Source organism: Schistocerca nitens, chromosome 2 (assembly GCF_023898315.1).
Source record: "Schistocerca nitens isolate TAMUIC-IGC-003100 chromosome 2, iqSchNite1.1, whole genome shotgun sequence".
Classification (NCBI taxonomy): Eukaryota; Metazoa; Arthropoda; class Insecta; order Orthoptera; family Acrididae; genus Schistocerca; species Schistocerca nitens.
Genome location: NC_064615.1, coordinates 199364057 through 199436145, shown reverse-complemented (window position 1 = coordinate 199436145; position 72089 = coordinate 199364057). Strand labels below are relative to the sequence as shown.

General features: G+C 43.9%; 1 protein-coding gene across 1 annotated transcript; it reads left to right on the top strand.

Moving 5' to 3' along the window:
• Positions 1–22963: 22963 nt before the first annotated feature.
• On the top strand, positions 22964–63979 carry LOC126234921 (uncharacterized). Its single transcript, XM_049943661.1, has 5 exons — positions 22964–23013; positions 31257–32250; positions 37715–39877; positions 51765–51851; positions 62762–63979. The coding sequence occupies exons 1-5, from the start codon at positions 22964–22966 to the stop codon at positions 63182–63184; spliced, it is 3717 nt and encodes a 1238-aa protein (XP_049799618.1). The 3' UTR covers positions 63185–63979.
• The last annotated feature ends 8110 nt before the right edge of the window (positions 63980–72089 follow it).

Below are 72089 nucleotides of genomic sequence, written 5' to 3'. Positions count from 1 at the left end.
AGTGAGTGTGGTGGTGTTAAGGTTAGCTGACTTCTAGACCTATTCTGTTAGTGTATTAATGGATTGAATGAGAGGGAAAATGTGATGTCTGGTGAGTGAGAGTCGTAGAGTAGTGTGATCAATGCGCACACTCCTGTAAAGGGGATGCTACCGATCTGTAACTAAAACATTATTATATATTGTTTGATTGGGATGAACCTCGATGGCAGGTCAGGATCTGACATCATGTGGATGGTTCATACGTGTCCTAGAAATGTTGTTATATATAATAAAAAGGTAAAATATATAAAAAGATACTAATTCCAGTCTGTCACAAGCACAAAGGTGCATTGTATGTTGTAGATTTAGAGTCATCAGTTTCTAAAATGTTTGTTGTGTTAGGATGTTAAAGTAGTTTACTATTTAATAACATGTGGTAGGTAATTGTGAGCTATGTAGATTATTCTTATTTTTTGTTAGAACACTTTCAAGGGGTATTAATTTCAGTGTGTCACGAGCACAAAAGTTCATTGTATATTGTAGTTTTAGGATAAAATTTCTAATATTTTCACTGTGATAGGATGTTAGAGTAGCCTACTCTTTGATATTGTAATTATGAGCGGTATAGATTGTTTATTATTCCTTTTGTTTTTATTTTACACTTTCATGTTTTGTATGAGGGACGACAGGTACAATGAATAGCACGAGTGTGGGCTGTCTATAGAAAAGAGATAAATGTTGATGTTGTTTGTGTAGAAAACTAGGGTGTATAATTTTATGTTCTTTTTAGAACAAAGGTTCTTTTATTACCAATGTATCTAATAGATCATACATGTAATCAATGAGTATTTAAATAATGTAAGAATATCCTTTTGTCTGTAATGTTGCGAGATGCACGGAAGATCTGGCTAATTGGGTGTCGTAGCGCCCATACCGCTAACGGGCCGAGCTGACGTCGCCATGGCGACAGGCGACACAGCCGCGGCACTCCCCACTCCACTGTCGGACGAGGTACACTCCAACGCGCCCACTACAGCAGGTCAACGGCCTGGGGCGACACGCACGTATCACTGGCCATTCATGAGTTCCGCCACCCTTACGACTGGGGAAGGTATCCCGCGGAGGCAACAGCGGGTGGTTTCTTCTGCTCAACGGCGCGCGCAGCGGCGCTACTGCAGAATGGACGAGGCGCGGAGAGCCCGGCGAGCATTTTTTTTACCAGCAGCTAATAACTAGTACTGGACTGTGGAGCCGTGAAACAAGATGACTGCGACTTTCCATAATGTGGAAAGTGAAGGACTGGTGTTTCCACGTTGTGAGTGGGGGAAAAGATTTTGTCTGTAGCAGACAGGACGATTGTTTTGTTTTGTCTTGACCACTGAATGGTGGGATCCATAAACTTTTGACAGTGACTTGTTAAGTGTGCTTTGTGAATTGCATGTGGGACACTTGGTATACTTAGAGGACAGTTGTCGTATGGTGAACAATTATTGTATGAAGGCAAGAAACTAGAGTGGGACATTGACATTTGCGTCTGTAGTAGGAGACATTTCTTGATTTGGCGCGGGAATAAGTGCTGTTTGTTGAAGCTTACGACTTTTAATTACACCATGAACTGAAAGGACAGAACCGTGGGTAATAGTAGTTGTAGGGCCATTTTTTGGACGAACAGATTCGTGTGGATGGTACTCTGAGAGTGACTATGACATTTGTGTTTAATGAGAGATACAGTTTACTGTTCAGTGCGTGTTCAAAATGCCGAATTGAGTGACTCAAAGACTTTCGTCCGGGTAACCATGGGAGAGCTTTGACACCGAGACAGTGGTTCTAGGAAAACTATCAGCAACCTTTTGACCCCAAGAAAATCACAGAATGAAATGTTTCTGTGTGACTCGCAAGATAGGGAATAATGTATTTGTAATTGTGTAAATGTTTTTTTTATATGTTTCATTCCTGAAGGGACAACAAGCGTAATGGTATTTTATTAATATTTGTGTTTAGAATAGTTAGTGTTTTTTTTTGTTTGTTCTGGGTTATCAAGTTCACGTAGCATGTTTATTAGAATATTTGGTACAATGATGCTTTAATTATAAGCCAGTGGCGTAATACTAACGTAGCGGTTCATGTAGTATTGATCAGTAAGATTGTCACAGGGGACAAGAGTTTGCATTGCACAACAAATATCGGAATAACTGATGTATTTTGATGTCGTGCATAGTAATAATCTTGTTGGTGTTTTGACTGAAGCCACTTATTTTTTTTATCACAGTGGTGACATTTCACATTAAAGTGTAACGAAGGCTAGTCGAAATGCAAGTTCTTGTCGTCTATATGTGTGACAACAGAGAAATGAACAGTAGAGTAAGATAAGAGAGCTACTGGTGGATTCAAGCACTTATTGCTAAACTATTTACTGCGTGTATTGATCAAAGTTGATGGACTGACTAGCTCAGCAGCAGGTATTTGTACTGATGGACAAGGATAAGGTTAAACTCACTGTCGAGTAGTTGTGGCAATTGCTTAGGTGATGATAGTTAATGAGGTATGACATGATGTCTTAGACGAACTATATTACGTAACCAGTATGTAACTTGTGGTATATTTCATTGTTTTTCTTCTCAGTTTTATTTCTCTGTAGGTTTGAGGTATATTTTAGAGTAATGGTATGTAGCCTGACATTCTACGTGTAACTAGTGTAGGAATTTTTTTTCTTTTGTTGATTTTGTTTTGTATTTACACTTTGCTGTGTAAGGGTTTTTACAGCGCAATTTATGAATGTCAGATTACTTGCTCTGTGTTTGGACGGTGAGCTATTTAAAATTTCATGAGTACAATTAGTATTTTTTTTATTTGTTTTAGAATTATTGAAATTTGGATTACTCATAAAAATAACGAAGATCCCAGTAACTAAAGCAAATTTTTATCTCAATATTATTTTTTCATTTCTATGATGTGATGTTTTATTTCTCATGTGGATTGTTATATATTTGTATGTGTACGTTACTCCGGATTGTGGAGAGTACAATAATGCAACAACTGTCAATAATTTGGTCGTCTATTTGAGGTCACCAGGGGCTAAGGTCTCCTCCTGGTTATTTTGATGAATTGCTACGTTTGTCTTAATACAGTTTTCTTAAAAAAATGTTCGGAACTACCCTCGCATTGCAAGGATAGTACCGTGCCATTTTTTTCTGCATGGGTAGCCGGTGGTGAAAGGGTACAGTACCGCCCAACATTGAAAATAGGTACGAAATTCTTGTCAGAACAACACATTTTTTGTGTAAAAGTAACTCAATTTCAATTAATACAGCGAAGCCGGATACCAGTGTGGGAAAGAATGACAATTTATTTATTTAATTGATCACATGTGCACTCCCTCAAAATAAATCCCTACATCCAGTTTGGTGAGATCTGTGAAATGAATGAATGTATGGTCGTCTGCTAACCACAGATAGTGAATGGGAATATATGATCATCTTTGAGTCGATCCTTTGGCTACCTTTGGTGGGACCAAAGAGATGGAAGTTACCAGAGCTTTGAGCGTCTGAAAGGTGGCTGACCAATAAGGTAGCAAGGTGCTTCTCCCACTTCGACAGAGGTGCGAGAGAACCGGAATACGGCCATGTTTCGGCACTCTGGCGCTGAACCTTCTGCTGTAAAGACCTGTTTTTTTGTTGTGCTCCGTAATGAAAGTGTGGAGGCATGGTATGGATGTGGAATATTTAAGAGTAGTTAGAACTAATCATTTCTCTTTCCCAGGAACTTTTGTGGGGAAAATTACAAAGTGAGGCAGGTAATTTTAAGGGGATTGTAGTAAACCAACGGTCACAATGAGCCCACGTGTAGTTATAAGTTGAGATACTAGCGTGTGTACAATAAGCTGAAATATTTAAGAATTAGTAGCGTGTGTACCATAAGCTGAAATATTTAAGAAATAGCGTGTGTATCATAAGTTGAAGTATTTAAGAAATATCATTCCGTGTGACGCTAAATTTAAACTCTGAGAGAGAATCAAGGTGAGTCGGCCGTTTTTCCAGCAACGCCACTTGGCTTGCATTGCACAGGAAGACGTGCGTTTATCTCCAGGGTTCACAGTAGGAAAGTAGAATTACAAAGTGGGGCAGTGTCGTGTGAAACTGGGATAGATATTGATTGAAGTGGGAAAGCGGAAAGTGATGATGTTGTAACAGTTCTTTGTGTTGTATTTCATATTGTTGTGTTGTATATGTCATGTAATTTGGGTATGTGTGTTTTGCATGGGGGTAGCAAGGCAGTTTCGAAAGATTTGTGGGTATGCCTGTTCCTTCTGTATCGCTCGATCTGGAGGAAAGTTTCGTGAGGATGATTGTGAGAGGCGAAGTGTGAGGTATAATAAAAGATCCACCATCCGATCCAGGGAGTGCACTGTTGCGGTAAATAGATTACGAGACCATAGTATAGAGATTCACTAACGTAAAGCCATGCCCACTGGGCGGAATTTCTCATGTGATTTTGTTGTAGGTTGTAGAATTTGTGTGTTTAGGAATAAATCAGATAGTGAATAGAAAGAGATTGGTGGCCTTTTTCATTAAATTGTATGTTGTCATAATGTCCCGAATTTATATAAAAGCCGTTAAATCAAAGACAAAAAGTAAATGTGGTATTGCCAGTGCGTAGTGTGCAGTCAGAGTTCTATAAATCACTGATAGTCAGATGCGTGTTTCCGTTGCGTATTATTCATGCAGGAGGATAATTTGTAACTAAATAGTAAGATACGAGAATTCATGTTGCTCGATAAATTAAGGAAGAATCCACTCGCTTGGCAAACCACTCATCTTGCAGGCCTGACTGCTTGATGCCACAGTATGAGAAAGGCAAGTGGGTGCCTCTCATAATTTCACAATCCCCTTAAAATTACCTGCCTCACTTTGTAATTTTCCCCACAAAAGTTCCTGGGAAAGAGAAATGATTAGTTCTAACTACTCTTAAATATTCCACATCCATACCATGCCTCCACACTTTCATTACGGAGCACAACAAAAAAACAGGTCTTTACAGCAGAAGGTTCAGCGCCAGAGTGCCGAAACATGGCCGTATTCCGGTTCTCTCGCACCTCTGTCGAAGTGGGAGAAGCACCTTGCTACCTTATTGGTCAGCCACCTTTCAGACGCTCAAAGCTCTGGTAACTTCCATCTCTTTGGTCCCACCAAAGGTAGCCAAAGGATCGACTCAAAGATGATCATATATTCCCATTCACTATCTGTGGTTAGCAGACGACCATACATTCATTCATTTCACAGATCTCACCTAACTGGATGTAGGGATTTATTTTGAGGGAGTGCACATGTGATCAATTAAATAAATAAATTGTCATTCTTTCCCACACTGGTATCCGGCTTCGCTGTATTAATTGAAATTGAGTTACTTTTACACAAAAAATGTGTTGTTCTGACAAGAATTTCGTACCTATTTTCAATGTTGGGCGGTACTGTACCCTTTCACCTGGTAACTTCCATCTCTTTGGTCCCACCAAAGGTAGCCAAAGGATCGACTCAAAGATGATCATATATTCCCATTCACTATCTGTGGTTAGCAGACGACCATACATTCATTCATTTCACAGATCTCACCAAACTGGATGTAGGGATTTATTTTGAGGGAGTGCACATGTGATCAATTAAATAAATAAATTGTCATTCTTTCCCACACTGGTATCCGGCTTCGCTGTATTAATTGAAATTGAGTTACTTTTACACAAAAAATGTGTTGTTCTGACAAGAATTTCGTACCTATTTTCAATGTTGGGCGGTACTGTACCCTTTCAAGTATAAGTAGTGATATATCGCCATAGATGAGAAAGTTCCGTGTGTTTAATAATTGGCAACACACTCTCCTCTTTGTGTGCTACCATTCGCCAAACTTTCGTTTCGATGTCTTGAGCGGTTTAGGAGACACGAGAGATGTTGCGAGTATTTCATTCTCGCGGGCGTGAGATCGGAAGTGAGCGCGCTACATGGGATCAATTTTCTCGAGATCGGAGGCAGATAGAGATCTCCTCCCAAGTCTAAACAAAAATTCAGCATGTTAGCTAAATTTCATACCCAGCAACATATGGTTTAATACGCACCAAACCCAAAATCATAGCGACCCTTAACTTTCGTTGCAAACTTATTGAGTTTTGCGTAGTGTCTTATTAAAATGTGTACATCACAGTAAGAAGGTCATTAGCGAGGTGATCGGCACTTCGTCACGAAGTGACTAAGATCAGGAGAACGGGCTGGCCAATTTATGCGTCCTCCACGTCCTATGAAACGCCCGTCGAACATCCTGTCAAGGGTCAGCCTAGTGTTAATTGCGGAATGTGCAGGTGCACCATCATGCTGATACCACATAAGTCGACGCGTTTCCAGTGGGACATTTTCGAGCAACGTTGGCAGATCATTCTGTAGAAACGCAATGTATGTTAAAGTGCTCTCCGATACACACGATCGAACAGCGGAGGAGTGGTACTCAAGCGTCAACTTTAGGTTACAATATCTCTGGATGTAATTAACATTTTACAACGCAACAAACGGCACTGATTACGTATTTGTTTATATGTTCAGATGTGCTAACAAAACTAACGGGGTTCCATTTAAAAAAACGTAGGTTTGTGTTACAAAACATATTTCCGTGCATTTTTTTTATGGTTTGTATTAACCAATTACACTAGCCCCTCTCCTCACGTTCGGTCTGTGGAATAGATACGTCAGTATTTGATGTGGTTTACGAAATATATCCAGCGGTAATGTTATGTGACTCACCCTGTATATATATATATATATATATATATATATATATATATATATATATATATATATATATATATATGAGTGTGTGTTCCACATCTACCCTAAACCACTTGACCAATTTCAACCAAATTCGATAACATATACCTGTCTGTCAGGCGACAATCGCTGTGGAAGTAAGAACTAGCTTCTTATCAATAGGGTGGGGGTGAAAGAGAGGTATAGCCCACGATGCGTGAATTCCCAGATTTTTTTCATCCAGTTCTTGAGAATGGGAGCACTTAGCGAAGTCAACAACACGCAATTTCAAACCATTCAGAAATTTTTCTCCTTGACAACCCCTACAAAATGATGAAAGGAAAAACGTTTATTGGTTACTACTTTTCTGCCTTTCATGCAGTAAAAGTACCGCATGACTGATAAAGTTATAATTTATTACTATTTTACTACAAATTCTATTCGTAATAAATTTCAAAGACAACATCCACATACGCGCTGTACATACCTAGAATATTATTTCATTGTACGACCCACTGTTCAGGAGATACATCACAAATAGCGATATGCGTGAAAAAACTGCTGCAGTGTACACGACGTTTAAATTTATTACTTCATTGCTACAAATTCCATTTTGCAGAGACCATCCGCATACACCGTTAAATGTAGCTACAAAATTACATCATTGTACACATAATTCAAGAGATATGACGTCATAATCATTAAGGATCAGACCAGTCGCTGTGTTGTATGGACGTGGACGCACAGCTGTAAATAAATAAGTACGTGGACAACTCTGGGTTTCCACGCCAGGATTAAATAAAGGGAAATACAATTTCTTAAACTGCAGCTGAGTGCGACAGTTGCGTCTTAAATAAAAGAAATCACATGCATCATTTGCAAATTATATGAAAGGACTAACCACATGACCACTGTTCGCTGTGGATCAGTCTGCTTCAATGGAAATGAAAGAAAAGAGAAAGCACAGGTTTCCAATACGCGTGGGAACTGGATATACATCCTAATCTCCTTCCCTCCCCTGTCTCTATCCATGTCCCCCTCCCCCATTCTTGGTCCATCTCTTCCTCCTCCTTCCTCTCTCTGTCTATCGGCTCCTCCTTCTCTCCCCATCTATAAATCTTCTCCTCCTCCTCCCTCCTTACCCTGCCCCCTCTCTCTGCCCCTCTCTTAGTCCACCACCTCCTCCCCTTTCTCTGTCCGTCTTCTCCATCCCCAACTCGTTCTGCCCCTTCTTTCCGTCCATCTCTCTTTCCCATTTTCTGTTCCATTTCCTCCTATCCTTCTCTTCATCTCTTCTCCCCACCCCCATTTCTCTCTTCTTCTTTTTTTTCCTTTATTGTATTTCAATTCCCCATCGTGGCCGGCTGGCAGCAACCCTTTTTTTTTCTTTATTGTTATTTTGCACCTCATACAAGGTGGGCAGCGGAAAATGTTACTCCACTCTTCAGCCACAAGCAGTGCAATAAAAGAGAAAACCAATGAAGATAGAAAAGTAACACAATGGCGGTTAAAAAACAGTAGATACAATAATTAAAAAAAACATGAAGCCGTTCACACCCGACGAAAAATAAGAAAAACTGTCGGCACTGTGCACAAAGACTGATGATTTAGACGATACACGGCGAAAAACACTGAATCACAAACACGACAGCACACACACCAAGAACTGATGGCAATGATCTCCGGCGCGCGAATGTCCACTTAACGTGTGCGAGTCCGGGAACCTGCCAAGAGGGGAAGAGGGGGTGGGGGAGGGAGAGGGGAGAGCAGAGATGCCAATGGCAGAGGAAATGGTGGGAGGAATGAAGGTATGGGGGTAGGGGAAGCCCAGGGGAGGAGGGAGGAGGAAGGGAGGAGGGAAGGCAGCAGCCCATTTCTCTCTGACATTTAGCCTTTTTATTGTTACAGTAACCTATAAATACAACTTCCATGTTTGCTAACAACGTTTCACTATTGTATACTTTTATATGTATATTTTGTATATTAAGAAGTTTATAGTCTATAGGTATCTAAACGTTTATTACAGTAGCGAGAAAGAATTTGAAGCAAATCGGAAAGGTACATTTTAAGATCCCCATAGATGGTGCTAGCTGTCAGTGTAGGGCCTGTGAGACCGCATCTGCCCCATCTGCAGCGCCATCTGCTTCCTGTAACGGCTAACAATAACACACAGTAACCCAAGTTCCATTCATCGGTATCTGTTTTAGACTCGAACATGTCGAGTTTTGTGCCTATGAACTACGATTTGCGGACAGCATTGGTTTTTTTAATTATCATTTAAAGAAAACTGCTGCAGAATCACATCGAATGCTTGTGGAACCTTTTGGCGGACATGCTCTTGAGAAAACACAGTGTTTCGAGTGGTTCAAAAAATTCAAAACTGGTGATTTCGACGTGAGAAACGACTAGCGCGGGAAACCACCGAAAAAGTTCGAACACAACGAATTGCAGGCCTTATTGAAAGAAGATGATACTCAAACACAACAGGAGCTCGCGGAACAATTGAATGTGAGGCAGAAAGCCGTTTCTCATCGGTTGAAAGCTGTGGGAAAGGTGCAGAAAGTTGGAAAATGAGTTCCACATGAACTGAATGAAAGACAGCGATCAATTTGAAAGACTTACTGGACTTAATTCCTTTGGCCCCAATGGGGACATAGGGCATCCGTCTCTGTCTTTGGACATTTGCCTCAATTCTGCCCAGGTCTTCCCAACTCTTTTTGCTTCCTCGTCCACTGCCGTCTTCCATGTGCCCCTAGGTATTCCTGTCTTCCTTGTTCCCTGGGGATTCCTTTCCAATACTTTTTTCTCGATGTCTCCATCTGGTTTTCTCAGTGTGGCCCCAACCACCCCCACTTTCTCTCTCGTACCTGGCCTTCTACAGGTATCTGGTTTATTATTCGTGCGGAGGTCCTCATTTCATATTTTTTCTGGCCACCAGATATTCATGATGCGTCGGAAACATCTATTTATGAAGCTTTATAACGGGGATGTTATCTTTTTATCAATTTTCCAGCTTTCACTGGCGTACAGAAGTACAGCTGTCACATTGGTATTAAAAATACGGATTTTTGTTTTGTACCTAATATTTCTATTTTTCCACATTGGATACAACTGTTTGAAGGCAGTATTTGCCTTCTAAAAACGCTTTTTCACGTCATCTTCAGCTCCACCATCTTCCGTCACTATACTACCCAGATACAGGAATGAGTTGACAGTCTCCACCCGCTGCTCCCTTTTTAACAGTGGCACCTCCATGTTCCCTGAATTTACTCTCATTTCCTTTGTTTTTCCTATATTTATCTTGAGGTCAGCAGTCTCTGCTTCTTCTTACAGCAAGTCTAATTTAGCTTGCATATCAGTCAGCCTTTGAGGTAATAAAACTATGTCATCTGCAAAATCCAAATCCTCCAGACATTTATGGATTCCTCGTTTCCTGCCTGCTGTGATTCTTCTCATAACTGAGTCTAGAACAAGTAGAAAAAGTGTTGGTGATAAGACCACTAATTCGAAAGACCAGTTGTGAAATGCTGCTCACCAGATACAAAAGAAAGTCGTTTCTCCATTGAATAGTGACAGATGATGGAAAATGCATATATTTTGAGAATGCTAAGCGTCGTAAATCATGGGTGAATCCAGGAAAACGACATCCACTGCTCTGTGTTCGGTGGTTAAAATGGTTCAAATGGCTCTGAGCACTATGGGACTTAAGATCTGGGGTCATCAGTTCCCCAGAACTTAGAACTACTTAAACCTATCTAACCTAAGGACATCACACACATCCATGCCCGAGGTAGGATTCGAACCTGCGACCGTAGCGTGTGTTCGGTGGAATCAGAAGAATGTCATCTATTATGAGCCGCTAAAACAATGTGTAACCGTTAACACTGATCGCTACCAACAGCAAATGATCGATTTAAATCGAGCATTAATTGAAAAACGACCAGAATGTGGAAAAAGGCAACACAAAGTCATATTACTGCATGATAACGCCCCATCACACACAGCAAAACGGGTCAGGGAAAGGATCAAGACGTTCAGTTGTGAAACACTAGGCCATGCAGCTAATTTTCCAGACTTGGCTCCATCCGATTATCGTCTATTTGCATCACTGGGACACGCTCTCGCTGAACAACGCTTAAAATCGTGTGAAAATGTACGAAAATGGCTCGCTGACTCGTTGGCGTCAAAAGAAGAAGTGTTTTTTTTTGGCGTGGAATTCATAGCCTGCCGGAGAGGTGGGAGAGATGTATAAATAACAATGGATATTATTTTGAATTCAATATTGTATATGAGTTTCAAAAAACAGATGTGTAATTATTGCAACCAAAATCCAGCGCTCATATTAGAATAATTCAGCATTGTGTCAAACTTTCAATCAGTCAAGAACTTTCGGAGATTAATGACTTTGAACGAACTTATATTTACCTTGTTGTAACTTTTCCCCTTTTGTTACATATATATTGCATATATACGAGATGGCTTTCCAATAGGTGTATAAGGACAATACGGTGTTAATTGGGTATGGCACCAAATTACCGTCGCGAGTGCCTTTAGTAACATCACGGCGTCGCCTGCAGCGCCTCTCCTGTTCTCTTGACCATATCGGATGGACCTTAGACGACAGTAAAATCGCCGCCTGGCCACTGAGTCCTGATTTCAGTTGGTAAGAGCTGATGCTAGGGTTCAAGCGTGCCGCAGACGCCGCGATCCTGCTTGTCCACAAGGCACTGTGCAAGCTGGTGGTGACTTCATAATGGTATCGGGTGTGTTTACGTGAAATGGAGGGGATGCTCCTGTCCAACTGAACCCGTCAGTGACCGGAAATAGTTATATTGGGCTGCTTGGAGACCATTTCCTGGATTTCATGTTCCTAAACAGCGACGGAATTTTTATCGATGACTATGTGGCATGTCACAAATGCCGGAATTGTTCGTGATTGGTTTGAAGAACATTCGACAGTTCGAGCGAACGATGTGGCCACCCAAAACGCCCCACATGATTTCCATCGAACATTTATGGGACACAATCGAGAGATCAGTTCGTGCACAAGATCCTCCACCGGCAATATTTTCGCTATTATGGACTCCTATAGAGGAAACATCGCTCAGTATTTCTGAAGGGAAGTGCCAATGACTTTCTGAGTCCATGCCACGTCGAGTTGCTGCACTGCGCCGGGCAATGAGGGGTCCGACAAGATATTGGGAGGATGGAATGAGGGAGGACATTAATAGGTGAGGCGGATATGGCAGATGAGTCGACATGAGACAGGACATCCGTTCTCAAATGGTGACACGCAGTTTGTGATCGTGCAACCTGTTCCCCGGCATGGTGCAGTAACTCGACGTGGCATGGACTCAACAAGTGGTTGGCAGTCCCCAGCAGTAATATTGAGCCATGTTGCCTCTATGGCCACCACCAGGACCCCAGGATCCCATCATCGGGATCTGAGCCACGCTCGAACCCTACCATCACCTGTTACCAACTCAAATCATGACTCATCCGACGAACTCACGTTTTCCCAGTCGTCTAGAGTCCAACCGATATGGTCACGTGTTCAGGAGTGGCGGTGCAGGTGATGTTGTGCTGCTAGCAAAGGCACTCACGTCAGTCGTCTACTGTCATAGCCCATTAACGCCAAATTTCGCCGCACTGTCCTAACGGATACGCTCATCGTACGTCCCACATTGATTTCTGCTGTTATTTCACGTAGTGTTGCTTGTCTGTTAGCACTGGCATCTCTAAGCAAATGACGCTGTCCTCGGCCGTTAAGTGAAGGCCGTCTGCCACTGCGATGTCTGTAGTGAGAGGTAATGACTGAAATGTGTTGTTCTCGGCACACTCTCGACACCGTGAATCTCGGAATATCGAATTCCCTAAGGTTTCCGAAATGGAATGTGCCCTGCATCTTGCTGCTGCTACCGTTTGAGAGCTAACATCCCAAAGATGTTCGGGCTCACATGCGGTTCCCCTTCGTCGAAATTTCTTGGCTCAAACTCGTCTAGGGGTTGTACTTCACGTGTCGTATTACACGCCCTAAATTAGACACTTGTGAGCCTTTGGTTAAATTGTCTGACTGATGTCAAGTTTCCGAAATGCACAGTTAATATAAGACATAGTAACCGTAATAATAATATCGGGAGCTAAATTAAAGACGCATAAATGATGTAGGCCACACAGTTCCGATTTCGTTAGAATAATGTTTATTCAGAAAGCAAACTACACTCCTGGAAATTGAAATAAGAACACCGTGAATTCATTGTCCCAGGAAGGGGAAACTTTATTGACACATTCCTGGGGTCAGATACATCACATGATCACACTTGACAGAACCACAGGCACATAGACACAGGCAACAGAGCATGCACAATGTCGGCACTAGTACAGTGTATATCCACCTTTCGCAGCAATGCAGGCTGCTATTCTCCCATGGAGACGATCGTAGAGATGCTGGATGTAGTCCTGTGGAACGGCTTGCCATGCCATTTCCACCTGGCGCCTCAGTTGGACCAGCGTTCGTGCTGGACGTGCAGACCGCGTGAGACGACGCTTCATCCAGTCCCAAACATGCTCAATGGGGGACAGATCCGGAGATCTTGCTGGCCAGGGTAGTTGACTTACACCTTCTAGAGCACGTTGGGTGGCACGGGATACATGCGGACGTGCATTGTCCTGTTGGAACAGCAAGTTCCCTTGCCGGTCTAGGAATGGTAGAACGATGGGTTCGATGACGGTTTGGATGTACCGTGCACTATTCAGTGTCCCCTCGACGATCACCAGTGGTGTACGGCCAGTGTAGGAGATCGCTCCCCACACCATGATGCCGGGTGTTGGCCCTGTGTGCCTCGGTCGTATGCAGTCCTGATTGTGGCGCTCACCTGCACGGCGCCAAACACGCATACGACCATCATTGGCACCAAGGCAGAAGCGACTCTCATCGCTGAAGACGACACGTCTCCATTCGTCCCTCCATTCACGCCTGTCGCGACACCACTGGAGGCGGGCTGCACGATGTTGGGGCGTGAGCGGAAGACGGCCTAACGGTGTGCGGGACCGTAGCCCAGCTTCATGGAGACGGTTGCGATTGGTCCTCGCCGATACCCCAGGAGCAACAGTGTCCCTAATTTGCTGGGAAGTGGCGGTGCGGTCCCCTACGGCACTGCGTAGGATTCTACGGTCTTGGCGTGCATCCGTGCGTCGCTGCGGTCCGGTGCCAGGTCGACGGGCACGTGCACCTTCCGCCGACCACTGGCGACAACATCGATGTACTGTGGAGACCTCACGCCCCACGTGTTGAGCAATTCGGCGGTACGTCCACCCGGCCTCCCGCATGCCGCATGCCCACTATACGCCCTCGCTCAAAGTCCGTCAACTGCACATACGGTTCACGTCCACGCTGTCGCGGCATGCTACCAGTGTTAAAGACTGCGATGGAGCTCCGTATGCCACGGCAAACTGGCTGACACTGACGGCGGCGGTGCACAAATGCTGCGCAGCTAGCGCCATTCGACGGCCAACACCGCGGTTCCTGGTGTGTCCGCTGTGCCGTGCGTGTGATCATTGCTTGTACAGCCCTCTCGCAGTGTCCGGAGCAAGTATGGTGGGTCTGACACACCGGTGTCAATGTGTTCTTTTTTCCATTTCCAGGAGTGTAATAGCGAAAGTGGTCGTATTTAGAGTTACTGTCACACTCGAGCGCATATCCATTTGACACAGTTCGATTATTCACAATCTCATCGCGAAACACAAGTCCAATACTCCATCTCGATATTTACACGAAAAGTTAGATGTCACACCAGGCGCGCGGCTGCTCACCGCTCAGAGACCAAGTCCCGCGATACCACACAAGGCGAAATTTTCCAAGTCGTTTCACTTCCTAGCTGCCTAAAGACCGCCTGTTACCTTTCGTGTCTCAGTCCGAACTGTACCCTTTTGCCCGTTCCCGGCCGCGTTTCCGGCGCACCGAATATCCTCGCTCAATTGACTAGGGCAGTTTCCTTTCCTGAAGCCGTCTATCTGATTGGCTACAGCTTATTCTACATTATTTTACATTTTAACCTATTTAAATAATCAATTCTTGAACACTTTCTCGTTCTAAATAAAGTAACAATAGTATCCATTACATAATCAAAGTTAAAATCTTTTACATAAAAGCAATACAATTTTCTTCTTAACTTTGAATGTCACGGCCAGTAGCCCTACACCAATGTGCTTTCTGATAAATAAATACAGCACAAAATTAATTATTATGCACTAAAATTTGCAACAAATATACTATTACCTGAGGTGCCATGCTGTCATCGTCCAATGTCATTTATGTGGAGGAAATGATGATCTGATGCGTAAATGAAACTGCTGATAATTTAAATTTACTATATATTTTAAACAAATTAAGTTACAGGGTTGATATTTACAACATTTGTCATTTTAATGATGGACTTCTTTATGAAACGTCGATCGTTAAGATTGACCAAAGCGTTCAGATTTTAGCATTCAGGTCTTTGTTACAATACTTGTTAATTTCACTTTAACAGTAAATCCTAAACTATTATAGATATGAAAAATATCCAAGTTTTATTGGGATCACCATGAAATTTTATACAGGATCGCAGATTAAATTTACTGTGGCTTGATTCCCTGCCCTAGTACAGAATTAAATAGTTTTCATAAATGTTTCCCTTTGTGGCCGATATTAGGTCCGCCATATTTAGCACTGCTACGTCTCCTTGGCCACAAAAGGCTTCTACTGGTTTTCCCTATGCCGTTGGTTTTTTCTTTTGTATCACTCGCTCACTACAGCGCTTTGGCCTCAATAGACAACAGACGCCTTTGGGTTTCCCCATCTCGTGGTGAATCTGCGTCCTTTGTGGCATCCGGTCCTGGACGACAGGGTTCGTTCCACAATTCCTGAAGGCTTACTCTTTCGGCCATATACTTAAATGAGAGCGAAATGCTCGTTAACTCACACGTTCCACGTTCAGAGTCTGCTAATTCCCGTCGTGGGCCCATAATCACGACTGAAATCTTTTCCCATGAATCACCTGAGTACAAAATGACAAAAAATGGTTCAAATGGTTCTCAGCACTAAGGGACTTAACTTCTGAGGTCATCAGTCCCCCAGAACTTAGAACTACTTAAACCTAACTAACCTAAGGACATCACACACATCCGTGCCCGAGGCAGGATTCAAATCTGCGACAGTAGCGGTCGCGCGGTTCCAGACTGTAGCTCCTAGAACCGCTCGGCCACCCTGGCCGGCACAAAATGACATCTGCGCCATTGCACTACCCTTGTAGACCTTGTGCATGCATTACTACCGCCATCTGTATATGTGCATATCGCTATCGCGAGACTTTTGTCACTTCAACGTACGCCTGGGTCGGAAATCGTTCCCACATTTCTAAACACTGGGAAACCACACGCAGACGTTAAGAAACGGCATTCGTAGCAAGTATTCTTTCCCTGAGCGAGCTGCACGTCGATCTTTTCACATCAGCCAGGCATTGTGGAGGCATCCAAATGTTGCCTCCGTCCCTTCGTCTGCTTTTTATCCAGTCTTTGGCCACATCTGAGACCACTAGCATGGCACCTAGAATGTTTATTCCTCCGGCGTCCAGTAGGGCTGTGTGAATGCCACCTGGGGTCCCCCAAGTGTGGATAGAAAGGTACAAGGCTGGCAGCCAGTCCCCAACCATTGCATAGTGGCGACGCGTCGTGCAGAGCCGAATACACTGCAACGCTTGTAGTTCAGTCTTGGAGGGGCATAGTGATAGTCTGCAATGTCAGTGCACAGTGTTACATCGGCTTCTCACCAAACGTAGGTTCGCGGCATGCTGTAAGATTTTTACACATTCTCCGCACTTCTCTGCGTGCATATACATTTGTATATATCTCTAATCGGCAAGCCACTAAATAGTGTGTATACTAGGGAAGTAATGACTTGTTACAATCGATTAACCACTCGATTCTTTCTTTTTTCCTTCAGTCGATATTTTTTTTGGTGGAATGAAACAACCTAGAGCAGGGGCGGGCAGGAAATCTGCACGTGTGCGGTGCACATGCACGTGTGCAGTTAACAGGTGTTCTGCGTGCACACAGGGGCAAGCTGGCCACCCGCTTCTCTCCCCTCCCCGCCATACCGTCTCACCGCTTCTTCCTCTGTAATGCGTTTTGTTTCCTGGCCTGCTTTATTGAATGAAGGAATAAGCTTAGTAGGAGTGCTTGAAAGTAATCATCGTTTGAAAGAGTACCTACTACCTACGATACGTTTTATTTAATTATCACAGGTGGAGTTTACAATACGTTTAATGTCTGGAACAAAATTTCTACATACAGACAAACGCAAACAGTTACGCAAATTTTCATTACTGATGTTTGCTCTTAACCGAGACTTATTAATTTTCATAACAGAAAAAAATTTCTCACAAACGTATGTCGAGCCAAACATTGACATTATCTTCGCGGCTTCACGATGGAGACGAGGAAACTTGCTGTGGAAAGTCGTGATAAAAATCTATCACACGTCTTGCCAAAAGGAACCTGTCACTCAGACGAGAATTACGCTGTAGACCTATTAATTCCATTTGCAAACTGGTATGAATATCATCTATAGAAACAGCAGATTGTCTCGAGAACTATTCAAAACCTTGGGATAAGTAAGATATATCCCCAAATCGCTTGAGAAATTCCTCTTTTATTGCACTAAGAACGGCAACATACTGAAATTTATTATAATGGCGTTCAATATTAAACTTCCGCTGATCAGCGAGAATACTGTCACATATTATACATTTCCAATTTTCACGTTTTTGCACAGAGAAAAAATGATTCTCCCATTCCTTTTTAAAAGATAGCAAATCTCCAATTCTCCGTTTCCTTGATTCACTCTGCATTTTCCGGTTACTGAAATTCACTACGTAGTGGTCGCTTCGCTTCAACGTCCGCAGCTTAAGGTACGTTGTCGAAGACGCGACGCACACTAGCGACTGCGACGGGTCGCTACGTGACGTCAGAAGTTGCCTGCTGGCGCATGCGCAGTTCGAGTTTGGGATGCGACGCGCGACTGTTGCGGCAGCTGCCGCAGCACTGCACCAGTGAGCAGTGTTGCGACGGAAGTCGGACGACACCAAGACGTACGGCTGCCATGAAAACGGCAAGTACATTATAAAATGAACAATCTAAAGTACAACGAGAAAGTTACATTTTACAATACCTTCACTTTGAAAGTAAACGGTAGATTGGTGTCTTGATGATACCTTCTAGTTGTGAAAAACCACCAGCAGATTGTTGTACAGCTTTCTGTAATCAATAGATGTGCGTTTTTGAGGGATGCGTTTCTCAACAGATTGCGCAAACAGTATGCTGCAATAAGTAATTTGTCACATTCACTTCAATTCATTGGTAGAAGATGGTGCTCAAAAAACTTGTGCCCAAAGTGCACTACTGTTTTACAAGGCCCTTCTGGTCTGACACAGTTCACAATTGAAATTCGTCTTTTGTAAATCCTGGAGTCATCTTTTGAGTGCAGCTTGGCAAGATTAAATGTTAATGTCATCCATAACGATGTATGCTGTCAGAATATAAGAATATGGAAGTTCATTTGGATGGGAATAAAGAGTCAGTCGGCTATGAAAGTTGCCTTAGCTTGTTCCAAAAGTTTCTGCATGGGAGAAACTGACAAGTATAATTTGGGGAAATTTTGTGAACAAGCACGGACATTATTTCTTCCACATTTCTGCCAGTGTATACTGTAGACGTTCAGAATTAAAATTCTAGAGATGTTTAAGGTGTAACCCTATCTTGTTGTCAAGAACTTGAAACAATGCAATGACGCTAGCGTGCGCTTATTGTTAATAAACTTATCTTTCATTGGAATTTTAGGTGAAATGTGCAAAAAAGATGAAGGAATATTCGGGACTCGTATCACAGAAATAAACGAGAAAGAAAGCTTGGAACAGATTCAGATGCCTCAGCAAAACCAAGAAAATGGGTTCTGCTTGATCACTCGGCTTTAAGAAACCTACATTTCGTGGCATTTTAAATGAAATTGTCAAGAGCATATGGAGAAATATTAGTAACTCATACCGGAGAAATATATGACATAAAATGGTTTCATTAGGTCCAAATGTGTCAGCGAAACAAAACAAATGCATTCTCTATCGTGTGATGACCACACGATTCTCGTTGCGCGTCGACAGAACTGGCGGCTAGTCGCGACGCTCCCGGAGATATATGAGCCCAAATCTCGGAAACCGAGATCGATATCATTCTGATCTCAACTTTAAAAATAATTTCGATATGTTAACTTCTATTCATCGGCAACGATGTATGACCTAACGTGAACCATACGTAAAGTAGCCAGCGACCACATTTTTCACTGTACACAATTCAAATTTTATGCAGTAGGTTACTTGTATATTAAGTATTGGAATAACTGTGACGAATATCGGAAAAATAGACACCTAATTATCAAGCTGTGATGTGAAACTGTAAGATACGCAAACATCAATGTTTTGTGCCATTTACTTTCCTCACAATTGATAGAGAAGTAATATACAGCGAAAAAAACACGCAAAACCGGAAGAGATACTTTTCAATTTTTTACAGTAAAAGGAGAATCTGTATCGAAAAACTAACTCTGGGAGCCGATGTAACTTTGTTGCATTAACATACAGTATTTTTTACAGCAAGAAAATCGGAATTCTTATTTTTCTTATGTATTTGAATCCGCCGCCGCCGACCGGAGCTTGGGAAACAGCGACGACTCCTGTCGTGTTGCGGCCTTGTCGCCGTCTGCTAGGGTGGGAAAAGAGGAGGGGGCAGCGTCGCAGTCGCAGCCAACTGTCGCGTCTTGCACAACGTAACTTTAGCCTGGAACTACACTGCGGCAACCTGCCGGCTGTCGCCACTGCTCCGTTCGACGATTGCACGCGAGCAGCACACGTGCAGCGCTGTGTGCTCATGAACTGCGTGCAACGTTTGCCCGCCCCTGACCTAGAGAATGTGGTCTCTGTGATCACATCAGCTATATTGATGTTTTTTTACCTACTCTCTGGATTTGAGTGGTTTCACATAATGTATGCGAGTCGACTGACGATTGACTCAAGTCTCTAATGCTGTCATCCGTTATTTGAATGCTTTCACTCGGTGTCCGGGTAGCAGTCTTTTCACTTACAATCTTGTTCAGCTTTTGCGGTTAAACAAGGAGTCATGGCGTGGATCGTCAAAATTTTTAGACGCATACCGTATCTTATTTCAAGGTGATGTAAACAATAAAATTAGTTCTAAAACTGACGTGTTTTCAAAAATTATGTATTTAATATGAAATGTTTTGCAAACTTGTCTTTGTATGGTCAAGAATGACCTTAAGTTTTCTTAGACCACCGTCAGATGACACCTGAATGTTCCAAAAATAAAGGTAAAATGAGAAGCGACCTACACAGGTATTATTCATATAGGAGGGGCAATAGTGATGAAACGTATACAGTTTACATACGAAAGTATTACGTTTTTCACGTCACACAGAAATGCTTAAATTAACTAAAAAGACAACAAAGCCTTTTATGATGTGGTATATTCAAAAAGAGAGGAAAAAGAAATTTAAATTTCCAGTTTTTACGAAGAGGAAATATAGTTTACCTTTGAGACTGGACGGGGTGAGTTGATGTTAGTCAAGACTGGCTGTAAGACGACAAAGACGCCATTATCAGCAACTCACTGAATTTGAATGGGGTCGTGTAATAGAGTTACGAGAAGCTGGAAGTTCCTTCCATGATTGTGGAGAAAGAGTTGGCAGGAACTCAGCCACTGTACGTGATTTCTGGCACCGGTGGTCACGAGAACGTACGGTCGCAAGACGTCGGGGATCCGACGGCCACGTGGCAGTAATGAGAGGGAAAAAATGGTTCGAATGGCTCTGAGCACTATGGAACTTAGCCGGCCGCGGTGGTCTCGCGGTTCTAGGCGCGCAGTCAGGAACCGTGCGACTGCTACGGTCGCAGGTTCGAATCCTGCCTCGGGCATGGATGTGTGTGATGTCCTTAGGTTAGTTAGGTTTAAGTAGTTCTAAGTTCTAGGGGACTGATGACCACAGCAGTTGAGTCCCATAGTGCTCAGAGCCATTTGAACCATTTTGAACTATGGAACTTAACTTCTAAGGTCATCAGTCCCGTAGAACTTAGAACTACTTAAACCTAACGAACCTAAGGACATCACACACATCCATGCCCGAGGCAGGATTCGAACCTGCGACCGTAGCGGTCGCGCGGTTACAGACAGTAGCGCCTAGAACCGCTCGGCCACCACAGCCGGCCTAACGAGAGGGAAGACCAATGTGTTCGGCGTATGGCTCTGGCGCTTCGTACTGCGTCTGCAGCAGCAATTTGACGAGCAGGCGTCCCTACAGTAACAAAACGAACTGTTACAAATCGATCATAGCGTGTAGGCTTTCACGGCCGGCGTCTTCAGTAATTAAAAGTTCCGGGCTAAGAGGCCGTGGTCCAATAGTAGAAATACTTCTCCCTGACGTTTCGTTGCCAGCTGCGGGCAACATCATCTGAGGTGAGACTCACCTCAGATGATGTTGCCCGCAGGTGGCAACGAAACGTCAGGGAGAAGTATTTCTACTATTGGACCACGGCCTCTTAGCCCGGAAGTTTTAATTACTGTTACAAATCGGTTACTTCGAGGACTGCTGCGAGCCAGACGCTGTGTAGCGTGCATGCCACTGACCCAGAACCACCGCCATTTGCGGCTTCAGTGGTGTCAAGTGAGAGTTCATTGCACGGTAGGATGGAGGCGTGTTGAGTTTTCTGAAGGATGCTGCTTCTGTCGCTGTGCCAGGGATGGCCGTCTGTTGGTTAGAAGTAGGCGAGTTGAGGGCCTGCAACCAACCTGTCTGTGTGCTGAACACACTGGACCTGCTCTTGGGATTATGCTCTGGGGTGCGACTTCGTACGACAGCGCGAGCACTTTCCTAGTTATCCCACTTACCCTGACTGAAAATCATGCTATTCGACCTGTCGGTCTGTCGTTCATGAACAGCATTGCAGGGGGTGTTTGCCAACAGGATACCGCTCGCCCACCTGCCGCTGTTCCGACCTAACATGCTGTACAGAGTATCGGCATGTTGCCTTGGCCAGCTCGATCACGATCCTGTCTCCAGTCGAGCAAATGTGGGACTTCATCGGACGACAACTCCAGCGTCAGCCACAAAGTCCGCAGTTCGTGGTCTAGAGGCTAGTGTTGCTGCCTCTGGATCGTGGGGTCCCGGGTTCGATTCCCGCCCACATCCTCATCGTCATCATCATCATTGGTGACAGTGGCTAGATTGGATTGGATAAACACAGGACTGTGTAAAAATGGGACTTTGTAAAGGCGCTGATAACCGCGCAGCTGAGCGCTCCACAAACCAATCATCGTCATCGACGAACAGCATTAACCATCCCTGTGTTGGCCGATCAAGTGCAACAGGTACGAACTCCATTCCGCAGACTGATGACATCCGGCACCCGTACAACACAACACACTGGTTAATAACAAACCAATATTTCACATTTGCAATGGCGTATCTCGCCCTTACATTTAGGTGGCATCTTACAATGTCAATGATATGTTACCTAGACAAATGTATTCTCTCTGAAACTTCCTGGCCGATTAAAAATGTGTGCTGGGTCGAGACCCGGCACTTGCCCGCGAAAGGCAAAGGTCCCGAGTTCGAGTCTCCGCCCAGCACACAGTTTTAATCTGCCAGGAAGTTTCATATCAGCGCACACTCCGCTGCAGAGTGAAATTCTCATTCTGGAAACATCCCCCAGGCTGTGGCTGAGCCATGTCTCCGCAATATACTTTCTGTCAGGAGTGCTAGTTCTGCAAGGTTCGCAGGAGAGCTTCTGTAAAGTTTGGAAAGTAGGAGACGGGGTACTGGCAGAAGTGAAGCTGTGAGGACGGGGCGTGAGTCATGTTTGGGTAGCTCAGATGGTGGAACACTTGCCCGCGAAAGGCAAAGGTCCCGAGTTCGAGTCTCGGTCCGGCACACAGTTTTAATCTGCCAGGAAGTTTCATATCAGCCCAAACTCCGCTGCAGAGTGGAATTCTCATTCTGTATTCTTTCTGTTTCATTGCTCTACATTAATTATTTTTTGGTATGTATGTATGTGTATCTGGAAATTTGTTCGTTCGCATCTTCATTTTTGTTTTCCAGAATGCCCACACTGCAGGACATAGTAAATGCAGTGACGTCTGGTCGTGATGGGTGAGTATTGTGGATTTTCTTTCAAACTTTGACATAAGCTCTGTTGTACTTACTCCAGCTGGCTGACATTGTTGTCTTGGGACAACATCATAAGAAAATTACGTGCAAGGAAAGATTATTTCAACACAATAATTGCATAGCCATCCCCGTGGACAAGGTTGATAACGCAACGCATTGTTGTGATTTTACCCTCGACTCACAGATGGTCTGTTCACTTTCTGGTAGCGGACGAAATTTCCATCGCAAATATTTGGCCAGAAAGGAGAGAAGAGGTGGTGAAGCACAGTGCCTGATCACCAGACTCCTCTCGAATGTCCTGGGGTAAAGTCCATACCGCTGCACAGTGCCTGATGGGGTGAGGTCATCTTTCCCTGTTACGTTCAGAACCCATCTTGGTGACGTATGAGGAGAGTAGGCATTCGTTCTCTACATTTACTGTAAAACAATTGAAGAAATAAATACAGGGTGTCCAGGAAGTAGGGACGAATATTACAGTGGTATAGAACATAGAAAATTTATTGAAAATGTAATTTTTTTTACAAACACATTAAGTAAATTCTCCGATTTATGCATGAAAAATTGTGACCTCCACACGACCGTCCAAGACCGCGCGGCAACGAACAATGCGATTCTCGATGAGCCGTTCACGAACGTCGGGTGGGATGCCGTTAATAACCCTTTCAATTCGGTCCTTCAATTGATTTGTTGTTTGTGGTTTGTTAAGTACACTTTTCATCTCACGAATCCTCACAAAAAAAAAAGTTACAAGGCAGGCAGGTCATTCCTGGTTGCCACGCAAAGAGATAGCTCTTTGCGAAAACTTTAAATTCAGCAGAGCAACCGTTTCACGGCATGTGTCACATGTCGCACAATCTTGTTCTGTTCAGACATAATGACCTTTCTAGACTCTGAGAAGCTCATCTGCAGAAACCAGCACGGTTTTAGGGAGCAGCGGTCATGCGAGACACAGCTGGCCCTCTTTGTGCATGATATACAACAGGCTCTATATACCGGTTCCCAGGCTGATGCCATATTTCTCGACTTTCGAAAGACTTTCGACTCAGTTCCGCACTGTCGCTTGCTACTAAAAGTGCGCGCTTACGGTCTGTCCGATGACATATGCGGTTGGATAGAAAGTTTTCTAACAGACAGGGAGCAGCATGTCGTCCTGAGCGGAGTAACTTCAACAGAAACAAGAGTAACTTCAGGTGTGGCCCAGGGCAGCATAATAGGTCCTCTGCATTTTACGCTTTACATAAACGATTTGGTTGATAGTATTGACAGCGGCCTTAGACTGTTTGCCGATGATGCTGTAGTCTACAGGAAAGTAGTGTCACACGAAAGTTGTGTACAAATCAATGATGATTTGCAGAAAATAAATGCTTGGTGTAATGACTGTGCGTTATCTCTCAATATTAGTAAGTGTAACCTACTGCGTATATCAAGGCGAAAATCCCCATTAATGTATAAACAGAAAGGGCTGCGCACTAAATTCCGAAATCTAATCTTCACCGAGGATGTAGAGCATATATTGTTACCACCAACTTTCAAATCGCGTAATGATCATCATTCAAAGATAAGGGAAACAAGAGCTCGTACTGACAAGGGAACCTCCCCATCGCACCTCCCTCAGAGTTAGTTATTAGTTGGCACAGTGGATAGGCCTTGAAAAACTGAACACAGATGAATCGAGAAAACAGGAAGAAGTTGTGTGCAACAGTAAAAAAAATTAGTAAAATATACAAACTGAGTAGTCCATGTGCAACATAGGCAACATCAAGGAAAATGCGAGCTCGGGAGCACCGTGGTCCGGTGGTTAGCGTGAGTAGCTGCAAAACGAGAGGTCCTTGGTTCAAGTCTTCCCTCGACCGAAAATTTTACTTTCTTTATTTTCACAAAGTTATGATCTGTCCGTTCGTTCATTGACGTCTCTGTTCACTGCAATAAGTTTAGTGTCTGTGTTTTGCGACCGCACCGCAAAACCGTGCGATTAGTAGACGAAAGGACGTGCCTCTCCAATGGAAACCGAAAACATTTGATCGCAAGGTCATAGGTCAACCGATTCCTCCACGGGAAAACACGTCTGATATATTCTATACGACACTGGTGACGGCATGTGCGTCACATGACAGGAGTATGTTGTCGACCCACCTAACTTGTACACTTGGTGAATGGGTAAAAAGATTCTTCTACCTTGCCCGATTTAGGTTTTCTTGTGGATGTGATAATCACTCCCAAAAAAGTGATGAAAAGATAACAGTTTGTCACATAAACTGAAAATAAAAAATTAAACTTTTCATTGGAGGAAAGATTTGAACCTACGACCTCTCGTTTCGTAGCTGCTCTCGCTAACCACGGGACCACGGCGCTCTTTGACTCCCAGTGTTCTTGATGTTGCCTATCTTCGCATGGACTACTCAGTTTGTAGTTTTACTAATTTTTTTCGTAGTTCCACTCAACTTCTTCCTGTTTTCTGGATTGATCTGTGTTCAGTTTTTCAAGGCCTATCCACTGTGCCAACTTATAACTAAATCTGAGGGGGGTGCGATGGGGAGGTTCCCTTGTGAGGCGTTCAGATAGTCGTTTTTCCCTCGCGCGATCGGCGAGTGGAACAGAGGGGGGGGGGGGGGCGGAATATGACTTTGGCGCGAATTGTGTCCTCCGCTTGGTGGCTAGCGAAGTATATATGTAGATGTAGAAATCAAAAATCGTCATTTTCATCAATAAGAGGGAAAAACCAATCAGAAAGAATGGTTCGGTAATGGTTGCCGTTCACAGTGACGGCAGCTCCCTCGCCATTTTAAAAAAAGTACGGTCCCAACACTCCTCATGCCCAGAACCCTGACCACACGGTCGTGCGTTGTGGATACATCTCATCTACCACAGTCAGTTGCAAATTTTCGCTACCCCAAATTCTGCAGTTCCGCTTATTGACGTACCTGCTAAGGTGGAGGTGCGCCTCCTCTGAGAAAATTATTCTTTTTGTGAAGTTCTCGTTCTACGCTTGTCGAGGTAAGACCCAATGAGCAAATCGATGTCCCTTTCCATAATCTGCAGGCTTCAACTCCTGTGTAAGTTGAATCTCGTACTCGTGCATTTTCAGATCTTTTGAAACTATTTCATGTAGTGAACTTGGTCACAAGGTCAGTTGTTGAGATCGTCGGTGAACCGATTTTCTGAGGCTTACGGTCTCATGGTCACGCACTACAGCAATGTTTACTCGTGTTCGAATAGAACGCGGTCGTCCTGTTTTCTTAACGTTTGAAACAGAACCTGTGGTCTCAAGCTTCCGGATCAACTTCCGGTCTGATAATTCGGTTGGAGCAGCATTACGTCCAAGAGTCACACGCAATTCACGAACGTTTGCCGTGGGACCTTCACTGCTTTCGTAATAACTTTTTATTACTTGGATACTTCGGTGATTTTTCATCTGCTCTAGCCGAGCGGACTAGGGCGCTGCCGTCATAGACTGTGCGGCTGGTCCCGGCGGAGGTTCGAGTCCTCCCTCAGGCATGTGTGTGTGTGTGTGTGTGTGTGTGTGTTTGTCCTTAGGATAATTTAGGTTAAGTACTGTGTGAGCTTAGGGACTGATGACCTTAGCAGTTAAGTCCCATAAGATTTCACACACATATGAATATTTTTTTTCATATGCTCCATGACAAAACTAAACATGAAACAACAATGCTCACCACACAGAAGCTATCAGGCTACTAATGGGAAGGATCGCAGATAACAAACATGAAGAAACCAAGACTGCCAACCATCATATGACAAAATGGCGCAAAATTCAAATTAGTCCTTACTTCTCTGCTTCAGCAAATCACTATGTTGTAAAGGAATCCTGTGCTTTGGTTTCAATGATGTTAAAGACTTGCTGAGTAGTGGACGTAAGAGAAGGTGGGCCACCATCGCTCAGTCAATTTCCAAACGCCGTGTCTCTAAAAAATGGTTCAAATGGCTCTGAGCACTATGGGACTCAACTGCTGAGGTCATTAGTCCCCTAGAACTTAGAACTAGTTAAACCTAACTAACCTAAGGACATCACACACATCCATGCCCGAGGCAGGATTCGAACCTGCGACCGTAGCGGTCTCGCGGTTCCAGACTGCAGCGCCAGAACCGCGCGGCCACTTCGGCCGGCGCCGTGTCTCTCCGAACTATGTCATTATCTGATGAATATGCCATGTACTGCAGTTCACAGAGGAGGAATGCGGTTTTCTCATTACGCAAAAGTATTGTAAAGAAACCCGCCTCACGACATGATATGGGCTGTGATGTCACCACGATACCTGTTAGGACCATATTTCTCAAAGGATATGTCATTGGGAAATCTTATTTAGACTCGGTCAGCTACAAAATAACGGTACAGGGGATATAGCAGGATCGAGCTGCAGCACCTTTGCTAACCAGGCGCGTGAGTTCCTTGATGGACAACTTCGAGGCTGCCGGACTGGGCGTGGTTCAGTAACATCTCGGTCCCCTTTCAGACTACACTCATGCTCATAAATTAAGAATAATTGCAGAATGTGGTGCCACACAACGTGGCACTACACCAAACTGGCGCTAATAGCATAGGCACATAGGGAACACACACGACACAGATCTGTAAGTCCACGGTATTGGTGATAAGTTGAGAAAACCGTCCAGAAACACATGTGCTACAACACGCCACTGTTTCCTGCGCATGTACCCCGACCTCAATATGGGATATGATCACCATGCACACGTACACAGGCCGCACAACGGGTCGGCATACTCTGGATCAGGTGGTCGTGGAGCTGTTGGAGTATAGCCTCCCAGTCTTGCACCAGTGCCTGACGGAGCTCCTGAAGTGTCCTAGGGGTTTGAAGACGTGCAACGATACGTCGACCTAGAGCATCCCAGACGTGCTCGATGGGGTTTAGGTCTGGAGAACAGGCAGGCCACTCCATTCACCTGATATCTTCTGTTTCAAGGTACTCCTCTACGATGGCTGCTGGATGGGGCCGTGCGTTATCATCCATCAGGAGGAAGGTGGGACCCACTGCACCCCTGAAAAGCCGGACATACTGCTGCAAAATGATATCCCGATACACCTGACCTGTTACAGTTCCTCTATCAATGACATGCAGGCGTGTACGTGCACCAATCATAATCCCACCCCGCACTGTCAGACCACGACCTCCATACAGGTCTCTTTCAAGGACATTAAGGGGTTGGTATCTGGTTCCTGGTTCATGCCAGATGAAAACCCGAGGAGACTCACTGTTCACACTATACCTGGACTCGTCCGTTAACATAACCTGGGACCACTGTTCCAATGACCATGTACTGTGTTCTTGACACCAGGCTTTACAGGTTTTCCTGTGACCAGGGGTCAGTGGAATGCACCTTGCAGGTCTCTGGAAGAATAAACCATGTCGGTTCAGACGTCTGTAAACCGCGTGTCTGCAGACAACTGTTCCAGTGGCTGCGGTAAGGTCCTGAGCAAGGCTACCTGCAGTACTTCGTGGCCCTCTGCTGGCACTGATGGTGAGATATCGGTCTTCTTGTGATATTGTACACTGTGGATGTCCCGTACTGTAGCACCTGGACACGTTTCTGTCTGCTGGAATCGTTGCCCTAATCTTGAGATCACACCTTTTGGCACACGGGGGGCCCGTGCTACGACCTGCCGTGTTTGACCAGCCTCCAGTAGCCCTAGTATTCTACCCTTCATAACGTCATCACTTTGTGTTCTTTGTGCCGTTTTCAACACACAGTCACCATTAGCACGTCTGAAAACGTCCGCACACTTGCTCGCTGCACCGTACTCTGACATGCACCAACACACCTCTGCGTATGTGGACTGCGGGAAGCGCCACCGTGCGACGACCGCAGGTCAAATGCACAGCATGGTCATACCCCGAGGTGATTTGAACTCACAAACCGCCCACGAGAGCCTTGTTTCACCATGTATCGGCATTATCCTTAAATTATGAGCATGAGTGTAGTATCACATAGTCTGCATCTTAATGTGCTATACAACTCATTATTGGCAGTAATCCCACGTCAGTACAGGGCTAACGAAGAGTTGTATAAAAGTGTCGACAGTGGCTTTCGAATCATAATTCCTGAGAATCTGGATATAAAGGACGACATAGAGGAACATACACGTTAGTGTAGGGCGCGACGGTGACCATGCATATCCGCTTGATCCAAAGCTTTTTGTATGGAAATTTTCCGATACACAATATACTGTTTCCACCGGGTGATGTGGGGACCTCTCAGACTTTATGTGTATTTTTAACTTCTCGCAGCTTAATGAGTAATCCATTAAATTTCGGGCATGCAGCCGAATCCAGGGTCAGTCTTTTACTATGGCGAAGTGTTTACTAATTTATTGAACATTTTAAAATCGGCCCAACGACGATGAAGGCTAGGAAAGAATAGGACATCCACTTACATCCACCACCGTTTTCAAAATGTAGCAAAATTCGTGACCTTTGAATAACTCATGATAAATTTTTCACAAAGTGTCAAACCAAATGTCAGTTAGTCATGGTTCTGCAAACAATACCATTCACAAGCAGAACAATCTTCGTGAAGTCTGCGCTACATGGGTCCCACAATAACTCAATGAGGAGTACAAGTGTGGTCGTGTAAGAATCTATCACCAACTGCTGGACCGTCGCGCTAATAAAAGTGAAATGTTTTTGACATGAATCATCAATAGAGATGAAACATGGCTTCATAACATTGAACCAAAGAGCAAATGCTAAAGTGGGGAATGGAAAAACAGCGAATATCTCCCCTTAAGTATATTCAAGAGCCAACATTCTATAAAAAACGCGATCCTCACAGTGTTTTTGGAAATACGAGTAAAAGTGCGAGATCAGAAACATTACCCAGAAAAGTAGTCGACATTAAATGGTCACAGTACGCCGATATGGTCTGCAACGAATTGAAGCCTGCAGTTCGAAACAGACCCCGAAGTCTGTAATGAAGATGAGTTATTTCCCCACTTATTTGATCCACTTAAAGATGGTTTAAGATAGAGCTATAGTTACGATATATAGATAACTTGGCTGGATCTGCGTTGTGGGTTCTACAAACGGAAATTTTCTGAAGATTAACCCGCAAGAAGAACATTTCAGCGTAAGTTTAGAATTAGATCTTCTAATGCACAGTTTGAACTTTATTAATTTCATAAAATTTTATTGTACCATATATAATTCAGTGAATTGATGAAACTAAATAAATGAGAAGAATTGAAACCATTAAATCAAGAAAATGGGTACCTCTAAATTTTTTGTGGAATTTCTTCATGTGTGCATTGTTCGTATTTATCGCACAGTAATAAACATATAGAATCAGAAATATCTGTAGCACTTAGGTGATCATCTTTCAGTGGGACGTAAACAAGACACTTCGCCAAAGCGAAAATAAACAGCAGTAAAGATTACCATTAACAGAGGCTGGAAACCAGCAATGTTTCCAGCGTATACCATATGTATGCCAAACACAACCGCTGGAAGCAAAATTTTCCAGTTGTTTTGCAAAATGAGAATAGTCTTTCATAGTTTAAGTAATGAAGGCATGTTAACACAAACGACTGTGACTAAAATTTAGTATTCAGCGGTCATTTCTTATTTTAAACCCTATTATTATTATTTTCGATTATTCCCTTTTAAGAGAGCCATTGAACTTGAGTAGTCATGGTTTGTTCATCTTTCTTCGTTCTTCCCAAATTCTCTTCATACGTTCACTGTGTTCCCTCTTGCGTTCTTCCGACCATCTGTTTCCCGTTCTGTTCTCCGTGTGTTCTTGTTTAAATGCGTGTTTCTTTATGATGTTTCTGAACTGTCCTCTATTGTTTATGTTGTCTTGTGTGATACGCAGTTCTTTAATGTCTTGTTCTGTTTCAGTGATCCACTTTGTCTTGTTTTTGCTCTTGTTTACTATCTCAAAGATTTGCCTTGTGAGCCCGCTTTTATTCGTCCTCCTGATATGTGCATAAAATTTCATCCTTCTCTTTCTAATGGTGTCTGTTATTGTTTCTATGTTTTTGTAAATCTCTCTAGTTGGCCTCTTCATCCAAATTCCTTCCCCAATTAAGTATACATCAATGTAATCAGGAAGGACAATAGAATTTAATAAAGCAATAAAAATTATTTTGATTTTTCCACAATTCAAAAGTACATCATGTCCTTCTAAGGCTGCATGTACCCTCACCCTCGATTATCCTAATAGCGTCATCATGGTTACCATCTTACTTGTTGTAGGTCTGCTCCCCTGGAGTACAAGAAGGGAGCACGCTCTACAGGAGAGGGGGACCGGTACGAGGAGCGCATGCTGGCCCTGGTCTTCCTCCGCTGCCTGAGGCGTGGGCTGCTCTTCCAGTTGTCTGCCAACAATGGCGACGCAGGCAAGTTCGACGACCTGGTGCTGGTGTGGCGACCCGAGGGATACAACGAGGCACACACCCTGTTCGTCCAGCTCAAGCACAGGATCGGTCGCAGGTCCGTGACCCTCCGCGTTGGAGAGTGGCTCTCCGTGGCCCCTAACTCCGACTTTGGGCTCGGCAAGTATTGCACCTCCTACGGAAAAATTAGGGACTCACTGAAGACGGACAGACTCACATTCGTCTTGCTAACGAATGCCCATCTAGGCATTAACAGCGTAAACATGTTTGAGCGCCAGACGAGCAGCGTCAGAGGGCTGGAGCTGATACAAACTGGTGGCGAGCTGTACATGCTCAACCCAAACAATGAACATGTGCCGGAGGCAGTGCGTAAGAACACCGGCTTTGTGAATCATTTCTACCTGATGTGTAAGCAGAGGAATTATGATGAGATCATGGGCGAGGTTTTCAGGGAGCTGGAAGAATTGCTGGGCGCTGGTGATACGTGTGAATCCATCTATGACGGTTTGTGCAAGAGCCTCAGGGAGTGGATGAACGCGCCTAAAGGAGTGTGCTTGACGAGTGGCTGGAGGAAGTGGCAGGCAATTGTAGACGAATACATCCGGAAGGAGGTGACCGCGTGCAGAGCGCTAACCACCAAACTCAAGTACTGCAGTGTGGCGGATGTTCGGGACTACATGGAAAGCCGTAACCCGGCGTGGGTGAGGCCTCCAGAGAAGGGAAAGGCGGCTCTCTCTGCTACGAAGATCCACCAAGCGCTACGTCAAGAACCCCATATGATGGTGACTGTAGAACAGTTTATTGAGCTGCGACACCAGATTCTCCGCTGTTGGGGACCATTTTGCCGATGGCTGGTATGTTTTAGAATAATAACAGTACAAAGGATATTACTTTTTTTATTACACACTTAATCTTTTCTTTGGTGCAATCGTAGAAAATATTTTATATCACTAATAACTATCAGCCACCATTGGCCATCATCAAAGCAACTGAAAGCAGAATCGGATGGTAACAAAGAAATGCTTTTTTAGACCTACTTCGTAGTACAACCATATATAGTACACATGGCGGTCCGTTGATCGTTACTGGGCCAAATATCTCACTAAATAAGCGTCAAACGAAAAAACTATAAACAACGAAACTTGTCTAGTTTGAAAAGGGGAAACCAGATGGCGCTATGGTTGGCCCGCTAGTTGGCGCTGCCATAGGTCAAACGGATATCAACTGCGTTTTTTTTTAAATAGGAATGTTTTACTTGGACCACTTTTCTCGCTTTGTGATGGATGGCACTGTAATAGTCACAAACATATGGCTCACAATTTTAGATGAACAGTTGATAAAAGGTAGGTTTTTCAAATTAAAATACAGAACGTAGGTACGTTTGAACATTTTATTTCGGTTGTTCCAATGTGTTACATGTACCTTTGTGAACTTATAATATCTGAGAACGCATGCTGTTACAGCGTGATTACCTGTAAATACCACATTAATGCAATAAATGCTCAAAATAATGTCCGTCAATCTCAGTGCATTTGGCAATACGTGTAACGACATTCCTCTCAACAGCTAGTAGTTTGCCTTCCGTAATGTTCGCACATGCATTGAGAATGCGCTGACGCATATTGTCAGGCGTTGTCGGTGGATCACGATAGCAAATATCTTTCAACTTTCCCCACAGAAGGAAATCCGGGGACTTAAGATCCGGTGAACTTGCGGGCCACGGTATCGTGCTTCGACGACCAATCCACCTGTCATGAAATATGCTATTCAATACCGCTTCAACCGCACGCGAGCTATGTGCCGGACATCCATCATGTTGCTAGTACATCGCCTTCCTGTCATGCAGTGAAACATCTTGTAGTAACATCGGTAGAACATTACGTAAGAAATCAGCATACATTGGACCGTTTAGATTGTCATCGATCAAATGGGGGCCAATTATCTTTCCTCCCTTACTGCCACATCATACATTAACCCTCCAAGGTCGCTGGTGTTCCACTTGTCGAAGCGATCGTGGATTTTCCGTTGCGCAATAGTGCATATTATGCCGGTTTACGTTAACGCTATTGGTGAATGACGCTTCGTCGCTAAATAGAACGCGTGCAAAAAATCTGTCATCGTCCCGTAATTTCTCTTGTGCAATTCCTGGTGCATAGAAATATGGTACGGGTGCAATCGATGTTGATGTAGCATTCTCAACACCGACGTTTTTGAGATTCCCGATTCTCGCGCAATTTGTCTGCTACTGATGTGTGGATTAGCCGTGACATCAGCTAAAACACCTACTTGGGCATCATCATTTGTTGCAGGTCATGGTTGACGTTTCACATGTGGCTGAACACTTCCTGTTCCATTAAATAACGTAACTATCCGGCGAACGGTCCGGACACTTGAATGATATCGTCCACGATACCGAGCAGCATAAGTAACACACGCCCGTTGGGCATTTTTATCACAATAGCCAAACATCAACATGATATCGACCTTTTCCGCAATTGGTAAACGGTCCATTTTAACACGGGTAATGTATCACGAAGCAAATACCGTCCACACCGGCAGAATGTTACGTGATACCACGCACTTATACGTTTGTGACTATTACAGCGCCATCTATCACAAAGCGAAAAAAGTGGTCCAACTAAAACATTCATATTTCTTTACGTACTACACGAATATGTAATAAAAATGGGGGTTCCTATTTAAAAAACGCAGTTGATATCCGTTTGACCTATGGCAGCGTCATCTAGCGGGCCAACCATAGCGCCATCTGGTTTCCCCCTTCAAGCTAGTGTCCCGGTCACTATCAATGGACCACCCTGTATATATATGTGTAACAGGTATAAAAGCAGATATTGCTATTCCTGACTGAGGACAGTGTACTCATCAACATTACACTATATTTACGTGATTTGCGGACTACTAATCGTAAGTACTACAAGTCATATGTTTTTGGGATGGTTAGTAAAAAATGGTTCATATGGCTCTGAGCACTATGGGACTCAATAGCTGAGGTCATTAGTCCCCTAGAACTTAGAACTACTTAAACCTAACAAACCTAAAGACATAACACACATCCATACCCGAGGCAGGATTCGAACCTGCGACCGTAGCAGTTGCGGGGTTCCGGACTGAAGCTCCTAAAACCGCACGGCCGATGGTTAGAACTTCCAAGTGCATTTGGCAAGAGCAAGCCTCTAATGCCTCTTTTCCTGTGGGCAGCAGTTAAGGTGTTGAATTATGGTGGACATGTGGACACACAATGGTTTGTCTATGCCGACAGGTAAGTCCACTTAGCGATAGTCCACATAGTGCAGAAAATATCAGGGAGAAAATTGTGATGTATTTGCAAGACGACAGTTCGACGCATTCAAGAAACAACCAACACATGGATGTTTATACATATTAAGGTACCACAAATATAGGGTACCACATATAAAAATATAAGTAACATCTGTTACAGTATGCATAGTGTTTAGCTGAAAAAAAAAGGTATATAGGCTGCAAATTCGTCAGTTCTTCTGGTGTTGTGCCATTACAGTTCCTTAAACAAACCTTCGTCACGTCCATCCAGTCCCTTAGAGAAAACTTCTGTACTGTAAAATTAATCAGAATGTTTCAAAGGCAAGCTCATCTGGAGCTGAAATTGTACCTCAAGTCCAAGAAGCATGTGGTGAAATCAGAATAAAGGGTCTGAAAGGGGATCGAGATGTTACTGAACCACGCCCAGTCCGGCAGCCTCGAAGTTGTCCATCAAGGAACTGACGCGCCTGGTTAGCAATGGTGCTGCAGCTCGATCCTGCTATATCCACTGTACCCTTATTTTGTAGCTGACCGAATATAAATAAGATTTCCCTTTGACGTATCCTTCGAAAAATATGGTCCTAACAGGTATCGTGGTGACATCACAGCCCATATCATGACGTGAGGTGGGTTTCTTTAAAATTCTTGTGCGTGATGAGAAAATCGCATTCCTCCTCTGTGAACTGCAGTATATGGCATATTCATCAGATAATGACACTGTTCGAAGAGATACGGCGTTTGGAAATTGACTGAGCGATGGTGGCCCACCTTTTCTTACGTCCACTACTCAGCAAGTCTTTAACATCATTGAAACAAAAGCACAGAATTTCTTTACAACATAGTGATTTGCTGAGGCAAAGAAGTAAGGACTAATTTGAATTTTGCGCCATTTTGTCATATGATGGTTGGCAGCCTTGGTTTCTTCATGTTTGTTATCTGCGATCCTTCCCATTAGTAGCCTGATAGCTTCTGTGTGGTGAGCATTGTTGTTTCATGTTCAGTTTTGTCATGGAGCAGATGACAAATCAGTGAAGTATCCAAGTAATGAACAGTTATTACAAAAGCAGTGAAGGTCCCACGGCAAACGTTCGTGAATTGCGTGTGACTCTTGGACGTAATGCTGCTCCAAGCGAATCATCAGACTGGAAGTTGATCCGGAAGTTTGAGACCATAGGTTCTCTTTCAAATTTTAAGAAAACAGTTCGCCCACGTTCTATATGAACACGAGTAAACATTGCTGTAGTGCGTGACAATGAGACAGTAAGCCTCAGAAAATCGATTCACCGACGATCACAACAACTGACTTTACGACCAAGTTCACTACATGAAATAGTTTCAAAAGATCTGAAAACGCACGAGTACAAGATTCAACTTAAACAAGGGTTGAAGCCTGCAGATTACGGAAAGGGACATCGATTTGCTCATTGGGTCTTACCTCGAAAAGCGTGGAACGAGAACTTCACAAAAAGAATAATTTTCTCAGAGGAGGCGTACTTCACCCTTACCAGGTACGTCAGTAAGCAGAACTGCATAATTTGGGGTAACGAAAATTTGCGACTGACTGTGGTAGATGAGATGCATCCACAACGCACGACCGTGTGGTCAGGGTTCAGGCCATGAGGAGTGTTTGGACCGTACTTTTTTGAAAATGGCGAGGGAGCTGCCGTCACTGTGTAACGGCGACCATTACCGAAACATTCTTTCTGATTGGTTTTTCCCTCTTATGGAGGAAAATGACGACTTTTGGTTTCTACATCTACATATCTACATATATACTCCGCTAGCCACCAAGCGGTGTGTGGCGGAGGGCACAATTCGCGCCACAGTCCTATTCCCCCCCTCTGTTCTACTCGCGGATCGCGCAAGGGAAAAACGACTGCCTGAACGCATCAGTACGAGCTCTTATTTCCCTTATCTTTGAATGATGATCATTACGCGATTTGAAAGTTGGTGGTAATAATATATGCTCTACACCCTCGGTGTTTATACATTAATGGGGATTTTCGCCTTGATATACGCAGTAGGTTACACTTACTAATATTGAGAGATAACTCACAGTCATTACACACTCATTTATTATCTGCAAATCATCAATGATTTGTTCACAACTTTCGTGTGATACTACTTTCCTGTAGACTACAGCATCATCGGCAAACAGTGTAAGTCTGCTGTCAATACTATCAACCAAATCGTTTATGTAAAGCGTAAAAAGCAGAAAACCTATTACACTGCCCTGGGGCATAGTTGAAGTTACTCTTGTTTCTGTTGAAATTACCCCGTTCAGGACGATATACTGCTCTCTGTCTGTTAGAAAACTTTCTATCCAACCGCATATGTCATCGGATAGACCGTAAGCGCGCACTTTTTGTAGCAAGCGACAGTGCGGAACTGAGTCGAACGCCTTTCGAAAGTCGAGAAATATGGCATCAACCTTGGAGCCGGTATATAATGCAGAAAGAGGGCCAGCTGTGTCTCGCATGACCGCTGTTTCCTAAAACCGTGCTGATTTCTGCAGATGAGCTTCTCAGAGTCTAGAAAGGTCTTATGTCTGAACAAAAAAATACGTTCCATGATTCTGCAACAAATCAATGTCAGTGAAATTGACCGGTAATTATGTGCATCTGATTTTCTACCCTTTTTATAGATTGCTATGACCTGGGCCTTCTTCCAGTCCCGTGGAACTTTTCCGCTGTTCCAATTATCTCTGACAGATGATGGATAATAATGGCGCTATATTTGTAACATAGTCAACATAAAATCTTACGGGGATACCGTGTGGGTATGAATCATATGATGATAATTGATTGAGTAAAAGTGTGTGAACATGATTGGTGTGAATTCAAAAGAGAAATTTCAAGCTTTTTTGTGTTGTAACGAGAAGTGTGTGTTTCAATATGCGAAAATTTATGTGGATTGCTTTTCGTAGGTTCTGAAATAATCATGTATGCAATAGTTTTAAGAAAAGAAAAAAGATTTGAAAATATTTGAATATAACTGACCTGTTTCAATCATTTACAGGTGATTGTAGACGACGATAGAGACGACAACATTTTGTCTGAGCTGGTGACCGGGGAGAAGACTGAACGCCGTCTCGTCATTGTGTCATCGAGGGAAAGTAATGGCTTCGTCGACACTTGCAAATCATCTGACACCTGTGACGACAGTTGGAACGAGTTTCTGGACGTCAACGTCAGGCTTAATGGGGACCGCTACGAATTCCGCCTGGGGGATCTGGTAGCCGGTGTCGACGCTCTCAAGTCACTTGTGGACGGCGAACTTGCACTGTTGCTGGCTCTGGCACGGTTGACGCAGCCTCTGAGGATGGGCCGGGAGCTAGAAACGCCGCCCTCCTACTACGTGCCGAGGAAGCTGGTGGACCGGCGGCTGGTGACGGACGAGTTCTTCTCGACTCTGGGGCACTGGGATGTGTGTGTCATCGACAGTGCGTCCTATGAGCTACTGTCACGTAAAATCAGCAGACATTCTGTCACGAGTTTTGCAGACATAAAATGTTGGTTCCCTAATCCACCTGAAATAGACTGGCCCCTGTTTGTGTTGACAGACAAGCTGGAGACTATTCGGGAGGAGTGTAGAAGTTGGGACTGTTTGAATGTATACATGTTGCAGGGTTCTCACGATGCGTGGGAGATTGTTTCCTTCTCCGGGCAGCCTGAGAGAATTCGAGACTATACAATAAAGCGGGAGAAAGAGCAGCTGGAAGCATTGGACACTGCAAGTAATATAGTAATTGTGGAGGGGAGACCCGGAGTGGGCAAGTCGACGATGCTCTCCCATGCGGCGCAGGAAATAAAAAAAAGGGACTCTGCTTGCTGGCTATTGAGAGTTAATCTGTTGGACTTTTACGCCGTTTTAGATCGCAGTGGCGGTGGTGCGAGTGCTGCTGAAGACATCTTGAAGAGGACAGTCGTTAACGAGAAGGAGCTGGGCAGACTGGAGTACGCATTGCTTTGCCACTGCCTGCTGCAGTCCCCGCGAGTCGTCTGTCTCGTGGACGGCTTCGACGAGGTGTGCCCGGACTATGAGAACAAGTGCCTGGAGGTGTTGCCTCTGCTGGAGCCACGCCAGGGCAAGCTCCTGGTGACAACGAGGCCAGCAGCGCTGAAGCCCTTGGAGACGCGTATGGGTGTGTTGGCGCACTCTTTGGAGCCTTTTAGCAAATCAGAGCTAGAAGATTTCTTCGCACAACACCCCTCGAGGGGAAACATCCCACCCAGCAGTGGTCTCAGCAAGAGCTTAAGGAATCTTCTGAGGATTCCTCTCTTTGCTGAAATGTTTGCGAACCTGTCACAGGAAATACTTGAGACAAACGACATTGTGACTCTGTACGAAGCTTTCTTCCAGAATAAATTCAGGAGGCTTTACGAGGAGAAATGGGGCGACAACTTTTCTGCACCTGGGAAGAAGAGGGAGGTCGAAGAGGCGCAGAAGAGGCACGAGGAACAGCTGGGGCTGCTCGCAGCGTCAGTTCTATTGTACAGTACCGATACACTGCCAGTGCCACAGTTCGACAGCGGCTACTTCGTGAAAGCTGGAATCGTATACAAGTTCGTCGACGGAAAACCCACATTCCTGCACAGGACGTTCGCCGAGTACTTTCTTGCCAAGTGGTGCTTCATCGGGTATAGGGAACAGAGTCGTTTGGTGGTGTACCGTGAGCTCTACCGGAGACAGACACTGGAGTTCTTCCTGGAGGCCTTCAACCGGATGGCGGCGAGGAACCAGCCACTGTTGGAGGCGGTGCTGGATGGGGACGAAGACAAGGTGGAGGCGCTGCTGATCAGGGGTGCCGACCTCAAACAGGCAGATGCGTGCGGGCGCAACGTGCTGCACGTGGCCGTAAGCAGCAGTGCACAGCGCTCGCTGAATCTGCTGCCGTTGCTGTGCAGACACGCGAGGGCGGATACACTGTCTGCAGAGGATGGCCTGCTCAGGTGGACGCCTCTGAGGTATGCCGCGGAGGCCTGGTGCTTCTCTGCCATGGATGTCCTGGCGGAAGCAGGTGCTGCACTCAGCAATCCGGGGGTCTTCCCAGAGGCGCCGCACGATCCTCGGAAGCTGCAGGCCTTGCTCCGGCGGAGGGGATACTCGGACCTGTTCTACCACGTCTACCAAGTGAACAATCCCTCATGGAAAGGCGGGAATTTCTATGGAGAGGTGGAGGTAAATCAAACTGTACCAAACATAACATGACATGTAGTCATAAGTTATCTCAGTATTTCTTCCAGTCGTAAAGTTGTGACGTAGCAATAGAGTGGTAATAATGAAAGGTCTCTGTTGGATTCCTTTCATGTTAATTTTTTTAAAACTGTTGTCATTTACGGCATACATTCCACTTCTAAATTTACTGTGGTGTTTCTGACTATCTGGGAGGAGACTGAGCAGTGGAACGTGTTACTTTTACACATAATCAAGAACGATCTGTCACACTACTACACTTTAAAACACAGTTTATATGTAATTCATGTCACACAGTCCCATATGGAACCTACATCCGCTTTCTTTTATATACTGTATATGATAAGATACTGTCATCCCCCTTCCCTTCTGTGTGAAAGGATGAATGAGCAAATGTATTTCTAGTTGCATGCTTGATGGTAGCAGACAAGCCTGTCTGCTAGAGAACAGTAGGACCAATGTCGGAACAGGTAGCTACGCTTTCTAAAAGCAAAGAGGTTTCTCTTCTTAGTATGGTCCTGTCCGTCCCTTGTCATGTTGGTGTAGGAAGCTGCCTCTCTGGTCACTTCCATTTAGTATCTGTGAAGCACCCTCGGTAGGGGCCCAGGCGAGTCTGTCCACGGTGAGCGTCTGAAGTGGTAAGATCTCCGGCTAAGCGTGTCTCTGCTAAGTCCGTAGGACAATAGATTTCTCAATTTCAGCCTAACTGAAAATTTAATCAACTTTACTTCAGGTTTAGATCTAAAATATCTAATGTTATCTTAAATTGCAACGCAGTGTAATTCGAGTGCGAAGTTCAGAATATCTTCCAGTACTTGCTTTGTCACTACTTCGTGAGTAAAGTGGAACCACGTGTGGATGATCCGTAACTCTAACTAAGATCATCAATCATAAATGCGAATGTGCGTGAGGTTATAACGTCTCGTCTTGACAATATTTTTCAATATAGCAACTTTTCTTTATGTTCAACCCACGTGGGGTGTACTTTGTGAGACCAGTACCACGTGCTTATACAATTGTTTGGCCCATCAGGTTAATAGTAAGACGATAGTAACCAGTTCGAGGTTTTTCTTTTGTAATTTGTGTTTCGATGTAATTTCTTTTAATTATAAAAATTATTGTGGAGTTACACTCTTTGTGTAAGCCAAGTTGACCACGTGAAGCATGTGGTGTAATCATCAAAGAAGCCCTCAGCTATTCTTTTCGGGAAGATTTCACAGAGATTTAGTATGAATTTAATATACCAGTGTGTGGTAATTTCATGACGGACAGGATTGCGCTGCAAACGTAACTTCTTTGGGTGAAAATTGAATCGGTGGGTTGTGGTTAATTTCCTCTTGCATATGTTTCAACGTTCTTCGTGTGTTATTTTATGAATGCAGTGTTGTATCCACTCTCCCAATCTTGGCTCCATATTTGATGTGTTCCGTAAGATTACAAACTCACATTTTCACAATCCTAAATAAGACACCAGTTTAGTTATGAATCAAGTTTAATGTACTGAAATTTTAACGTAACAATGATCAATGTTAAAATAAATGTCCAAACATAAACTGATTTATTTCTTTTTATTTAAACTGTCTTATATATATATATATATATATATATATATATATATATATATATATATATATATATATATATATATATATATATATATATATCGTAAGATGACTACTAAAAGATCTAATCTGCCAGGAAGTTTCATTATAATTAATGTTAATCTGATTGGGAATTTGGTAAGCTAGACTGGATACCTGGTGAAACAGTTGCTCAGTAATGCAAGGTTAACTTCCGCAGATAGCTCACAGCTTTTAACCCGCTTTTATTGTCTTGAATATCAGCACCGCTTTCAGAACAAATTAATGCATCAACATTACAATAATAATGGGCGTATGGCATTGGTGGCCGTAAGACCCCTCGCGGGGCGGTTCGGCCGCCGCTCCACAAGTTCTTTAACGCCACTACGGCGACTTGCGAGTGAATGAGGATGAAATGATGATGAAAGACACACAACCCCCAGTCATATCGAGGCAGAGAAAATCCCTGACACCGGTGGGAATCGAACCCGGGACCCCGTGCGCGGGAAGCGAGAACGCTACCGCAAGCCCACGAGCCGCGGAGTGGTGATCCTGGGGTTTACAAGCGTACATAACGACATTCCAGTGAACGAAGTTTCATGCTTTTATTGGGCACAAATATTTAAACAGGAAACCTAAGAGGTGAGCCCCCATTTAGCTTTACAAGAGAATCGATAAAACAGTTTTATCAGACTATGCCCTTTCTCTTGTAATACAAACTTTAAGATCAATGAGCAGGGAAAATTTGAATTTAAACTTTCATTCCCCTTTTACCTTCAAGAAAAAAAACTGGTATTAAAACAGCAGCCAAATACCAGCATGACATAAACGTACTTGGAATCAATCAAAACAATTTTCAAATTATGTACTGTGTTCACCTACCTGCACTTAAAACAAACAATTTTAAAAGAACTCACAGACAATCTTTACATAATAATGAAATACCATTAATTGGCATTGTAGGCAGAAATTTCACAGATCTCACTAACAATTACCAAGAAATATTTAAATTTACGCACTGGGTCCACCATCCCGCATTTCAGAATAAACAATATTAAAATGACCACAGATAATCCTTACACAATAGACAAGTCCATTACTACAACTTTAACATTACCCATACACAGTCTTCCTTCCAAAATGTGAACTCTATCCTGTGCAAGCTTCTTCATCTCCCAGTACCTGCTGCAACCTACATCCTTCTGAATCTGTTTAATGTATTCCTCTCTCGGTCTCCCTCTACCGTTTTTACCCTCCACGCTTCCCTCCGATACCAAATTTGTGATCCCTTGATGCCTCAGAACATGTCCTACCAACCGATCCCTTCTTCTTGTCAAGTTGTGCCACAAACTCCTCCTCTCCCCAATTCTATTCAATACCTCCTCATTAGTTATGTGATCTACATCTAATCTTCAGCATTCTTCTGTAGCACCACAAATCCGAAAGCTTCTATTCTCTTCTTGTCCAAACTATTTATCGTCCATGTTTCGCTACTATACATGGCTACACTCCAGACAAATACTTCCAGAAATGACTTCGTGACACTTAAATCAATACTCGACGTAAACAAATTTCTCTTCTTCACAAACGCTTTCCTTGCCATTGCCAGTCTACATTTTATATCCTCTCTACTTCGACCATCATCAGTTATTTTGCTCCCCAAATAGCAAAACTCCTTTACTACTTTAAGCGTATCATTTCCTAATCTAATTCCCTCAGAATCACCCGGTTTAATTCGACTACATTCCATTATCCTCGTTTTGCTTTTGTTGATGTTCATCTTATATCCTCCTTTCAAGACACTGTCCATTCCGTTCAGCTGCTCTTCCAGGTCCTTTGCTGTCTCAGACAGAATTACAGTGTCATCGGCGAACCTCAAAATTTTATCTCTTCTCCATGGATTTTAATGCCTAAATTCCTACTCCGAATTTTTCATTTGTTTCCTTTACTGCTTGCTCAATATACAGTTGAATAACATCGGCGATTGGCTACAACCATGTCTCACTCCCCTCCCAAACACTGCTTTCCTTTCATGCCCCTCGACTCTTATAACTGCCATCTGGTGTCTGTACAAATTGTAAATAGCCTTTCGCTCCCTGTATATTACCTCTGTCATCTTCAGAATTTGAAAGAGGGTATTCCAGTCAACATTGTCAAAAGCTATCTCTAAGTCTACAAATGCTAGAAACGCAGGTTTGCCTTTCCTTAATCTATCTTCTAAGATAAGTCGTAGGGTCAGTATTGCCTCACGTGTTCCAATATTTCTACAGAATCCAAACTGATCTTCCCCGAGGTCGGCTTCTACCAGTTTTTCCATTCGTCTGTAAAGAATTCGCGTTAGCATTTTGAAGCCGTGAGATACTAAACTGATAGTTCGGTAATTTTCACATTTGTCAACATCTGCTTTCTTTGGGATTGGAATTATTATATTCTTCCTCAAGTCTGAGGGTATTTCGCCTGTCTCATACATCTTGCTCACCAGATGGTAAAGTTTTGTCAGGTCTGGCTCTCCCAAGGCTATCAGTAGTTCTAATGGATTGCTGTCTACTCCCACGGCCTTGTTTCGACTTAGGTCTTTCAGTGTTCTGTCAAACTCTTCACGCAGAATCATATCTCCCATTTCATATTCATCTACATCGTCTTCCATTATAATATTGTCCTCGAGTACATCGCCCTTGTATAGACCCTCTATATACTCCTTCCACATTTCTGCTTTCCCTTCTTTGCTTAGAACTGGGTTTCCACCTGACCTCTTGATATTCATGCAAGTGGTTCTCTTTCCTCCAAATGTCTCTTTAATTTCTCTATAGGCAGTATCTATCTTACCCCTAGTTATATACGCCTCTACATCCTTACATTTGTTCTCTAGCCATCCCTGCTTAGCCAATTTGCACTTCCTGTCGATCTCAGTATTGAGACGTTTGTATTCCTTTTTGCCTGCTTCATTTACTGCATTTTTATATTTTCTCCTTTCATCAATTAAATTCAATATGTCTTCTGTTACCCAAGGATATTGTTAGCCCTCGTCTTTTTACCTACTTGATCCTCTGCTGCGTTCACTATTTGATCTCTCAAAACTTCCCATTCTTCTTCTATCGTATTTCTTTCTCCCATTCTTGTCAATCGTTCCTTAATGCTCTCCCTGAAACTCTCTACCACCTCTGGTTCTGTCAGTTTATCCAGGTCCCATCTCCTTAAATTCCCACTGTTTTGCAGTTTCTTCAGTTTTAATCTACAGTTCATAACCAATAGATTGTCGTCAGAGTCCACATCTGCCCCTGGAAATGTCTTACAATTTAAAACCTGGTTCCTAAATCTCTGTCTTACCATTATATAATCTATCTGAAACCTTCCAGTATCTCCAGGTTTCCTCCATGTATACAACCTTATTTCATGAATCTCATTCAATCATGTGAGCAGGAAATGCACTTTGACCGCTACGGTCGCAGGTTCGAATCCTGCCTCGGGCATGGATGTTTGTGATGTCCTTAGGTTAGTTAGGTTTAACTAGTTCTAAGTTCTAGGGGACTAATGACCTCAGCAGTTGAGTCCCATAGTGCTCAGAGCCATTTGAACCATTTTTTTTTTTTTTTTAAATGCACTTTCTCAAGCTGTAACGGCCACGTGAAACAACATAGACTAACAGTTGCAAACGGCCATCCCGACCAACATTACCTGTCTTTTACATAGTTGGGTAACGTCCCATGGAGTCCACAATTCGGTTATTGGCGGTATGCAGCAGTTCCAGAGGGGCCATTCATAAAATTCTTCGTGCTCACTCGATCCAATAACGGCTTGGAACCTCCGGCTGACTGACCGTGTGCGCTGACCAGTCCAGCGGATCACCAGGGCAAAGAGTGTGGCCACTCTTCATCAGCCAGCTTCTCGCAGTGAGAAATTTTCACAGTCCGCCTCCGGAAGGTTCTGTCCACACGCCGCCAGCAGCTTGGACGCAACCTATCCCGAAACGTCCTCTCAGTCACTCCGGGCGCCGGAGGCACCACTATCGGGAATTCAAAGTGGCCGCCGCTGGCTCTGGAATCGAACCATCACATCCCCCCCCCCCCCCCCCCCCTCATTAGGCACACGTCCAGGCGGCGGCGCAGAACGCTGAAACTCGTACGCTGGCGTTAGTCACGTTGCCATGGGAGCGCCATACTGCCATCAAGACACTTCAAAGTCATTTTACAAGCAAGGATATAAGATGAAACGATTTATTAAAAAGTTTCGCAATGAGTATGGCATTCAACTACCTAGCTATTACTGGGGGCACTACCTTCTTGAAAAGGTTTAGTTTGAGAAATATGCATGGACTGTGGGTTTTTAACGAGGAAGGTGACCGGTGTTACGAACCAAAAGATCTGGAGAGGGCCGGCAAATGTGGGTAAGAGTTTTCCCATTACTCTACATGGGCCCTCGACTCACGTCCACAAAATTTTGAACCCAAAAAACCCCTCATGTGCTACCTTAAGATTTCTGTCGGCACGCTTCCAGTTCGCCCGTACTTGCGCAGCGTCAACTTTATCTGGCAGTAGATCATACAACGCCCACAATCTAGATAGGGGAGAATTAGGCTTGAATGCGGACATCAGGGCCGTCGGAATTTCCTTGGGAGCCTCATGTATGGCTGTATTAAAAGCATACCCTAGCCAGGGCAGTGAGCTGTCCCACTGGGTATGGAATGTGATAAGGGCCGCACGCAAAGTTCGGATTACTCTCTCAGGAAATGAGGGATTAGGGTAGTATTCTGTTGCAGTAGTGTGAATATTTCCAGCCTCAAAATAGGAACTGCGGAAGGCTGCTGAAGTAAAGATAGGAGCATTATCCGTAGCTAATAATCTACATGGCTCAAAGGCCCCAAATATCTACTGAAGGCATCTGATAGTAACCTGGGATGTCAACTACGCGTCAGAATTATTCAACAAAAGCTTAAAATGCGTCCACGCATACAAGCGTGTAGCGGATCCATCTCGCGACCGTGGGAAGGTCCCACACAGTCTACATGCATCCTCTCCGAAGGCCGAATCAGTACAGCAGATGCCAGGAACCACTGGCGTGTATTCAGTGCCGGTTTGCTAATGGCGCACATCTTACAACTCGCCACCGGGGCCCTTATCTCTTTATCCATAGACTTCCAAAAAAATGCTCCCTACTCATCATTCTGGTCTTGAAAACACCCAGATGACCAGTTATTGGGCTTTTGTGAGTGTGCTTAGAAACCAGAGGAACCAAATCCATGGGCATGATACACTACTGGCCATTAAAATTGCTACACCAACAAGAAATGCAGATGATAAACGGGTATTCATTGGACTAATATATTATACTAGAACTGACATGTGATTACATTTTCACGCAGTTTGGGTGCATAGACCCTGAGAAATCAGTACCTAGAATAACCATCTCGGGCACTAATAACGGCCTTGATACGCCTGGGCATTGAATCAAAAAGAGCTTGGATGGCGTGTACGGGTACAGCTGCCCATGCAGCTTCAACACGATACCACAGTTTATCAAGAGTAGTGACTGGCGTATTGTGACGAGCCAGTTGCTCGGCCACCGTTGACCAGACGTTTTCAATTGGTCAGAGATCTGGAGAATGTGCTGACCACGGCAACAGTCGAACATTTTCTGTATCCAGAAAGGCCCGTACAGGACCTGCAACATGCGGTCGTGCATTATCCTGCTGAAATGTAGGGTTTTCGCAGGGATCGAATGACTGGTAGAGCCATGGGTCGTAACACATCTGAAATGTAACGTCCACTGTTCAAAGAGCCATCAATGCGAACAAGAGGTGACCGAGACGTGTAACCAATGGCACCGCATACCATCACGCCGGGTGATCCGCTAGTATGGCGATGACTAATACAAGCTTCCAATGTGGGTTAACCGCGATGTCGCCAAACACGGATGCGACCATCATGATGCTGTAAACAGAATCTGTATTCATCCGAAAACATGACGTTTTGCCACTCGTGCATCCAGGTTCGTCGTTGAGTACACCATCGCACGCGCTCCTTCTGTGATGCAGCGTCAAGTGTAAGCGCAGCCATGGTCTCCGAGCTGATAGTCCATGCTGCTGCAAACGTCGTCGAACTGATCGTGCAGATGGTTGTTGTCTTGCAAACGTCCCTATCTGTTGACTCAGGGATCGAGACGTGGCTACACGATCCGTTACAGCCATGCGGATAAGATGCCTGTCATCTCGACTGTTAGTGATACGAGGGCGTTGGGATCCAGCACGGCGTTCCGTATTACCCTCCTGAACCCACCGATTCCATATTCTGCTAACAGTCACCGGATATCAACCAACGCGAGTAGCAATGTCGCGATACGATAAACCGCAATCGTGATAGGCTACAATCCGACCTTTATCAAAGTCGGAAATGTTATGGTACGCATTTCTTCTCCTTACACGAGACATTACAACAACAATTCACCAGTCAACGCCGGTCAACTGCTGTTTGTGTATGAGAAATCGGTTGGAAACTTTCCTCATGTCAGCACGTTGTAGGTGTCACCACCGGCGCCCACCTTGTGTGAATGCTCTGAAAAGCTAATCATTTGCATATCACAGAATCTTCTTCCTGTCGGTTAAATTTTGCGTCTGTAGCACGTCATCTTCGTAGTGTAGCAATTTGAATGGCCAGTAGTGTACATTCTCATTCATGGCTCTATAATCCAACCGGTCGCAGTGGCCGAGGGTTCTAGGCGCTACGGTCGCAGGTTCGAATCTTGGATCGGGCATGGATGTGTGTGATGCCCTTGGGTTAGTTAGGTTTAAGTACTTCTAAGTTCGCGGGGACTGATGACCTCAGATGTTAAGTCCCATAGTTAAAATTAAAAGGAAGGTCGTTGTGCAAACAGCACTTCATGGAATCGTCAATCAAATCCCATAGTGCTCAGAGCCATTTCTATAATCCACTACTGGGCGTACCCCGTCCTGTTCTATGGGTACCAGAAATATGGGGGATGCATAGCCTGAGCTAGACGTCCCAGTAACCCCCTCTCTCATCATTTCGTCTATGTACAGCCTGAGCTGCTTACTACGAGGTGGAAAAAGACGATACAGTGGGTGCCGTACCGGTATGTTGTCAGTAAGCTCAGTCTTGTATTCCTCCCCTTTCATTACACCCAAGCGATCAGTCAGCACATCGCCAAACTCATTACACAGCTAGCGTAACCCTGTGCCTCTTCAGGATAAAGATGACTAAAATCATAACCATCCTTATCTCCCTCAATCATAACCATTCTGGACAGATTCTCAGTACCCCTTCCTACCGGTGCTTACAAAATTTATAATGGCGCGCCCTATCGATGCCAAAAGAGAGCTTGGCTCTTCCCCAATCACGAATCAGACCAACATGCCGGATGAGTTCGCGCTCATAGTGGCAGAAACTGACAAATTCCGAACTACCTCCGTCTTAATCTTCCATGTAAAATTTCCAATCCGGACCTTAACCGTACCTCCCCCCAGCAACGGAATCTCTCACGCTATCAAGCAGGGGAAACTTGCATAAGGCAATGTGTGCCAAATACCAATGTTCGTGAATCAGACTCAAAGAACTGCCCAAATCAAAAAGCACACACACTGGTTCACCATTAAAACTCGCACACACAAACGGAGCCCCTGAAGATGGGGTAGCCACAGTCTTTCTATAAAACATCGGAAACGGTCGAGGCTCCCTTCCCCTGTGTCAACTACCAGAGATGCTCCTCCGCAACGGACAGTTCCGCTCTAACCTGGCTCGTGTAACACCGTAGATCATGAAAACGTGATTAACTCATTGAAGACGCGATCTCTGGTGGCCGCCGAATGTTTTGCCCGCTTACAACTCGAGTGCTATCAGCAATGCACACGGCCTCCACCTCCGATATTAACCTACCCAGCTGCCGAAAGTTCCTCGGCCTCTCGCTAAAAGCGACTCTAGACCTATCACTAGGCCACATCCCTTACAAGGTGTTTACCGACTATATATATATGTACACACACTGAAGAGCCAAGGAAAGTGGGAAACCTGCCTAATATTGCGTAGGGCCCCCATGAGAACGCAGAATTGCCGCAACACGACGTGGCATGGACTCGACTGATGTCTGAAGTCATGCTGGAGGGAACTGACATCATGAATGCTGCAGGTCTGTCCATAAATCCACAAGTGTACGAGAGGGTGGAGATCTCTTCTGAACAGCACGTCCCAAGGCAATCCAGATATGCTCAATAATGTTCATGTCTGGGGAGTTTGGTGGCCAGCTGAAGTGTTTAAAGTCCGATGAGTGTTCTTGGAGCCACTCTGTAGCAATTCTGGATGTGCGGGGTGTCGAATTGTCCTGCTGGAATTGCCCAAGTAAGTCGGAATACACAATGGACATGAATGGATGCAAATGAGCAGACAGGAGGCTTACGTACGTGTCACCTATCAGAGTCATATCTAGACGTATCAGGGGTCCCATATCACTCCAACTGCACACCACCACAGCATTACAGAGCCTCCACCAGCTTGAACAGTCCCCTGCTAACCTGCAGGGTCAATTGATTCATGAGGTTGTCTCCATGCCCATACACCTCCATCCGCTCGATACAATTTGAAACGAGACTCATCCGACCAGGCAACACATTTCCAGTCACCAACAGTCCAATGTCGGTGTTGATGGGCCCAGGCGAGGCGTAAAGCTTTGTGGCGTGCAGTCGGCAAGGATAAAAGAGGGGCCTTTAGCTCCGAAAGCCCATATCCATGATGTTTCGTTGAATGGTTTGTACGCAGATATTTGTTGATGGTCCAGCATTGAAATCTGCAGCAATTTGCGGAAGAACTGCACTTCTGTCACGTTGAACAATTCTCTTTAGTCGTCGTTGGTCCCATTCTTGCAGGACCTTTTTCCGGCCGCAGCAATGTCGGAGATTTGATGTTTTACCGGACTTCTGATATTCACGGTACACTCGTGAAATGGTCGTAGGGAAAATCCCCACTTCATAGCTACCTTCGAGATACTGTGTCACATGCCTCGTGCGCCGACTGTAAAGTCATGTTCAAACTCACTTAAATATTGGTAACCTGGCATTGTAGCAGTAGTAACTGATCTAACAACTGTGCCAGACACTTGTTGTCTTACATGGGTGTTGCCGACGGCTTTGCTGTATTCTGCCTGTTAAATACCTCTGTATTTAAATACCCACTTTCTTTGGCTCTTCAGTGTAATACAGAGCATTAAACAGCGACACAGACACAGACACACACACACACACACACACACACACACACACACACACACACACACATACACACACTGAGTTAAGCAAATCAGTTGGTGATAAGGCATTATAACCCAAGTATGGCAATCCACACTTTCCCCCAGTCATTTCAAAGATCGCAATTGCATCCCTTAGCAGTGTATCAAGGAAAATCTATTTTAAAGGGTAGCCCACATATCTTTAAATTTCAGCATCCAGGTTAAGATTTTCCGACTCTTCGCAACACAGAGCAGAGCTGCAGGGAGCTATATAATAATCATTATTCTTACTTTTCCCTAGCATTAATGAGAAAATTTGTTTAATGCGTAGCATATCATTACCTTCAAAAAAATGTGGTCAGATGGTGAATTTTGGTGATTATGTTGAAGGAAAATGTGATCAACAAGTAAAGCTAATAATTCATTCAAGCTACTGTAAGTACATAAAAAAAGCTAACCTACAATTAAAGGAGTAAAAGTCACTGTATAAAAAACATGATGTAACAGTCAATTATTATGACCAGCAGATTCACAAAAGTCAAAAATGAGTTATTATTCCGCAAAAACCATACATTTGTTCGAAACGGTGTGTATTAATTCTTGCTTACAGAGATATATTTTCCAAAACAGGAGTAGCTGTGTTATTGTAAGTTCTTTCATTATTCATTATCGAACTGCAATTGTGGTGTTTGAATGAAGTGACTGAAGCACAGAGGAATGGATCGGTGTACATACCTGACAATGTCAACATGTGGACATGCTGCATCATTCTCGGTGAATCAGCCTTGCAGTAGTCCAACATAATATGCCGTACTGTTCACTCTACTGTCCAGAAATTTGCGATTTTTAAATACAAACGCACCACACATACCGTGTGTAAGTTCGGAGGTGCTTTGTGACGAGATTTGTATTCAAAATGTATTTTAATTGTAGCAAAGAAGAAATGTAGCCCTATGAAATATCTGAATAATTTGTTATTCTGTAAACTGTTGCATAATGTTTTTTGTTTATCACTAGTAAGACCGCAAGGGAACAACTTTTCTGACATAGTCTCCTGTCTGCAGTTTACCGCATCCTTGATCTCTGCAAATTTGCCAAGAGAGCTGCTCAGGGTGATGTGTCGAAAAGCCGCGGAAGAAGGCCACGGGATGGTAAGTTCGAGATCATTTATGTTGGCTGTTGCTTTATCTATAATGGAGGTGACGCAGCAAGGCCCAAGCACTGTTTTTGACCGCTATTAGTAATTTGATCACGGTGGTGTTCTGATTGTGCTTTTGCAGTATTGATATCTTTATGTGATATTTCATTGGTTCATGACTATCGAAAATTTACAGTACTTTGTTTGGGTTTAATTATAATATTAAAGGCTTTTGACCCTTGAATTTATTATAATGTCACTGAATGGCCAAATTTCAGTTTCTTGGCTTCACCTTCGATTGGTTTACATTAATATATCAAAAACAAAACGAAGTGTTCTGTACCCGCTTACACTACCGATTGCAGAGACTGCTGCAACACCAGACAAATCTGCCAAATCATCTGCAGATAGCTTAAATAGATTATAATTATCTCATAACAACAGCAATAATAATGTGAATTTTAAAATTTTCCCGGTGTGATTTCGGGTTTGCAGCCGGTCGTCGTTCAATACTTCGCACGATATTTCAACTGGGCACCTGCCAGTCATCTTCAGGTGAGCCGTCGCAGACTGGCGAAAACGTCCTCCGTTCCGTAATATATAGCGTACTGTAACTATTCTGCGCATGCGTCGAAAAGTTGATAGATGAACCACGCTGCCCGCCGGCAGCGCTCTCACTGGTGGAATAGCGGAACTCAGTCGCCCTCTGCGTTGCTGTTTGCCACACCGTCTTAGCAGTGTAGACCTTCTAGTAAGTTTTGGTGTGGTCTCACTTTTTACAAAAGTTCCTCTTGCAGATTCTTTGACACTGATTGGTAACATGTTTCCTGTTGATATCACTGCTTTGTTCAGGTACGCTCTTTCCTCAACTTATTTGATGTTTAATCAAGAATATTTTGAACAGACTGACGGTGTCGCCATGGGTAGCCCCCTGTCTCCTTTGATGGCCAACCTTTTATGGAGGATTCTGAAGAGAGAGCGCTTGAATCAGCTGCCCTGGAACCAACAGTTTTTTGGCGGTATGTGGATGACACTTACATAGTGTGGCCTCATGGAGAAGACAAATTAATGGAGTTTCTACATCACATCAACTCCATTCATAGCAACATCCGGTTCACCATGGAAATAGAGAAAGATGGTTGTTTGCCTTTCTTGGATGTCCTGGTTCGAAGGAAGAATGATGGTTCTCTAGGGCATTCAGTTTACCGGAAACCCACTCATACTGCTTTGTACCTGCAAGCATCGAGTTGCCATCACCCACCGCAAACCATGAGTTTGCTTAAAACACTTGTTCATAGAGCTCATACTGTCGCAGATCTAGATAGCTTACCTCAAGAACTCGCCCATCTAAAGACAGTATTCAGCGAAAATGGGTATTCCATCCGGCAGATTAACAGGGCACTAATAGTTAAAACTAAGAAGCAGGAAGTGGATAAAGAGGAGAACATTCCGGAATAATCTTTAGCTTTTCTTCCTTTCGTTAGCAACACTTCGTTTAAAATAGCCAGGAGTGCTAGTTCTGCAAGGTTCGCAGGAGAGCTTCTGTAAAGTTTGGAAGGTAGGAGACGAGATACTGGCAGAAGTAAAGCTGTGAGACCGGGCGTGAGTCGTGCTTCGGTAGCTCAGTTGGTAGAGCACTTGCCCGCGAAAGGCAAGGGTCCCGAGTTCGAGTCTCGGTCGGGCACACAGTTTTAATCTGCCAGGAAGTTTCATATCAGCGCACACTCCGCTGCAGAGTGAAAATCTCATTCTGGAAACATCCCCCAAGCTGTGGCTAAGCCATGTCTCCGCAATATCCTTTCTTTCAGGAGTGCTAGTTCTGCAAGGTTCGCAGGAGAGCTTCTGTAAAGTTTGGAAGGTAGGAGACGAGATACTGGTAGAAGTAAAGCTGTGAGACCGGGCGTGAGTCGTGCTTCGGTAGCTCAGTTGGTAGAGCACTTGCCCGCGAAAGGCAAAGGTCCCGAGTTCGAGTCTCGGTCGGGCACACAGTTTTAACCTGCCAGGAAGTTTCATATCGGCGCACACTCCGCTGCAGAGTGAAAATCTCATTCCGGCCATCATACTGTCGCTGGGTGTACTTTTATCTATTGCGAACAGAACCCAGACTGTCGCCATGTTTTTTAATTGTGTGTGTACTACGTTACTTGTCTGCTTCCGTGTCTCTTATTAACATTACCACCCCCTTTTACTTTCTGTTTTAACTTTCCGCATTTTCCCGCCATTTTACACTTTAAGTCACCGTTTTATCGCCTGTTTTTCTTGTTTCTTTTCTTCTTCCGTTTTTTAAAAAAATGTCTGTAGGCTGTAGAGCAGCGTACTAAGCTGCTGCCAGCCCGCCCCCTTCGGGGGGAATTGAAAATCAATAAAGAAGAAAAAAAAAAGTTTTCGCCAGTCTGCGACGGCTCACCTGAAGATGACTGGCAGGTGCCCGGTTGAATTATCGTGCGAAGTATTGAACGAAGACCGGCTGCAAGCTCGAAATTTGTCTGAACAGCAATAATAATAATAATAACAATATAATGATGGCAGTAATGGTAATGTTAATAATCTTGACCCTCCTATAGCAGTGCCGTTTGCTGGTACGAAGTCATTCACATAACAATAATAATAATAATAATATAGTGTTAACAGTAATGATATGTTAATAATTTTGACCGCCCTATAAGAGTACAGTGTTATGTACAAACTCACCCACAAAACCTGATTCGGCAACAGTGACTGTTCCAACATAACTAAAGTCATTCCTCTGAAAACATGTGCTGTCGTTGCCAGTGGGTGATGCCTTTGTTAGTTCAAATTAAATCTGACTCTAAAACACCACAGAATGCCCAGAAATTCCTACTGCATCACTATGGTTTTAAGAGCCAGCCTTGATGCACGAGGTCCAGAACTGGACGAATATGGTTAGTCTGTCCATAGAAATCAAAGTAACTAGCGCATGTAATCTCTCTTTAGCTCATCTATGCGACTGTTAGATACAGACTCAGGTGAAACTCACCTTAGAAATTGAAACTTAAGACATGAAATTGATTCGGAGTAATAATTTAGTGAGTGGGGACGGTGGGGGAGGGGTGGGGACGGCGGCGTAATGTATTTCAGCCTCAGTTACAACAGAGCGCAAGGCAGGAAAATGCAAACTGATCACCAATGGCCTTGGTAAACAAATTACATTATAAAACAGCAAGATTAATAAATGTCCATCATATGTTCTTACATTTAATACATGTGATGAACAGCTGAAGCTATACACCGGCGAGCCAGAAGACTGCAACCACCGCCCACCACCATAGTGATAGCCACTTGCTAGCACTATGGGCAAGTGATACAGTAAGGCAAGTATATACTTGAAGCAGAGATGAGTGGGGAATCATTCTGGTGACGATACGGACCGCAGTTAGTAAGATTCACTGACAAACAGACGCGAACTATTTGAAACAGTTAACAGGGAATCAGCGATCATAAAGCGGTTACTGCATCGATGATTTCAGCCGTAAATAGAAATATTAAAAAAGGTAGGAAGATTTTTCTGTTTAGCAAAAGTGAAAAAAGCAGATTACAGAGTACCTGACGGCTCAACACTAAAGATTTGTCTGAAGTATAGATAGTGTTGAGGATCAGTGGACAAAGTTCAAAACCATCGTACACTATGCGTTAGATGAGTATGTGCCAAGCAAGATCGTAAGAGATGGAAAAGAGCCACCGTGGTACAACAACCGAGTTAGAAAACTGCTACGGTAGCAAAGGGAACTTCACAGCAAACATAAACATAGCCAAAGCCTTGCAGACAAACAAAAATTACGCGAAGCGAAATGCAGTGTGAGGAGGGCTATGCGAGAGGCGTTCAATGAATTCGAAAGTAAAGTTCTATGTACTGACTTGGCAGAAAATCCTAAGAAATTTTGGTCTAATGTCAAACAAATTGTCCAGACAGTCTGTGACCAAAATGGTACTGAAACAGAGGATGACAGACTAAAGGCCGAAATACTAAATGTCTTTTTCTAAAGCTGTTTCACAGAGGAAGAAGGCACTGTAGTTCCTTCTCTAGATTGTCGCACACATGACAAAATGGTAGATATCGAAATAGACGACAGAGGGATAGAGAAACAATTAAAATCGCTCAAAAGTGGAAAGGCCGCTGGACCTGATGGGATACCAGTTCGATTTTACACAGAGTACGCGAAGGAACTTGCCCCGCTTCTTGCAGCGGTGTACCGTAGGTCTCTAGAAGAGCGTAGCGTTCCAAAAGATTGGAAAAGGGCACAGGTCATCCTTGTTTTCAAGAAGGGACGTCGAACAGCTGTGCAGAACTATAGACATATATCTCTAACGTCGATCAGTTGTAGAATTTCGGAACACGTATTATGTTCGAGTATAATGACATTTCTGGAGACTAGAAATCTATTCTGTAGGAATTAGCATGGGTTTCGAAAAAGACGATCGTGTGAAACCCAGTTCGCGCTATTCGTCCACGAGACTCAGCGGGCCATAGACACGGGATCCCAGATAGATGCCGTGTTTCTTGACTTCCGCAAGGCGTTCGATACAGTTCCCCACAGTCGTTTAATGAAGAAAGTAAGAGCATATGGACTATCAGACCAATTGTGTGATTGGATTGAAGAGTTCCTAGATAACAGAACGCAGCATGTCATTCTCAATGGAGAGAAGTCTTCCGAAGTAAGAGTGATTTCAGGTGTGCCGCAGGGGAGTGTCGTAGGACCGTTGCTACTCACAATATACATAAATGACCTTGTGGATGACATCGGAAATTCACTGACGCTTTTTGCAGATGATGCTGTGGTGTATCGAGAGGTTGTAACAATGGAAAATTGTACTGAAATGCAGGAGGATCTGCAGCGAATTGACGCATGGTGCAGGGAATGGCAATTGAATCTCAACGTAGACAAGTAAAATGTGCTGCGAATACATAGAAAGAAAGATCGTTTATCATTTAGCTAAAATATAGCAGGTCAGCAACTGGAAGCAGTTAATTCCAGAAATTATCTGGGAGTACGCACTAGGAGTGATTTAAAATGGAATGATCATATAAAGTTGATCGTTGGTAAAGCAGATGCCAGACTGTGATTCATTGGAAGAATTTTGAGGAAATGCAATCCGAAAACAAAGGAAGTAGGTTACAGTACGCTTGTTCGCCCACTGCTTGAATACTGCTCGGCAGTGTGGGATCCGTACCAGATAGGGTTGATAGAAGAGATAGAGAAGATCCAACGGAGAGCAGCGCGCTTCGTTACAGGATCATTTAGTAATCGCGAAAGCGTTACGGAGATGATAGATAAACTCCAGTGGAAGACTCTGCAGGAGAGACGCTCAGTAACTCGATACGGGCTTTTGTTAAAGTTTCGAGAACATACCTTCACCGAAGAGTCAAGTAGTATATTGCTCCCTCCCACGTATATCTCGCGAAGAGACCATGAGGATAAAATCAGAGAGATTAGAGCCCACACAGAAGCATACCAACAATCCTTCTTTCGACGAACAATACGAGACTGGAATAGAAGGGAGAACCAATAGAGGTACTCAAAGTACCCTCCGCCACACACCGTCAGGTGGCTTGCGGAGTATGGACGTAGATGTAGATGTAGATAAGCAGCTTTGATAAATGGTAGGCAGTTACGGCCCAGCACATGGGAAGGAGTACCTTGGAAAAGGCGAAGCGTGTTTGCCATTCACGTGCTACTGTTGTGAGCGCATATGGAGAATGGTTAAAGGATGGCGGAACCACGAGCAGATAGTAAGGTCAAGAAATTATTCACTCTGTAGTGGAGTGTGCGCTGATATGAAACTTCCTCACAGATTAAAACTGACTGCGGTACCGAAAGTCGAACTCGGGACCTTTCCATTTCGTAGGCAAGTTCTCTACCAACTGTGCTACCCAACCAAGACTCACGAGCCGTCCTCAGAGCTTCACTTCCGTCAGTATCTCCTCTCCTACCGTTGGGAGGTAGGAGGCGAGGTACTGATGGAAGTAAAGCTGTGAGGGCGGCTCGTGAGTCGTGCCTGATGGAGCACTTGTCCACGAAATGGAAAGGTCCCGAATTCGAGTCGCGGTACGACACACAATTCTAATCTACCACGAAGATTCAGGCCGTAAGGTGTTTGACGTCCAAGCCTCATGACGGGTCTCTTGCATGCGTTCACACTTGATGACTTCCCCAGTAACGATGGAATCTTCCAACAGGATAACTGTATGTGTCAAAACCAGAATAGTTCTACAGTGATCTGAGGGGCATGTTTGTTATCTCACATTGATGTCTCCGACAAAAAAGTCGCTCTTACTGAACCTGATTGAACGCATTTTGGAGGCTATCAGGCGCCAGCACTGCGCCCCCAAAACACCGGTTCGTAATATATGGGAATTAAGTGACCTTTGCGTCCATTTCTGGAGGCACATATCTCTGGAACACTACCAAGGTCTTTTAGAAAACTTCTTATGTACTGTGTTCAAAAGCTGGGCTACTGTGTTGTTAAGCAGTTGATCATATCGTACTGGCCTCTCAATGTGCAATCAAATACATAACCATGTGTTGCTTAAGCAGAATGTGAACAGCACATAAAACTGATAATCCCTTTAAACTACTGCCAGTCGCTCGAAAAAACTAATATGAAATTAAGAAATCAAGGAAGAAACCAGTCTGGGTGCATGGGTCTGCACACGAATTGAATAATCGCTTAACTCTTACGTAAATGTCATTACAAGTACAGGGTGTTTCAAAAATGACCGGTATATTTGAAACGGCAATAAAAACTAAACGAGCAGCGATAGAAATACACCGTTTGTTGCAATATGCTTGGGACAACAGTACATTTTCAGGCAGACGAACTTTCGAAATTACAGTAGTTACAATTTTCAACAACAGATGGCGCTGCGGTCTGGGAAACTCTATAGTACGATATTTTCCACATATCCACCATGCGTAGCAATAATATGGCGTAGTCTCTGAATGAAATTACCCGAAACCTTTGACAACGTGTCTGGCGGAATGGCTTCACATGCAGATGAGATGTACTGCTTCAGCTGTTCAATTGTTTCTGGATTCTGGCGGTACACCTGGTCTTTCAAGTATCCCCACAGAAAGAAGTCACAGGGGTTCATGTCTGGCGAATAGGGAGGCCAATCCACGCCGCCTCCTGTATGTTTCGGATAGCCCAAAGCAATCACACGATCATCGAAATATTCATTCAGGAAATTAAAGACGTCGGCCGTGCGATGTGACCGGGCACCATCTTGCATAAACCACGAGGTGTTCGCAGAGTCGTCTAAGGCAGTTTGTACCGCCACAAATTCACGAAGAATGTCCAGATAGCGTGATGCAGTAATCGTTTCGGATCTGAAAAATGGGCCAATGATTCCTTTGGAAGAAATGGCGGCCCAGACCAGTACTTTTTGAGGATGCAGGGACGATGGGACCGCAACATGGGGCTTTTCGGTTCCCCATATGCGCCAGTTCTGTTTATTGACGAAGCCGTCCAGGTAAAAATAAGCTTCGTCAGTAAACCAAATGCTGCCCACATGCATATCGCCGTCATCAATCCTGTGTACTATATCATTAGCGAATGTCTCTCGTGCAGCAATGGTAGCGGCGCTGAGGGGTTGCCGCGTTTGAATTTTGTATGGATAGAGGTGTAAACTCTGGCGCATGAGACGATACGTGGACGTTGGCGTCATTTGGACCGCAGCTGCAACACGGCGAACGGAAACCCGAGGCCGCTGTTGGATCACCTGCTGCACTAGCTGCGCGTTGCCCTCTGTGGTTGCCGTACGCGGTCGCCCTACCTTTCCAGCACGTTCATCCGTCACGTTCCCAGTCCGTTGAAATTTTTCAAACAGATCCTTTATTGTATCGCTTTTCGGTCCTTTGGTTACATTAAACCTCCGTTGAAAACTTCGTCTTGTTGCAACAAAACTGTGTTCTAGGCGGTGGAATTCCAACACCAGAAAAATCCTCTGTTCTAAGGAATAAACCATGTTGTCTACAGCACACTTGCACGTTGTGAACAGCACACGCTTACAGCAGAAAGACGACGTACAGAATGGCGCACCCACAGACTGCGTTGTCTTCTATATCTTTCACATCACTTGCAGCGCCATCTGTTGTTGAAAATTGTAACTACTGTAATTTCGAAAGTTTGTCTGCCTGAAAATGTACTGTGGTCCCAAGCATATTGCAACAAACGGTGTATTTATATCGCTGCTCGTTTAGTTTTTATTGCCGTTTCAAATATACCGGTCATTTTTGAAACACCCTGTACATAGAATGTGGACGCTATCGAACTATAATTGGACCAGATTACGGATTTAAATTCTCCTGAAGATCTGCAAAAAAGATGAACACATATACGACTAATATTAGCACCACAAACAGGGATTAATTTCGCAAGACAGCCCTCATACTTGCCTGGAAGTGGCGTAAACAAAAGATCAGTGGTTGCAAGACAATATGGAAGGTAATCACGGTATTTCTATTCACCTCAGCTCAAACGAGTAACAGGATGAAGGCCGTTCAATAGTACGCATAGTGATACATATTTTCTTTTACAAAACTCCAATCACTCAATGCCTGTCGTCTCCAAGTGCGTGTCTCCCACGAAAGAATCTACCTGCATGTACTAGGTAGCATGTAGTAGCTCATATCACACAACACTGACCTCCATAACAGACAAATAACCACCTAATGCACCTCGACATAGACCTTAGATCTTATACTGAATCGAACATCTTGATCTGCTCACTAGTGGCAACATCCATTTGAAGGCGATTTCTGGAATACTGTTCAGTAGTGGACCAGTACCAATATGAGTTCACTGATTTACCTTTCATCTTGACTGCTTCTCCTATACACTTGTTAAATTCTTGGCGTTGGAGCTAATGTCTCTGAATCAGTTCGTCCATCCGAGTGGAAAGTGCAAAACGCCATGGTGCACTATTCCGCATGAGAACGGGTTAGCTAATGTTTCTTCAGTCACATATTCTGTAGCAAACGCAATCATTTTGTACTAGAAGTTACCAGTCAGCATTCATGGTGTAATGTGGCAGACATTGCTCATCATTCCAAGGCATGCGATCACTGATGATTGGTTCTATACTTTCAAATAGTTCAAATGGCTCTAAGCACTATGGGACTTAACATCTGAGGTCATCAGTCCCCTAGACTTAGAACTACTTAAACGTAACTAACCTGAGGACATCACACACATCCATGCCCGAGACAGGATTCGAACCTGCGTCAGTAGCAGCAGCGCGGTTCCGGACTGAAGCGCCTAGAACCGCTCGGACACAGCGGCCGGTTGATTCTATACTTTTCTTGTAACCACTTTATAAGATTTTCTCTGACCACTAGCGTCAGTTGTACTGCTTATGAAAACACCGGTACGGAAACATCCTCCACGCATCAACATAAAATTTTCAACAATTGTTTCCAGTCCTTGTGCCAGTTCAACATCTAGATGTAACTGCCTGGACGTGTTGGCATGCCCACTGGTCAAAATTTTGATCTATGTTGAGCACTGCAGATACAGTGTGCTTATTGCGTTAATATTGTGATTGTCTTTCTGTAATTTATGGTATCCAGGCATAAGCATTTTCCGTAACAACACTTTTTTCCCGAGGCTGCGATGTCAAGGCCCTAGACCACTCCACTTCCCACCTTTCATCCAAGTCATTCTCCCATTCCAGGATACTTCTACCCCTTCTTGGACAATCACTTTCTTGCCAATCCCTACTGTGAAACCACCCAGTTGGTGGCCCCAGAATTGTTAATAAGCCTTCTTAATTTGGTGTACATATTTCCATCTTTTCGAAAAGACCGTACTTGGGCCACACCTTGGCCATTATTTTGTTTAGCTGGTTCCAGTATTGGTGTTTTGCAGCAGAGGGCACATTCTCAAGCTGTGGTAAGCGCGTTATCCAGGCCTCGAGTTAAGCACCTAGGACTCCTTAAGCCACAACACGATCCCATCTGGGACATTCACTTACCCTCTAGCCCAACTTACCTGTTAGTACATGAGGACACTCTAACACATGGGTAGTCAACCTTTTCCACCTGCTGCCAACTTTTTTATCTTTGTCAGTAGTAAAATTTTGTAACCGCCCGCTGATTACATAGTATTGGTGATTTGTAAAGTAGGGAAGTAACTGTACTTTATAAGATTTATAAGGCAGATTTACAGCTAGTTAAAGCATATAACAATAATTGCTTTGCAAATATTTTATGGCAAAGTTTTATGAAAATCTAACGAAAATGTTTTTAAAATAACTACTAGCTACTGTCCACCACGAAAGTGGAAAGCCCGCTAGTGGGTCGTAGGGACCACACTGGCTACCATTGCTCTAATAGTAGGAGCCGCAGCAGGAGAGTACTCACTCCACCTCAGCTCACTTCCAAATTAGAGAGACGCTAATAGGTTCGTTCCTCACATAGCAAAAATGAGGTACTGCAAGGGGAAAACAGAGAATTGGTGAACGATGGTGTTATAACATACAATTCCATATTCTAAGTATGCATAAAAATTTATTTAGATTGCAGCAGTTTTACGTGTACAACAGAATTTTTAAAATTTTGATAATATGGGAACACCTGGTAGTTGTAAGCCACAATTCCTTGGTTTTACATTACTTATTGATATTCACTGTTTTTACATATTAACAAGAAAATTAATTTTCTAAATATACACTATTTTACAAAACAAAAAAATAGGTTATTTTTGAGTTATACTATAGACCTGTTGTTTATCTACCCTTGCATGCCTCCAGTGTATTAGCGGTAAACATTTATCTTTCAGCTGTAAAAATAGAGGCTTATTTTAAGATACTCCTTGTGAACAACCACAAGCAGCTTATAACAGTTACAGCTCCTATTACACTACCACTGTTTTGCTGCAATAATAAAGTCAGATGTTGTTTTACAGGTTTGCTACTTACTTTCAAAACTAGTGTCCAGAACAGTGGATGAAAAACAGTCACGCCAGAAGACGCTGGTAAAACCACTCGCCATACGTGGTTTTGCAGACCGTTTGAGAAAACTTCTGAAGGGTGGACAGCCAAAGAAAGCATCTGCAGAGGCGGCTGTGCAGGGAGGGAGCAGTAGCCGCAGCTCCAGTTGTGCCACGGAGGTTCCAGATGGGGGTGACCCAACCCAGCCAGAGGCTGAGGTGATGCCGCCACAACCGGTGTCTTCAGCAGGCTCTAGTGGCAGTGGGAGGGGAGAAGACAGCAGCACCGGCCATGTCAGGGAGGTTCCAGATGGGGATGCCCCACTCCAGCCAGAGGCTGAGGCAGGGTCTTCAGCAGACTCCAGTGGCAGCCGGCAGACAGGTCCATGGCAAACGTAGTAGCACATCGGTTTCTACGCACACATATAGATTTAGAAGCAGATGTGGCTTAGGTAGACAGGCCTGGTGGTGTAAGACTGTATTATGTCACTTCTTCTAGTGCCATGGGGTGCATTTCGTTGCTTGTAGCTAAAAACCGTTGTGGAAGTGACATAGAAACGTAGCAACAGCTCGACAGCCCTCGACATAACGACAGGGAGGGGCAGGAGGACATTGTGAGGCTGATTCTGCAGGGCGGATTGGACACTGACGTCCAGAACTTGGACGAGGATACATCTCTGATATGTGTGGTATAGAGGGGTCATGTCGAGAGTGTGAGGCTGCTGGATCTGCCACTGTAGATCAACAGTAACAGTGTTCCTCTGCTCCTTGTCACCCTCAGTGACGCAAACACCTGCTGGTCTTAAGATTTGATTAGCCAGTCAACTGTTCTTTCATGCAATCGGGTTATTCAGTTGAATGAAACTCAACTCTGCAGCCCCATCAGCTATACAAATGTTTTTCACACACTTTCCACGGTTTCAGTCAATGTGATACAACCGAGCGAAACAGTTGTTTAATGGTCATGTCAGTTATATGAATGTTACATCATACACCTGCTTTGAGTATTTTCATTTAGATACTTGTTCAGCCTTCTCGTTTATTCATTAGATTGACAACTTCTTTTACACACTCACAACGTATCTTACGTCAAAGAGAGATAAAAAGGCTACATTCTTAAAAGCGAAGCATTTTGCAAAGTTATTTGTTTATTTACTTAAATATCATGTTTTTCTACTTCTGACACTATTACACAATTTTTGGTTGGTATAAAATTGGTGTTAAAGGTTTAATAATTGGTGTAACAGTTTAATTTTATGTTTAAATAAACGAACAAATACATTCTTAATTTAAATTTATTGAAGTTGTTTCTCTCTCTCTGCACTGGATTGCACTCATCACTGTTACTATAAATTCCCCACTTATCCCGAGTGGTCGCCTTAACCACATTCACTATCCAAGCATCCTTCCCAGACTAACCTAAACGTCAACATGTCGCACTGTCTACATCCTTCTATTGTAGTTTACTAAATTCATCACCTAAAACCCACAAATCTACTAATTGGTGGAGCAAGCAGCTTGTACCTGATTAGGTCGTACTAATCCTGTTTCCTTCTATTTCAATTTTATTTTACAGTTGCGCCAGTGTCTCAACTTTTTGTATTTATTATTGAAGCCACATATGCAAATAACGTTTTATGTTTGTAATAACATTTGTGCGTAGCTGTATCAGACAAACTACGTAAAATTTCACATTAACGCCTTCTTGTCATAATGTTCTTACTGGTAATAAGTGAATATATGTTAATCTTCCATAACGAGTTGTACAGTAAGCAGTGTAACAAGTTATTTATTTACAGTCTGGAACCGCGCGACCGCTACGGCCGCAGATTCGAATCCTGCCTCGGGCATGGATGTGTGTGATGTCCTTAGGTTAGTTAGGTTTAAGTAGTTCTAAGTCCTAAGGGACTGATGACCTCAGATATTCAGTCCCATAATGCTCAGAGCCATTCGAACCATTTTTTCCCTCTCATTACTGCCACGTGGCCGTCGGATCCCCGACTTCTTGCGACCGTACGTTCTCGTGACCACCGGTGCCAGAAATCACGTACAGTGGCTGAGTTCCTGCCAACTCTTTCTGCAGAATCGCGGAAGGAACATCCAGCTTCTCGTAACTCTATTACACGACCCCATTCAAATTCAGTGAGTTGCTGATAATGGCATCTTTTTCGTCTTACAGCCAGTCTTGACTAACATCAACTCACCCCGTCCAGTCTCAAAGGTAAACTATATTTCCTCTTCGTAAAAAATGGAAATTTAAATTTATTTTTCCTCTCTTTTTGAATATACCACATCATAAAAGGCTTTGTTGTCGTTTTAGTTAATTTAAGCATTTCTGTGTGACGTGAAAAACGTAATACTTTCGTATGTAAACTGTATACGTGTCATCACTATTGCCCCTCCTGTATGAATAATACCTGTGTAGGTCGCTTCCCATTTTACCTTTGTTATAGGGGACTGATGACCTTAGAAGTTAAGTGCCATAGTGAAAAAAAAGTTATTTATTAGTATTGTGAACGAATGTATGATATGTATCAAATTACACAGGAGATGCTTTTAAGGGTGCCTGGAAGTCACAAGGCACCTCATCTACTCGAGCTACTTTCTTCGATCTTGCCTTCTTCTTAACAATATCACGCGCACCATGTCAACTTTCATGATTCTCGAGTGAAATGCATAAAAATGTTTATAATATCCCGACCACTGGGAACATGTGTTTCCATGCATGCATAATAACTTTTTCGAAATCACTTTCCGCCCCAATGCATCCCAGTGATACCTCAAGAAAACCGAATCGTTTAATCCAAGACGAAATGGAGAGAAGTCTTCTGAAGTAAGAGTGATTTCAGGTGTGCCGCTGGGGAGTGTCGTAGGACCGTTGCTATTCACAGTGTACATAAATGACCTTGTGGATAACATCGGAAGTTCACTGAGGCTTTTTGCAGATGATGCTGTGGTGTATCGAGAGGTTGCAACAATTGAAAATTGTACTGAAATGCAGGAGGATCTGCAGCGAATTGACCCTTGGTGAAGGGAATGGCAATTGAATCTCAATGTAGACAAGTGTAACGTGCTGCGAATACATAGAAAGAAAGTCCCTTATCATTTAGCTACAATATAGCAGGTCAGCAACTGGAAGCAATTAATTCCATAAATTATCTGGGAGTAGGCATTAGAAGTGATTTAAAGTGGAATGATCATATAAAGTTGATTGTCGGCAAAACAGATACCAGACTGAGATTCATTGGAAAAATCCTAAGGAAATGCAATCCTTAAACAAAGGACGTAGGTTACAGTACACTCGTCCGCCCACTGCTTGAATATCGCTCACCTGTGTGGGATCCGTACCAGATAGGGTTGATAGAAGAGATGGAGAAGATCCAACGGAGAGCAGCGCGCTTCGTTACAGGATCATTTAGTAATCGCGAAAGCTTTACGGAGATGATAGATAAACTCCAGTGGAAGATCTGCAGGAGACACGCTCAGTAGCACAGTACGGGTTTTTGTTCAAGTTTCGAGAACATACCTTCACCGAGGAGTCAAGCAGTATATTGCTCCCTCTTACGTATATCTCGCGAAGAGACCATGAGGATAAAATCAGAGAGATTAGAGCCCACACCAACAATCTTTCTTTCCACGAACAATACGAGACTGGAATAGAAGTGAGAACCGATAGAGATATTCAAGGTACCCTCCGCCACACACCGTCAGGTGGCTTGCGGAGTATGGATGTGGATGTAGATGTAGATGTAGATGTCGATGTAGATGTAGAAAAACCGCCCAATTTTCTAAAATAATCAAAGTACAATGAAAGCACACCAAAATCAAGGAACGACCTTACTGACATCTCACCATCTCTCGGTACAGCAGACGAACAATCGGCGGGCGGACCAGTCGTTAACAGGCCTCAGTAGCAGACATAATTGCAGCTTCGGCTACCGAACTGAAAATGACGTCACTACCGTGGCTAAGGCACGGAAACGAACGGTATTGACGATACAGAATAAGGCCACAGACTGTTCTCTCCGGCTCGCCTGCTTTTTCAGTCCAAGGCTTCCGACTCGTTCGCTGGTCAGTCCAAGACCCCCTGCTGCCCTTTCGCGCTTCCACATCCAGGCTCAGAGCGTTGACAGCAGCGCCACAAACGCCGCCGACCACACCCCCTGTTCTAACGCCAGCGTGAGAGCAGCGCTGGGCACGGCAAGAAACAAGGCGTGTAACGAATTCACAGCACAAATATTATGTTACAAAGAGGCCTTTCCAAACTCGATATGACCACGATAATATTGTGTCAATGTAGAGTACAGATGAGCGTTGTCATGAACGGCATGATAACAGGTGAAACTCTAGAATAGGGCCAGTGGCGTACTTACAAGTTTCGTGCAGGAATGTTGTCAGCACTTGCGCAGCAGGCAGACGACGTATTTCGAAGTAATACATTCGAAAGGAGGGTGGAATGTTGCTGTAAATGAAAAGCACTCCGTCGTCAGGCCACGAGTGGCCTACCGGGACCATCCGACCGCCGTGTCATCCTCAGTGGAGGATGCGGATAGGAGGGTCGTGGGGTCAGCACACCGCTCTCCCGGCCGTTGTGATGGTATTCTTGATCGAAGCCGCTACTATTCGGTCGAGTAGCTCCTCAATTGGCATCACGAGGCTGAGTGCACCCCGAAAAATGGCAACAGCGCATAGCGGCCTGGGTGGTCACCCATCCAAGTGCCGACCACGCCCGACAGCTCTTAACTTCGGTGATCTCACGGGAACCGGTGTAGCCACTGCGGCAAATGCTGCTGTAAATGAGGATTATAAAATGAATTGCTCCTTGTTTGAAACACAGATTTTTAAGCTGTGCTAGTATCTGCAAGCCAAGGTCAGCGTCGCAGCCCGTGATATATTCGAAAAAGCGTGGAATATTTTCTCGTCATGGACTGTGCGGCTTGTCCCGGCGGAGGTTCGAGTCCTCGGGCATGAGTGTGTGTGTTTGTCCTTAGGATAATTTAGATTAAGTAGTGTGTAAGCTTTGGGACTGATGACCTTCGCAGTTAAGTCCCATAAGACTTCACATATATTTGAACACAATATTTTCTCCTTTATTGCTACGCAATCGATCTGCTCGAGAACGCTAGGTAACTGAGTCAACGTTTTTTGATTAAATCTTGAGAGACGGTAGATGGATCAATGAGTATTAATATATCGAACGTGTGACGCTATTATTAATAAACATTGACCCACCTACCTTCTACCATGATTTATGTACTATAAAATAAATAAACAATGTTCCAATTACGCACTGTGCTCCCGCAGATCGCTTACGTAGTCATTTCACCACCACAGTAGACGCATTTTCGTGTGTTCGCGATTATCCCATGATACATGCATCAACAGACAACTTCACCGTGCAGAACTAAATCACTTAAATCGGTTCAGTTTATAGCATTCGCTACCATTATCATAAAATATTTCTCTTGAAACAGCAGACAAGACAGTGGTTTCAATTTCGGCGCTAGAAATACACAGCTTCTCTTCTCGCCTTTCATTTGTTATGTCGAAGAATCATCCCACTGACTACGCAAAACTTACGCATTGCCAAAGTATGAGTAGTAGATAAGCACTGCCGTGACTGTCGCTGGCCCTGAGCTAGACTTTAGCACGAAAATATTGCACAATATTTATGTCCAGGCGTCAGTCTACTTGGCCTTCATAGTTAACATGTCGGAGCTCGACGCTGTAGAACTCACATGTATTGAGAATGAGTTACTTGCGTTGCAAAACTCAAGCAGACATTAAGCAGTACGTTTTCAGTTCGTGATCTTGTGCTTAGCGAACTAACTATAAATCACAAGGCCCTGCGTTCAATTCCTGGTTGGGTCAGGGATTTTCTCTGCCCAGTACTGTCTGTGTGCGTGTGAGTGTCACCCCTTCGCATGAATCAGTTGCACAACGATTCGTATTCACGGTGTCTAGTTTTATGGCGCTATACGACAAGCTTGTTGATTCGAAAAAAGGGTATGGGGCCTGAAGATGGCAAAATGAATTGCCGAAACTGGTAGCGTTCGAAATAAAATAAAATAACCTCAAGTATACGGCTGTTGGTAAAGTTTATTGAATTTAGAAAAACTTCCAACCTGAGGTCGGAGTAGGAGGGAGCCAGCTCGCAAAACATTTCGCCCTGGTCAGGCAATAGTCCTTTGCAAAGGTGGACAGTCGGCAAAAGCGGGTGGAGGAAGTGCTTCAAGAGAGACTGCTGTAATCTGAGTTTTTGTGCAAATGGCAAGACGGTCATAAAACTACAAGCAATCTCATGTTAGAAGTTGGGACCAAATGAACAGAATGGCTGGTGCACGTGTTTAGTGGAGGGAAGACTGTAACTCACCTGACGCCAGGTACCTTTAGCGAGCGGCAGAAACGTATGTTTCATGGGCTCTACTCACTGGGAAGCTTAACTGCCTTCTTTCAGAAATTAGAAATGGTTGGCCTGGAAAGATGAGATCTCTCCGTGAATGAGGGACTGGACACCTGTTTAGGTACACGTTTTTTGCTGAAACATGACCATGCTTATCGTGAGAACGATGCCTCCCTAGTCTAAAATCTTCTTTTTTTCAGACAAGAGGGGTATTGAGTCACTGACTGGCTCCACTCACGATATGCGAAGCTGCGGTTCACTCTTCCAGTGTGGCAACACCAGTGCTGTGTCTGGATTGGCTACCAGGCCAACAGAACAGTCAACAGGGGGGGGGGGGGGGGATACAATGAGTGGAGGACAGTTTGATTGGTTTGTACAATGTGGAGCCCCTGAGGGAGAATTTCAGGTCTTTCCCTAGTGGATGAGACTTGTGGCCTGCAACTTGGGGTGGACTAAGAGCCAGTGGCAGTCTCCAACTGTGATGACAGTGGGACTGCATATCATCTCAGACGTATCGTATGTCACAAAGGTGAATTCGTTCTGGGTCAGTCGTGTGGCAATTCCAGTATGTGCCCTCGTGCCTGTGAGTTCTAATAATCAGAACGCCAATCCGTGTTCTGTAGTTTGCAAGTTTTCATGGATGCTACAGAACATAACAGCTCTGCTGTCGCACTACGCTCCTCGCCCACAGCATGCAGTTTTCTGCTGCCGCCTGAATCAATGTGAAAGGCTGAAGTATTGCTGCACCAGCGTAGGGTTGTTTTATGATTCTCCCTGAACCATAGTTTGTGATTTACTTGGTCGTAGTTGAATCCATTTGAATAGAATTGGGTCTCACAGTCGATTCATGTAAACAAAGTCTGATTGCGTTGTCAAAGGGATTAATTCAGGGCAGAACGTGTATAGTTTTCCGCACAATGAATGCTTAACCAATCAAGCACCATCCCTTTTCTGATTTATGTTTGTATTTTTTTTTCTAAGATTTATCAGCTCGATTGTAGTTATAAAAGGACGAATAAAAACCTATCATTACTTTTGTAAACTTAAATATGCCCCTGTTCTCATTCATACTTCTCCAACGATTCACTGTTTTTAATTTATTGGGGGTAATATCTACATCCATACTCCGCAAGCCACCTGACGGTGTGTGGCGGAGGGTACCTTGAGTACATATATCGGTTCTCCGTTCTAGTCCAGTCTCGAATTGTTCGTGGAAAGAAAGATTGTCGGCATGCCTCTGTGTGGGCTCTAATCTCTCTGATTTTATCCTCATGGTATCTTCGCTAGATATACGTAGGAGGGAGCAATATACTGCTTGACTTCTCGGTGAAGGTATGTTCTCTAAACTTCAACAGAAGCACGTACCGAGCTACTGAGTGTCTCTCTTGCAGAGTCTTCCATTGGAGTTTATCTATCATCTCCGTAACGCTTTCGCGATTACTAAATGATCCTGTAACGAAGCGCGCTGCTCTCCGTTGGATCTTCTCTATCTCTTCTATCAACCCTATCTGGTACGGATCCCACACCGGTGAGCAGTATTTAAGCAGTGGGCAAACAAGCGTACTGTAACCTCCTTCCTTTGTTTTCGGACTGCATTTCCTTAGGATTCTTCCAGTGAATCTCATTCTGAAATCTGCTTTACCGACGATTAATTTTATATGGTCATTCCATTTTAAATCACTCCTAATGCCTACTACCAGATAATTTCTGGAATTAACTGCTTCCAGTTGCTGGCCTGGTATACTGTAGCTAAATGATAAAGGACCTTTCTTTCTATGTATTGGCAGCACATTAAACTTGCCTACATTGAGATTCAATTGCCATTCCCTGCACCATGAGTCAATTCGTTGCAGATCCTCCTGCATTTCAGCACAATTTTCCATTGTTACAACCTCTCGATATACCACAGCATCATCCGCAAAAAGCCTCAGTGAACTTCCAATGTTATCCACAAGGTCATTTATATATACTGTCAATAGCAACGGTCCTACGACACTCCCCTGCGGCACATCTGAAATCACTCTCACTTCGGAAGACTTCTCTCGATTGAGAATGACATGCTGCGTTCTCTTGTCTAGCTCTTTAATCCAATCACACAATTGGTCTGAATGTCCATATGCTCTTACTTTGTTCATTAAACGACTGTGGGGAACAGTATCAAACGCCTTGCGGAAGTCAAGAAAGACGGCATCTACCTCGGACCCCATGTCTGTGGCCCTCTGAGTCTCGTGGACGAATAGCACGAGCTGGGTTTCATACGATCGTCTTTTTCGAAACCCATGCTGATTCCTACAGAGTAGATTTCTGGTCTTCAGAAAAGTCATTAGACTCGAACACAATACGTGTTCCAAAATTCTACAACTGGTCGACGTAAGAGATATATGTCTATAGTTCTGCACAGCTGTTCGACGTCCCTTCTTGAAAACAAGGATGACCTGTGCCCTTTTCCAATCTTTTGGAACGCTACGCTCTTCTAGAGACCTACGGTACACCGCTGCAAGAAGCGGGGCAAGTTCCTTCGCGTACTCTGTGTAAAATCGAACTGGTATCCCATTAGGTCTAGCGGCCTTTCCACTTTTGAGCGATTTTAATTGTTTTTCTATCCCTCTGTCATCTATTTCGATATCTACCATTTTGTCATCTGTGCTACAATATAGAGAAGGAACTGCAGTGGATACACCAGCAATTCAGAATGTAATCGTACTAAATTAGCTAATTCGATTATACATATGTGTTCTGATAGTAAATGCAGACATAGGCAACAAAAGTGTCATGAGTAAATTGACTAATTTCATATACAAAAATTAATGGTGTAGCCTATGATTTGAAGATTGTTGAGAACATAATACTTTTGTTTTTGTAAAGGTAATAACATATAGTATCCATTCGACATACATTTAT

What these genes read in the sequence shown, in the direction of transcription:
- LOC126234921 (XM_049943661.1), top strand. Translation starts at nt 22,964, where the DNA reads ATGCCCACACTGCAGGACATAGTAAATGCAGTGACGTCTGGTCGTGAT. An exon ending in GTGACGTCTGGTCGTGATGG is followed by an intron (nt 23,014 to 31,256) that starts GTGAGTATTGTG and finishes TACTTGTTGTAG; the next exon opens with GTCTGCTCCCCTGGAGTACA. An exon ending in CGGAAGAAGGCCACGGGATG is followed by an intron (nt 51,852 to 62,761) that starts GTAAGTTCGAGA and finishes GTTGTTTTACAG; the next exon opens with GTTTGCTACTTACTTTCAAA.